This window comes from Rhipicephalus microplus, chromosome 1 (assembly GCF_043290135.1).
Source record: "Rhipicephalus microplus isolate Deutch F79 chromosome 1, USDA_Rmic, whole genome shotgun sequence".
In the NCBI taxonomy this organism is placed as follows: Eukaryota; Metazoa; Arthropoda; class Arachnida; order Ixodida; family Ixodidae; genus Rhipicephalus; species Rhipicephalus microplus.
Window position 1 is genome coordinate 99,330,813 of NC_134700.1, and position 57,727 is coordinate 99,388,539.

General features: G+C 47.8%; 1 protein-coding gene across 3 annotated transcripts; it reads right to left on the reverse strand.

Annotated features, from left to right (window-relative positions):
• Window positions 1-13,310: 13,310 nt before the first annotated feature.
• Window positions 13,311-35,981, reverse strand: LOC119178432 (uncharacterized). Of its 3 annotated transcripts, none has more exons than XM_075886246.1 (7): window positions 35,562-35,981; window positions 34,416-34,698; window positions 34,186-34,333; window positions 34,050-34,105; window positions 33,121-33,186; window positions 19,387-19,533; window positions 13,311-15,030 (listed from the first exon to the last, which is right to left on the reverse strand). In XM_075886246.1, exons 1-4 carry the CDS (start codon window positions 35,892-35,894, stop codon window positions 34,057-34,059), a joined length of 813 nt encoding a protein of 270 aa, XP_075742361.1. In that variant the 5' UTR covers window positions 35,895-35,981; the 3' UTR covers window positions 13,311-15,030; window positions 19,387-19,533; window positions 33,121-33,186; window positions 34,050-34,056. The 3 variants fall into 3 exon arrangements, with proteins under 3 accessions (XP_075742361.1, XP_075742348.1, XP_075742311.1); XM_075886233.1 differs by having other exon boundaries at window positions 33,125-33,186; window positions 34,416-34,701; XM_075886196.1 differs by having other exon boundaries at window positions 34,416-34,701.
• Between the last annotated feature and the right edge of the window lie 21,746 nt (window positions 35,982-57,727).

Here is a 57,727-nt window from a genome sequence, read left to right on the forward strand (position 1 = left end):
CACAATGGTTGAGCTAAGTCAGATATAGGCCATACTAACATGCAGGGTGGCAGTAATAGGTTAAAGTGTGAAGAGATAGAAGAGCAGTTGAGGCAGGAGAAGCTGATGGTATATGAGGTTGTAAAGACACATCCTCGGGACATGGAGCAACCACGTTGCTATCTGGACTATCTATGGGAATACTGCAATAGAACAGAAAGCAGCAAAAAGGGGGTTGTATTGGTGCATTCATACAAAAAATATGGGTTGGCAAAGAGTCAAGAAGGGATGCATGGAACATTTATGGTTAAGAGGGAAAGTAGCTGGCAGATGACACTCCTCGGTTCGGTGTACTTGTGGACAGGAGCAAAGGCCAGAGAGGAAAACCAGGCAATGGTGGAGTGTATATCAATGGGCATTGAGGAATTAGGAGGAGAGTGCAAGATATTTATACTAGAAAATATGAATGCGCACAGAGAAGATATAGATGGGTATACTGACCCAACAGGCAAAATAATCATGTATATGTGTGAAAGGTATGATTTGATCATTTGCAACAGTACTGAGAAGTGTGAAGGGCAAATAACATGGGATGTAAGAAGGCTGCTGCAGTCGACGATAGATTATGCACTAATGTCACATAGGATGTATGATAGGCTCGAGGGAATGCACATAGACGAATGTGGCTCCAGAAATCGTGGTAGTGATCACAAACCTATCAAGCTAAGTTTTGGAAGAACAGTGAAAGTGGGAAGGAGACAAGATGAGCAACTACAGGAAAATTTTTATTCAGAAATGCAAATAGAAATAGCTAATAAACAAATCGAGAAAGTAATCACTGAGGATAATAAAAGAGTGAGGACATACACGAATCTAATTAGACTGTTTGAGCAAGAGCTTGCTAAGGCACGTGACAAGTCACCCGGGTGAAGAAGACACAAACCCAAAAGTTGGTGGAATGAGGAAGTTAGGAGAGCCATAGGAAAATGTCAGGAAGCTTCTAAGGAACACAGACATGCTAAGCAGCGAGGTGAACCGACAGATGACGTTGAAAGAAAATGGGACATCTTTCTAAGCTGTAGGAGGAAAGCATCCCTTCTGATCAATGAAGAGATTAGAAGAAATGGGGCTTAGTGGCTGGCAGAAGTACATAAAAAGATAGAAAGGCAGCTGCAAAATTTCAGAACCATCTAAACTCCCTAATAAATGAGACAAGCCTAAAGCAGAGGTTCTTAACTACAGCTCAAGGTGCTAGCTTAGAAGGGGACGAAGCTATGGAATATATAAGAACAAGGGTGGCAGAAAAATTTCAACAGTGATTTATGCACCACAATAGACAAGGATGGATCAAGAGGCGCAATGGCTCCATTTTCACAACGAGAGTGTGAAGGGGCTGAGAAGAGGGTTCCTAGTAGTACATTGACAGGCCCAGATGGCATTCCGATTATGCCGATAAAGACATTAGGTCCGAAGTCTAAACAGACTTTGAAAGAGGCAGTGAGCAAAACAATAATCGATGGCGAAGTTCCCGATGGATGGAAACTTAGCAGGATGAGCATGAACTATAAAGGAAAACGGGACAAAGTTGACATAAACAAGTACCGTCCTATAACAGTGACATCAGTGGTCTACAGGCAGGCATTGCAGGTTATAAAGGAAAGACTGCACGCATGGATAGAGGATGAGGGGGTGCTGGAAGAACTGCAGAATGGCTTTCGGAAACACAGGAGGTTGGAAGACAATCTGTTCTGACCGACGCAGTGAATTGAAATAGCAGAAAAGGAACACCGGTTCCTGTGGCTAGCATTTTCGAATATTAAGGGAGCTAACGATAGCGTGGTTCAAGAAGACTTGTTGGGAATATTGGACACACTGGGTGTGCAAGATGGAGTCACTAATTTTTTAAAGAATATCTATAAAAGTAACAAGGTAGTCATTAAGTGGGAAAACAGGTATCCAAGCACACATAGGTATAATGGGGGCCTAGGCAGGGGCGTCTCTGTCAGCCTTGTTATTCATGATGTACCTACAAGGATTAGAGGCCAAATAAAAGGGCAGTGGACTTGGCTTCAACCTATCTTTGGTCAAACAAGGAAAACTCATTGAACAGGCACTACCAGCATTTATGTACACAGATGATATAGTGCTAATGGCCGACAACACGGATGATTTGCAGAGATTGATGGACGTCTGCAGTAATGAGGGAGATAGGTTAGATTTCAGATTCAGTAAGGAAAAATCAGCAGTCATTATTTTCAATAATATTGTTACGGTTGAATTAAAGGATAGGTTGATTTATTTACAGGGTGAGTATGAAGTTCGGCAGTCGCAATAAATATGGAGTCCTCAGGCCGCACCATACAATGTCGTCTTTCTCTTCTACCTACCCGGCACATACTACAGCCCGGCTCATACCGTAGCAATCCGCGGTTCACAGACGAAGCCCGCTGGGCGAGTTTAATTCACTGGAGGGATGAAACTTCTTCAGATGAGCCACGTGCACCAACTGAGTTCGATTTGACTGACAAGAAGGTGTCGTCAAGCGTGCCACAACGTACGTCAAGTCGGTCAAGCGATCTACAATGACGTAGGGGCCAGTTTACTGCGGTAAAAACTTCTGACATAGACCAGGTTTTCGTTGGGGGGGTCCACAACCACACGAATTCACCTTTGCGGAATGAAATGGTATCATGGCGTTGATCGTACCGTTGCTTGGAGCGATCTTGTGATGCCAGTGTGCGCAAGCGAGCAATTTGGCGGGCTTCTTCAGCCCGGCACAATGTTTCGGCCACGGACTCATGGTTATGGAGCTTAAATGGGAGGATTTTATCAAGGGAGCTACGTGGTGTTCGAGCGTAGAGCAGGTAGAAGGGCGTGAAGTCCGTGCTTCGCTGTATTGTATGCGTAAGTAATAAATGGTAAGATCTCATCCCAGTTTTTGTGATAGGATATGACGTACATAGCGAGCATGTTAGTAAGAGTTCGATTGGTACGTTCTATAAGACCATTCGTCTGGGGATGGTATGGTGTCGAATGTCTGAACTGTGAAGTGCAGAGGCGAAGCAATTCTTCCACAGCGTCCTCGATGAATTGGCGACCACGGTCACTGATGATTACTTGAGGTGGACCATGACGAAGAACAACGGAGCGTAACAAAAAGGCAGTGACGCCATCAGCTGTGGAAGATGGTATCGCAGCGGTTTCGGCGTATCTGGTAAGGTGGTCGACGCACGGTATTATCTAGCGGTTGTTGTTCGAAGATCACGGAAACGAGCCCAATAGCCCGATGCCTACTTGCTCGAAAGGCGTAGTAGGCGGTTCTACGGGGTGAAGAAGGCCGTGCGGTGCACTGGTAGGTCGTTTCTGACGCTGGCAGTTCTCGCAGCTCCAGACGTATTGTTTCGTAAAATTTCGCACTCGAGGCCAGTAAAAATGCTGCTGCACTCGATGCAGGGTGCGAATGAACCCAAGGTGTCCTGACGTTGGATCATCGTGCATAGTACGGAGAACGTCGCATCGAAGACTTTGAGGTACAACCAGTAAACAACGTGCGCCAGTTGCTGAGCAATTCATTTTGCACAACAGTTCATCACGAATACGAAAGCGACCACTGCCTTTGAGATTCCGAGCGTCAACGAACAAAGGCTCTAAAGATAAATCGTTCAGTTGTTCTCGTTTGAAGATATTGGCGTCAGCAAACGTGTGAGAGACCGCAGCAACACAGATGTCGAGGGTATCTGCACTGTCCTCCGTCATGATCATAGGTAGGTGAGAAAGGCAATCAGCGTCCGAATGACGTCGTCCACTTCTGTACGAAATGCTGAGGTCAAATGCTTGAAGGCGTAAAGCCCATCGAGCAAGGCGGCCAGAAGGGTCTCGGAGGGTAACAAGCCAACATAATGAATGATGGTCTGTCACAATCGTGAATGGATGACCGTATAGGTAACATCAAAACTTCTGAATGGCGAATACAGCCGCTAAACATTCTTGCTCTGCCGCCGTATAATTCGTTTCAGCCTTGCTTAGAGTTCGACTCGTATGAGCAACATGATCTGCATTATCATAGCGCTGAACAAGCACACCTTCGATGACAATTCCACTTGCGTCACTGTGCACTTCTGCGGGAGCAGAAGGATCGAAATGACGAAGAATAGGCTGACATGTCAGTAGAATTTTCAGTTCAGAAAATGCGGCATCACAATCAGGTGCCCATTCGAATGGGCTGTCTTTTCGCAACAAGCTCGTCAGTTGGTGTACTACGTCCGCGAATGGGGCATAAAGCGGCGAAAGTAGGAACATAGGCCCAAGAAGCTGCGAAGTTCCTTCAGTGTCTGGGGTTGTTTGAATGTGCCGACTGCTTGGATTTTGCGGGGATCTGGCCTGACACCATCTTTGTCAACTAGGTGACCGAGGACTAAACCTTGTCGTTCACCAAACTGGTACTTCTTAGAGTTCAAAATCAAGCCAGCCTTTCCAACACAGTCTAAAACAAGGCTTAAATGGACGTTGTGCTCTTCGAAGGTACGCCGAAAAACGACGACGTCATCCAGGTAGCATAAGCACACCTCCCATTTAAAACCACGAAGGACAGAGTCCATAAACCTTTCAAAAGTGGCGGGGGCGTTGCAAAGCCCTAATGGCATCACATTGAATTGACACAGTCCATCAGGCGTCACGAATGCGGTCTTCTCCTTGTCTGAAGGGTGCATAGATATCTGCCAATATCCTGATTGTAGGTCTATTGAAGAAAAGTACGAAGCCGAGTGTAAGCAGTCAATAACATCGTCAATTCTAGGCAGCGGATATACATCTTTTTTGGTCACGGCGTTGAGTCTTCTGGAAATAACGCAGAACCACCAGGCACCATCTTTCTTCTTAACCAAGACGACCGGTGCTGCCCACGGGCTACACGACTTTTCAATGACACCCTTCTTCAGCATTTCCTGAACCTGGTCGGCAATAACTTTTCGTTCTGATGACGACACTCGGCAAGGCTTTTGTCGGATCGGATAGGCAGTGCTGGTGTCAATCCTATGGTGAGGGCGAGAACATGGTAAAGGTAGTGGCTTCTCCTCTTGGCAAAAGTCAAACACAGAAGCATGTCGCCTCAACAGATGGCGTAACGTCTGCTGCTCGTGTGACCGCAAAGTGGCGCTAATCATGCCTAGGATCTGCGACTCGTAAGAGCAACTGCGCTTTCCAGAGACTGAACCTTTCTTGCTTTCATCGTTGTTAACGACCGCTACAGAACCTTCAGTAGAATTATCGAAGACGCCAAGCTTCATTCCTCGAGGGAGCACAACTGGCATTGGCGAACAACAGTTCAGTGCCCACAGAAAGGTTGCGCCTTCATCAACAGATACCAAACAACGAGGGACGAGTATGCCTTTCTTAGCACATTGAACGATGGCAGGTTCAATGATGGCGTCAAAAGATGTGGCAGATTCTGGGGCGAACACCGCAACTGACCTCATTGACCATGGCGGCACTGTCAGCTCATCGGAAACAATCAGAGCGTCCTTCGCGGCCTGCGGCGCCTCATCGACGAGGGCAGGAACAATGTCACCGCTGACGGAAAGTTCACCGCTTCCACAGTCGACGAAAGCGCCACATCCTTGGAGAAAGTCAAGACCGAGAATCACATCGTGGGTACAACGTTGCAGCACAAGAAACTCTGTTGGGAACACCTTTCCTGCCTATAAGACATTGACGGCACAAACTCCGACAGGATGAAGTACTTCCCCACCAACACCACGAAACCTTGTTGATTCGCCCCAAGAAAACAACTTTGCGACCAATGTGACTTTTGAAAGAAAGACTCATAACTCATATCGTAGCACCAGTGTCCACCAAAGCACTTGTACAAAAGCCATCTATTTCCATACGTATCTTGTTCTTGGACATTATAACTGGCGGAGGCATCTGAGGCAAATCCTGTTGTGCGACCTCACCTCCATCGGTCGCGCTGGCTAGTTTCCCGGCGGCGGCGATGATGACAGGCGTCGTCCCGGCGAAGGGGAACGATGCAGTCGGCCAGATGAAGGCGTCAAACTACGGTCAGAAGCGGGAGAATTGCCACAGTGATTTCCCCGCCGTGAGGTACTCCTGGAATAGGCGGGCCAATGACCGTTGTTGTGACCAGTGCCCGCTGGCGGAAACTCTGATGGGGAATGGTATCGGGATGTCGGCTCTCTCTGTCGACGACAGAACCGAGCTATATGCCCGGCGATACCGCAACGGTAGCACACAGGGGCTTGGCGGTATGCATTGTACTCCTGGAAGGCATTGCGCTGACGTAGTGGTAGTACAAGTACATCTTCGTTCGGGTCGTAATAGGTGTTGGCTGGCTGACAGGGGTAACTGAAGCGCTCTTCGTACCTCGGCAGCGGGTAGTTATTGCGCTGTGACCTCGGTGGTGAGGGTGGCCTGTAGTTGCAGCCATATATGCCTGCTGCGTCAATTGACACGGGAAGGCGAGATGGAGGCGGTGCGGGTGTAGCTTCGTACGGCGTCGGGCGAGCGTGTCGAGTGAGCTCTTATCGAACAATCTGGCGTATTGTCGACTCGAGATCAAGCGGCGTGTATTCGTCAACACTTGCCGCGGTGGTTACATTCGGTAGGCGACCGAACTTGGGGGTGATACGTCGCATCTCCAGGGTCTCGAATGCGCGACAGTGGCTTATGACGTCGGTTACCGTAGCAAGGCTGTCTTTGCTGATGAGGAAGTGATACACTCCCTCGGCAATGCCCTTCAACAGGTGGCCAACTTTGTCTTCCTTTGACATAGAAGGGTTGACAATCTTGCAGAGCTTCAAGATTGCCTTGACATAGGTCGTGCACGTCTCTCCTGGGATCTGAGCTCTCTGCAGTAACGTTTGTTCCGCTTGCTTTCTCTTAGCTACGGAGTCTCCGAAGCACGCTTTTATTTTGGAAACGAAGCGATCCCATGACGTGAGGGCATCTTCGTGGTTCTCGTACCACACGAGTGCTGTATCTGTTAAGAAAAATACTACATTGTTCAGCTGGGTCGCCGCGTCCCACTGGTAGTATTTGCTCACCCGTTTGTAGTGTGTGAGCCAGGCGTCCACGTCCTCGTCAGATTTGCCACGTAATTTGCGAGGCACTATCAGATCCTGACGCAACCAGGGACCAGCCGCACGCGAACCTGGCACTAGCGGTGCTGCTGGGACTGGTAGAAGGTCTGCAGCTGCGGGGATCCGGTTTCCTTCGTCACCGTGAGACATCTCAGCTGCCAGTGGTAACGGGGGCAGTACAGCAAGGCGGCGGCTTCGTCGTAGATCAGGCGCTTGAAGCATCGTGTTGCTTGGTTGGTTACCCAGCGCCTCCACCACAAAACTGTTACGGTTGAATTAAAGGATAGGTGGATTTATTTACAGGGTGAGGATGAAGTTCGGCAGTCGCGGTAAAGATGGGGTCCTCAGGCCGCACCAGACAACGTCGTCCTTCTCTTCTACCTACCCGGCACATACTACAGCCCGGCTCATACCGTAGCAATATTGAAGGTAGTGAGCTTAGACTACAGGAGGTCACGCTAGAGATAACAGATAAATACAAATATCTCAAATATCTCGGCGTATGGATAAGCAATGGGACCGAGTACCTAAGGGAACATGAAATACACGTGACGACTAAAGGTAACAGAAATGCAGCAGTGATGTAAAAAGGGCACTGTGGAATTACAATAGGTATGATGTTGTGAGAGGAATATGGAAAGGGGTCATGGTTCCTGGTGTGACGTTCGGCAATGTGGTCTTGTGCATGAGATCAGAAGTTCAAGCAAGATTAGAAATTAAGCAACGTGGAATAGGTATAGGCTTGACTTAGGAGCTCACGGGAATACACCAAATCAGGGAGTAGAAGGTGATATGGGATGAACATCCTTTGAGGGCAGGGAAGCTAGCAGCAAGATAAAATTTGAGAAGCGATTGAGAGAAATGGGAGAGGAGCGTTGGGCTAGGAAGGTATTCAGCTGCTTGTACTTGAAGAATGCCGATACAAAATGGAGGAAGCGAACCAGAAAATTGACTGGTAAATACTTAGAAAACAGCAGGGGGCCAAACCAAAAAGAATTATGAGTTAAGAAGAAGGTGAAGGAAGCTGAGACCGATATGTGGAGAATTGGCATGATTAAGAAGTCCGCACTAGAGATCATCATCATCATCAGCCTGACTACGTCCACTGCAGAACAAAGGCCGCTCTCATGTTCCGCCAGTTAACCCGGTCCTGTGCTTGCTGCTGCCAATTTATACCCGCAAACTTCTTAATCTCATCTGCCCACCTAACCGTCTGTCTCCCCCTAACCCGCTTCCCTTCTCTGGGAATCGTTTGTTACCCTTAATTACCAGCGGTTATTCTGTCTACGCACTACATGCCCGGCCCATGTTCATTTCGTCTTCTTTATTTCAACTATGATATCCTTAACCCCCGTTTGTCCCCTAATCCACTCTGATGGAACTGCATTAAGAAGCCTGGGGTGCGCCCTCACCGGTAACCACCGCCGGTAACGCACTCCCCTCCCCAGAGAAGGATGCCACCCTGATGCAGTATCTGGCCACTACCTCCCACATGCATACGTCAATTAACTAGAGATCTATCGAACTTTTAAGCAGGAAATTGCCAAGTAAAGAATCTATGATAATACTTGGGGTAGTTTTCTACTGTTTGAGGCCAGGACGTGAGTATTGCGAACCGAGACATATCGGGCCAAATACGTAGGGATAGACACGGTAGGCAGTGCGTGTGGAGAGGAAGAAGAAAGTGCCGAACACTTGAAAATGTTCTGTAAAAGGCTTCACCGTATAGTTCAGGATGATGGCGCAGAGTTTTTCGAAGCACTGGGGTTTAGGGACAGGGAGGGCAAAATAGACTTTAAGCGGGTAGAATTAACTAGAAGGAGGTTATCTGATTGGTGGCTAAAGTCAAGGCACGAGTGAAAATTAAACCCTACACTGCAAAGTACGAATCCTGAACCTCACTTTTTAAAGGAAATAAAATTAATTCAGTTTTTGGTTCATTAAGTATTACAGCTTGGTGGCGTTAGCCGCCGCCCGATCTAAAGGGTACAGCCACATCAATCAATCCATCCTACCATCCATCCATCCATTCACTCCGATGTATGCTCTCGTGTGACAGGAGACCGTATTCGGTCTTGCGTTAAAATGTATTCGCTTTTGGTGCGCTTCCTTTTTCCCCGGAAGTCTGTGTGCTTCAAATATGAGCGATGAAGACAAGGCTGCGGTGGGCTCGGAAAATGGCTGCAGCGCATGCTTGCCGTCTTTACATGATGATCGACTGGGCGAAAGTTCCGGAACATTCAGGTACCGATGAAACCTCTATAGCTTCGCCCACTCATCATCATTCACCCCGTAGATATGCTGCAATTTTTTGCGTGACCCACCTTCGCGACGACCCGTCGCTGAACATCGTGCTCAAGCCCAAAATATGATACTGTAATACCGCGACGAAGGGCAAGTGTTATCTGCGGATGATTAGTCATTGTTTTGTTAATTACACGCCAAATCACAATGCTGTTACACAACTGCACTTGTGGTGAATGCCGACCATCGTGCACAGACGAAAATATGTGTTGCCGCGAGGTCCCAGCTGCTCGGGCCTTACTGAATGGACTGGGCGTGGACAGCAACTGCATCACTCACGACACACTTTTCCCGCTACTTTTTTGCTCGGCTATTTATTAGAAATTAACCGGGGGGCGACTCTGGCTTCTATAATCCAACTTGTTTCGAGCACGCCGATAGAAATAGATGATTCATTGGATATATTACTTGAATATGCAGAGAAAAGCGGCGCACAAAAAAGACGGAGACAAAGAAGAGAACCACACACAGCGCTGCACTCACAACTGAAAGTTTAATCCGAGCAACAAGAATTTAAAAAGTAATAGCCGCGCATGACAAGTGAGGTACAACGAGATTAAGTGATATGCCCATCAATAAAAGTGAACTCTTTTTTGTGCAATGTAACCGAGGTCTGGCTTACGCAAGCATCACGTGACTTGTTAATATGATAGGCTTCAGACACCTCACGGGTGAATTGATCGTGGTGCTTAAAAATAATAACAGTGTTAGACAGAAGAGGTGTGCACCCACACGTGGCACAATGCGAAGCTAAATGGGAAGGCGTGCCGTTATGCAAAGAGAGATAGTGCTCCCGCAACCTTTTATTGATACAGCGGCCCGTCTGTCCCACATAATGAAGGCCACAAGATAAAAGAATGCGGTACACCACCCCCACAGCACAAGGCACATACTTATATCTATGGTTTACGGCACATTTCTTTACATCTGGCTTGTCCTTCTTGTCTAGCTGATTGGACACCAAAGCACATATCTTTCCCAATTTATTGGGTGCCCTAAAAACCACATCAACTCCGTAGCGGGAACCAACATTTTTTAACCCATGTGCCAGTTTATGCATATAAGGAATTACTTATATGCATAATGCATATATGCTTAATTATAAGGAAAACCGGCGAACAAAGGCGGCAAGTTTTTGAACCTAAGTGCTTCCCCGTTGCCGGAGGCTGTTCAGTCTGTGCTACGTTTGGGCCCCAAGTTCGGGTTTGAGCCTCGAATGAACCCGGTTGAAAAAGTCGTGGTTGCTAAGTCAGTTTCAAGGCGTGTGGAAGAAGACTTACGCCCACGGTGTGTAGTTGAGTGTGTTGATGCCTTAGCCAAAGCTGATGGAATTGCGCGGAATGTTTCACCTGTTTTTCATTTGGCTAAAGTGCTCGTAGGAAGGGATTTAAGACCGGTTGTGGCGGATAAGGAAGGTTTCTTTGTCATTTTGGATAGTGAAATGTTTTCAGAAAAGGCATGTAAAGCTATAGAGAAGAACTTTAAGCCAGCCTCTGTGACGTTGTCCAAGGTCAGAGATAAGGCGGTTAACCTTTTGCGGGACCTTAATCTTGAGAGATTGGCCTCCTCTGTGGCAAAAAGCCAGGGTTTGGAATTGAACCCATTCTTTACGATAAAAACCCATAAGCCTGACATGCCTTTTCGTACCATAATTACGGAAACAGACACGTGGCAGAAAAATATGTATCCAGGTATTTAGAAAGCCATTTGAAGCAGCTGTGCGTTCATGATCCCTTTAGAGTGGAAAATTCGGGTGCGGTGGTTCAGTTTCTTAGGGAGCGCGACACTAGCTCCTGTCTGGCGTTCAGTATAGATGTTGTTGACATGTTTTTTTCGATTCCTAATCATAAGCTCCTAGTGTGTGTTCAGGAATGCATCAAGGAAGACAATGATGAGCTTCGTTTCAGAAGTAGCAGTGGTACATCTGTAGAATCGTTCACTGAACTACTAGATTTTTACCTAAAGTCTACGTACATCGGATGCCACGTTCCCGGATAATGTTTCCGATGTGTTGAAGGTGTTCAGGACAGAAGGAATGGGTCTGTCCTTCACATCGGAGGTTCCAGAATCTGACTGTCTACAATTTCTTGATCTTAAACTTCGGTTTCAGAGTTCCCATATTTGCTGGTGTTTTGAGCCACGATCAGTGAAACCAATTCTTAATTTTGGATCAGCCCACTCAAAGGTGGTAAAGAGGGGCATCGCTTTCACATGCCTTAAATCCGCTCTAGAAAAATCGTGCAGGCATGTGTTGGGCTCGGCTTTTGCTAAGCAAGTTGCAAGACTAGAGGAAGCAGGGTTCCCCCCTAACATAATTGTGGCTGTTTGCGATAAGTTAATTGGTAGTTTAAAAGGACGTGCAGCTAGGAAAATCAATCGGGAAAAAATGAAGTTCGCAGTAATTCCTTATATGCATAAGCTGGCACATGGGTTAAAAAATGTTGGTTCCCGCTACGGAGTTGATGTGGTTTTTAGGGCACCCAATAAATTGGGAAAGATATGTGCTTTGGTGTCCAATCAGCTAGACAAGAAGGACAAGCCAGATGTAAAGAAATGTGCCGTAAACCATAGATATAAATATGTGCCTTGTGCTGTGGGGGTGGTGTACCGCATTCTTTTATCTTGTGGCCTTCATTATGTGGGACAGACGGGCCGCTGTATCAATAAAAGGTTGCGGGAGCACTATCTCTCTTTGCATAACGGCACGCCTTCCCATTTAGCTTCGCATTGTGCCACGTGTGGGTGCACACCTCTTCTGTCTAACACTGTTATTTTTAAGCACCACGATCAATTCACCCGTGAGGTGTCTGAAGCCTATCATATTAACAAGTCACGTGATGCTTGCGTACGCCAGACCTCGGTTACATTGCACAAAAAAGAGTTCACTTTTATTGATGAGCGTATCACTTAATCTCGTTGTACCTCACTTGTCATGCGCGGCTATTACTTTTTAAATTCTTGTTGCTCGGATTAAACTTTCAGTTGTGAGTGCAGCGCTGTGTGTGGTTCTCTTCTTTGTCTCCGTCTTTTTTGTGCGCCGCTTTTCTTTGAATATGAATACGCACCAACTCGCCCAACTTTCTATTCTGTTTGAATATGCAGCACGATAATAAGACTCGCTAACAAGACGCGCTTCCAGCGGCTTCTGGCCTACCCGACTGCCGAGCTCCGACGCATTTCGCGTGCGGCATATGCCTTCTTTTAGCACTCGACTCCTTCCGTGAGAACGCATGTACTGAAATGGCGATGGTGGCAGGGCTAGTAGTCAAACACTTTGATGTGCCGCACATATTTCCATAAAGATAAACTTACAACCAAATACATCATTATGATCACGTAAATGAGGTCTCCACTGCGTTTCGATTCAGCTTGATGTTTCCCCGCAGAATTCCAGATACTGTTTCACCTGCCAGTGTCAATAAGTTACGCGCTGCCCCTTCCGCTCTTTATGCGCCAACAAATATACGACCAACATTGGCGTGCACACGAGAGGCCATCCCTTCACCCTCCCTAGTCCCCTAAAGCGGGGGAGGGGGGGCACAATGTTAGCCCTATAGAGTGACATAGTACGGAGGTGGATGCAGTGACTCAGGGAAGTGGGGGCTCTAAGTCAGCCCCCTACACTGCCATAACGGGGAGGGAGGGGGGAGCGCCGCTATAAACCTTCGCCTCATGCCCCCATCATTCCCATCGCTAAATTACGAGCTGTCTTGCTGGTTGTAGGTGAGTAGTGCAGATGATTGATAAAAACATGCAGGCCTCTTTGTGCAAGAAAATAGTCTAGTCAGTGAATCTTTAATAAATTGGTGAGTATGGCACACTTGACATCATGTCTTTGTCAACTTCTAAATATCGCTTCTGTTTGCATTTCAAACACTTCGTTGTTTGAATACTGCAAAAGCACTCAATTTCTCTTCAATGAAAAGGCACATCTTCAAAGTTTTTTTTTTATTTCAGTAAAGAAACATAGACACACACAGTCATCTAGAGTATTTGTTCAATGAGGAAAAAAAAGCTTGACGCGGTGCCAGTACCCAGTGGAAAATGGAAAACACGGTAGCACAAAATGAATTGCACACTTGGAAAACTGCAGGCCGAATAGATGCCACCTCCTACAAAAAGGGTTTCAAACACGCAACCCACTAATGCCTCGCTTGCGGCCCGTACCATATGTGTTTCCCAATTTTTAATAGGTATGGTTGTGAGCTATATGGGCATGGCTGGTCTAAAGCATTTTGTTCATGAGCCACCTCATGTGGTCACTATTTGTTTGAGCATACCCGTGAAAAACAACTTATTTCAGAATTGGCGTTCAGATTTAGTCATTTAGGAGATTGTTGTAGACATGTTGGTACCTTGGCACCAAATCTTCAGAATTGAGGTTTTCTTCCCAATAACGTTTGCTCACAATGTATAGAAGCTGGCAGCAGCCACCCCCCCCCCCCACCCCCCTCTGCTCTTACCTTCTTTCTGGCCCTCGCAGGACTAAATAGCGGAACTGCAGCCCACTATTTGAGATGAGTTTGTGACCCTGTCCTAAAATATCGGCTCAGTACTGCTGCAAAATGGCAGCTCTGTTGCTTACACACCAGCAGCTCTCTCAATTGCACAGCAGTAGTACGCACCAATAGAAAAAGCTTCCAGTCGGCTTGTTAGCATGGGAAAAGGTACCGTTCACTACTGTGGTCTCTTGTAGTCAGTTCATGAGCCACTGATCGGAATTCAGAAGAACTAAAGCAAGCTGTCGCTATGTGCCTACCAGCTTTTTTGACATCGCTATCACCTGTCTACCAGAGACCAGTAAATGACAGCAGCAGTTACATTGTTTCATGTCCCAGACTCGCCTAGTCAGATGCAAACAGTGGTACACAATCATGAACTTCTGGTAAAATTTCTATTCATAAAACTCTATGAAAACTTTAATCAGCTGCAGAGCAAACCATGCCAAATCCCAAATTGAAATTCTAGGCTTTGTATGGATGCTGGTGTGCCTTCATTATGTTGTCAAGCTGAACCTTGGAATATTAGTGATTGCAATGGAAGGGCTTCACTATTCCAACAATCAGCAACCACACCTCCACTAGTTGCTGCTTTTGGTTTTCTGGATATGAGCTAATTAACCTGCACAAGTTGGACCAAAACGGTTGTTACAGGGGAGAGAGGTAGTACCGACGACGATATACGCAATGTCTGTCAAAGCCTGCACTCATTTGCTGTGAAGCAGCCAGCGATGTCCTACGGCCAATCACCAAACTGGGCAAAGTGCATTAACGATTCGACCACATGGTTCTATGTCATGGTATTGCGTCAGGGATAGGTGTGGCCAGCTTCTACACAGTTGTAGCAGAAGGGGCTATAGTCAGGGGTGGCGATGAATGGGTCAGGCCATGCAGAAGAAAATCACCCCTAGCACACTAAACAACACACACTAGAAGACAGAGATCCAAACATGGCAGTAGGATCGCAGATCAACCGTTGATTTATGTCCGAAGTGTGAATATCGCCCCTTCCTTGCATCTTCCATCGATGACTTTGGACCATACTTGGCCGAGAGCGTGTAGTGATGGCTCTGCACAACTGCATTTTCAGCAGCTGGAAATGACGGCCTTCTCAGGGCATTGCATGACATTGCTCAGTAATAAAGGCACATAATCTGAAATAAAAAACCTGTTGTGAATACATGTAGAAAAATGTTACTGTATCACAACTACTTACTTGGAAGAACTTTTACATTGTTGGATAGCCTTGATGTCCTGTCTTTCAGTGCACAGTATTACAGAATTGTTTCATTGAAACTGCCATTCTTGTGCTATAGCTTTGTCCTTCTCTTTTCAGCTTCAAGGCATGTCCAAGAAAGCTATTGCAAGAGGATCCGACGCGTTCACCTTACCAAACTTGAAGCAATATTTTGGCAGTGTTAATAAAAGTTGATGCACTATACCCCGCGACAACTTTCTGTAGCAGCACAGCCAAGGCTACGGAGCCGAAGCACGCTTGTCTTACTGCGCCACAGCATGTAGTCCCTCAACGAAAACGTTTGTATACTGTTCTGGGTAACTAAGATTTTACCATTCGTCACTTACATTTTTCGTGGATTTATTTTTTAATTCGTGAATAAAAACGTTGCGCAGTAGAAAAAATTTCGTTTCACGCTCTCTCAGGTTTTTTGGGGGTTTTTCGGCTTCCGTCGCCTTTTTACCTCACCGAATTCCTCACTGTCAAAGATGGCATCCGCCGGTTACAGCTCGTCAACATCACTTACGGAGGAAACACCGCCGCGTGCCGCGAGTCCACCCGCTGCGCAGCCGTACCAGGCAATGTCAAATCAAAAGCTGTCCGTACAGGCCAAGAAGGTGGCGTACAAGGTTTACGCGCAAGTAAGGAAAAGCGACGCGCAGCTGTCTGTGAGAGCCGCATGTCGGAAAGTCAGCGAGCTCACTGGTGTTAGCGAGCGCAGTGTCTTCCGGATTAAGCTCGACGTTAACAGTGGAACCCTGAAGTCACCGAAAACGGTACGTGCATGATGAGTTGTGTAACCATTACATGAATAATTGAATGTATCATTCACCCAGCAACCTGGGTCCACGCGTCAGTAAATCACGTCACAATATTATTAAAAATTGCTCTCGAGTTCCCAAAGATGCGACTCGCATTTCCTGCAGCGAAACGCGAGCAAACGCGAGCCGATACGGACTGCGAGACGCGGACTGCGCTGGTGAAATCGAAACCGAAACACCCGTCGAAGCGGTCGGCCTACTTGGCACAGTAGCACATGTGCATAGGCTCCGCCCACGTAGCCTTGGCCGTGCTGCCACAGAAAGTTGTCGCCGAGTATAGCAGTTGTATAAGACAGCGCACCAATTGCTATGACAACAAGACAATGTTCAACACTTCAAGGTCGGTTGTTGGACATTGCCAAACAATTGCAAGGTCGGTTGTTGGACATTGCCAGTAGTTTACTCTCTGGCACTACTAGACAAGCGCTTTCGTTTTAAACATGCAAAACTTCCTGCAATATTTACGCATGAACCGAGGTGTGGTAAGCACAAAATTAACCATAAACAGAAGTTGAATAGGTGGCGCGAATGCTTGGTCAGAGATGAGAAACACTGAATTCCGACAAGTACACTCCAGATCCTGTGATGCTGATAGTGTGTTTGTCCACATCCTGTGTTCCTCGTTCCTGTTCGAGCATTTGAGCTATCGATTCAACTTTAGCAATGTATCAATTAGCCAGACAGAAAATGCTACTCAAATTCAACGGAAGCATTCCTGTCCCAGCAGCTTTCAGTAACACACTACATAAGAAGCTGCTGACCTGCTGAGTGTTCAGCTTTTAAAGATTCGCTAAACTCCCTTCAATATTTTTTCAGTCATTTCTAGTAAACATGCACATTGCACTCAGAATGCTGTCGCGATAAACGATGCCACACGTGGCAGCGCTACGAGTCACCGGTGCACCACAAATTACTAGAAAACATCCCACCTCCTCTCTGGGCCTTTCTGGCCTCCGTGTGTTGTTGAGAAGTTGAATCTCTGATGCATAGTGCAAATCATGCTGCGATTGGTCGAGCAAGAACATACGACTTTCGATTAGTCTGCAAGCAGCTGTCTGCGCTCCTTGTTGTTCGTCGTGTTGCCCGTATGCGCCACCTCCCTGCAGCACATGTTCTCCTAGCTACACACAGAGCGCACGTGCAGCTCTGTGCTTCGCACAATTGCGAGGCGTGCTCTGTGAAGGAAAAGCAGCTTCGGGAGAGGATACCAGCAGAGGATAGTGAAAGAAGCAGTGTTTGCAGCATTTTAATGATCGAACGCATCAAACTTTGCTATTCATGATAATCAAACTCCCTTATTACAACATTCTTTTAAAAAAATTCGCATGGCTCAGTGTTCCTTGCACACTCGCGCACAACTTCTCCACCACAACTGAATTTTGACCTCTGAGTCGTTAAGGAGCCCTTTAAGCACGACGACAGGACATAAAAATGCACTCTAAGAAATTTGGAAGCTCACACTGCAATTGGTGACCTAAAAGAGCCAGGAAATGCCAGCTATTCAAATAAATGATGAAAGCAGATAACAATACTAATGTGTTTTAACATGGGTTCTTTTGTCAGTCATTACTATGGCTCACGTAAGTTTCCAAACAAGTAAATTATCCGTATGTTCGTGTGTGTGTGCACACATGAGCACTGCATGAATGAATAGCAGATGACTGTGAAGGCAGTCAGGAGTGCAGAGGGGAGTATGTTGTTTGTGATCCCATGTTTAGCACTAAGCCCTGCAGTAGCTAGAATTCACATTTCTTGTGAATGGGAAAAGCGACGTATGCTGCACGTACAGTATTTACTCGCATAATCCTCGCACTTTTTTTTGACGGAAAACCTATGCAAAGTTGGGGGGTGGGAGAATTACGCGGGGAAAACTTTTCAAGAAAACGTACAGAGCAAAAAAGAAAACAAAGTGGCCGCAAGTCAGGATTCTCACACCGGAAACTAACAGCAAGCTTGAGAAGTACTAATTATAACTTAATTCAATAATAAAAGCACAGGTTCAACACAAGGCAAGATTTATTCGAGACACAAAAAGTGCAAGCAAATAGTAGAGAATCAGAATACCATACACAAAACTTGTGGGCGTTACAGGCGTAGCGGTAGCTTTCGTCACTCAACAGGGTCCCTCAAAAGGTGCGCGTAGGGCGTCTATATTAGGCCGATGGCTATTTACCAGAATCGTCGGCAGTTTCCTTCTGAAGAAATAAAGTTTACCATCAATCCCAGGCTTGGGCACATGGCAGGCCCAACGCGTCTTGGTGACTTTTAGCCGCCGTCACCAATAACGAACACAAATCTCGTCGACTCCGAAGGGCCTTCCGGCAGCCCTATTGCCGTTGTTTAGTGCATGATGTGCATGATCAATCACTTTCAACTTGAAAGCAGCCGTGAAGCTTCAATATAGCCCCATAACGTGACAAGATTATCGACACAACATACAAAACACGCCGCAATGTGCACTTGCCATTTTGGCTTGGCTCGAATTGGATTGAATCTCCGTGCAATAATAGTACGCTTGATGCTTAAGAGATGGCGCCAAATGGTGCGCTATCATCATCAATGGCTGGAACGAGCCGACAACATTATTGCGGCAATTTTTGGGGGTGCGATAATTACTCGAGGAAACATAGAAATCGTATTTTTGTTGGGCGATGTGGGGGGTGCGAGAATTATGCGAGTGCGAGGATTACGCGAGTAATTACGCTACCTCACTCTCATTAATGTTAATTGCATTCTGCTGTGGCAAGGCCTAGCAGAGCAGCCAAATGGCAGTAGTGACTAGAAACTGAAGTGCCACGTCCTATACATAGTAAAAAAAAATTGCTTATGTGGCTAATCAAAGTGGACCATTGATTGGGTCAATTGATGTTTCTTGCAATATCAGACACAAGTCCCAGTTTGTCCAATGTAACACGAATGTAGTATACAGAATTCCACCATCATGTGGTGCGTGTTACATCAGGCAGACTAGGAGATGCCTCAATAAGTGCCTACGTGAGAACACACATAATGCACGCAATGGCAGTGAGAGTTTCTTGGCTCAGCATGGCAGCATGAGTGGTTGTCATGTGCAGTTCGAAAATACAGCTGTACTGCATAAGCACAACAAAGATTGTACCTTGATGATCATTGAAGCAGAAAAATGGCTCGGCAACTCTGACAACTGCGTGAACGAACTATCGATTGCTCTCCTAGTAAAGAGCTTCAGTATCTGGCAAATATGGCAAATGTGGCTAATGAATCTGCTATTCTACCTCGTGATTCGGGTGTACGTGTTGTTTGTTAAAATGCTAATCTTTTTCTTTTTTCTGCTTGTCATATATACATGTTGGACGTGATGACTAAACTTTCAGTTAATAGTCTGTGCTTGTCGCTGCCTGCTTATTGCCTGCATTTTTTGCCGTGCAGTATAAATCGATCGTGCATATGTGGGCTTAAGCAGTATTGCTCACCACAAATTGCTCTCTGTTTCACTGGAGCCACAGTCCATTCTTTTTCACCCTAGGGGGAATCTCTGCAAAAGTCTTTCCACACTTGCGGAGTCTGTCAGGGTTCTTCTACAGCCGGCTTCATTATAATGCTGAGCTTCAATTCGTGTTCTGCAATAAATAGAATGATGAAACATGAATGGCACTGCTTTTCCTTTTTCTCGCAAATAAAACTGTGAGAGAAGAAAAGAAAGTTGAAAATGCCAAGGAGAAGATGGCTCCGTTTCTAATTTCTTGCCTTGGCACATAGTTTCCTTACAATGTCAATTCACTAATAGCTAACAAAATGAAATTTAAAAGCATGAGTGACACAATGTCACATTACAAATGCAGCTTGGCTATAGAAAGTCAACATCAAATTACATAACATCTACTCTGCATGATGAAAAAGTCTCGATTTTCTCCAGTGATCCTTGTTTCTTGCCACACAGTGTCACTGTTTAATCACCAACACTGTAATGTAATCGCTCAGAAGTAGCTGCCTGTTCAAGGGTTATTTCAAACCTTATGCACTAAACCAACAGCGCTAATCAAGAACTGTCTGGCATTAACATTAAGAGCAATGGCAAACTGTGCCTTTTTCTATTTACCTCATTTAAATCGCCACCACAAATTGGAATAAGCCCCCCAATCCACACCCGAAAACATTCACGTAACCTGTGCTTCTGTAGACCATGTTAAACAATGTGTATTTCAGGGGCATTTGCTCCCTGCAGTAATAAGCCACAAATGTCTCTTTGGAGTAGTAAGAGTCTCGTAAGTGTCTTGTGGGAAAGGAACCATGAGTAAAGGCAAGGAGAAGTGTCTTCAGAATGTGCAGTACTGCTGCATATGCAAGCCGACAATAAAGCAACGCTAATTTGTTTTCCATGCAAAGTAGCTATTGCTCGCGGCTGCGTCTGTCCCTCAGCGACCGTCGGCTCTCCTACTGTGTTTGTGCCAACTCTCGCCCATCTCATCGCATTAGCGTGAGGATGCGGGAGAACCCTCTCCTCGCAGGAGTGGGAAAAGGTGACAGAGCGCTGCCTCCACTTCGTTCCTCCTCTCCCGCTTATCTCTCTGCCACAGCTGCGCGCTCGTATATGATGCTTCGCGCGCGCACTACGTTGCACTCTCCTGGCAGCACAGGGTGTTCTCTTTGCAGCACACACACGGTAATACACACAAAGGGGAAACGAGTAACATAAGTGGTACACAACATATACACGATTCCACACACAAATGAAATATACACGGACACATACAAATGGAAACACAAGTGAACACCGCTGCTTCGCAACCGTACATGGTTTCCTTTAGTGGGAGATAATGTAACTTTTTTTTCCTTTTTCTTTGAAGTGAGAAACATTGCAGGTTTAGGTCAGCAAAAAATGTGCAGCTCTCTTAGACCTACTCCAGAAATGTATATTGTGCTTAGGGCTCATTGAGACTTACCATAATTTTCTTCCAACAAACTCACCTGGACTCACACTCAAAAAAATTTTTCTCAGCGAAGAATCACTCGGTCTCAGGTTCATGAAACATACAAAATTGGTTCAGCTCTGACTTGTGGCCCGATTTGTGTCTGAGTAAATTGAGCCATGAGTGACTGCTCACCTATGATGGCACAGTGCATAGCTGCTATGAAGGAGAGTGTTAAATGACAAACTAGGTAAAAAAATTATTTTGAATGAAGTTATTACAGCAGTGTGGAAAGCCAGGCTATAGATTCAAATGAACAGTTACACAGTACTGAGAAGGAGCAAGTAAATTTTTGTGCAAGTCGTCTATGTCTTTTTCCCTCCATATTACGGAGAAATAATCATAATTACACTTGTATGACAGCCAGTCAAACACCATGTCATCGTTCAACTTGTCCAACTGCGTTGCAGACAATCTACTTAAGGGGGTATGATAGGGCAAACGGTATATGACCATTTTTACGGAATATTTTAGAAACAGCTCCTCATAAAATTGCACGTGCTCACAAAGGCCACCGGTTATCGGGTGACATTCTTTTTGTATGCCTAGATTGTCTATCTTTCCGATGGGCCACTCCGAAATTTTAAAGTGAGCTCACCTATTCAATGTACCTTTTCTCCGCAATCACCAAAAGGAATATAATTATATTCAGCTGTGTTATTGTAGAGACTCGCATATTATACCTGGACTAAAAAATTAGGGTATCTTTCATGCAGTTTTTGTCAGAAAGTAAATAAATAAATAAAATTACTCAGTGCACAACTCCACAGAGGATGCATATTACTGTGTGATCTTTCTTGAATGCCTTCCTTTTGTGGAAGTCAGCATTTTTTAAATTCAGATTGTTCCCAACTTGTAGCTCATGCATGCAAAGTTTCTTCAATATCCATTCAATACTTCTTTAGAAAAGGTACATTGAAGTTTAAAAATTTATAAATAACGCAATTTGAGAAAGGTGAAATTTTGTGTGTGCATTCTGCTTGATCCAGAGGGCGCACGGTGCACTTCGGCACGAAATTTAAACTGCCTGGAGCGGCCACTCGACATCAGACTTCCACGGGTTTGTTCTTCAGTGTGCAGTAGATTTTTCGGGGTCAATATTGCAAATTCGATTTCCTGCTGGGTTTACCTTACCATACCACCTTAAGAGACTCAATGTGCTGTTCGGATTGAAAGTCCAGTCACGGCATGCAAGCCATCAAGAACAAGTCCATGGAAGGTCAGAAAGAAGATCTGGTGCTGCCAAAATATCAAGGACTTAGACCATTTGATGATTAAAGCAGCTTGGTTACAATGGAGCTTGAAAACAAGGTAGCTGAAACAGGGTATCTGTCTGACAGGAAGCAAAAATGCAATTTATCGACTATGCAAGTTAACGATAGCTTGCAGAAAGGACTCAATATAATACCACTCAGGGAGCAGTAGCAAAGAACAATTATGTACGTCTATTTGAATGAAATGATGACAATAATGTTGTGGTGTCCACAGTGTTATGTCTAAAAAGTACAATGTAGCCCTGATATGTAAAATAGTACCAAGTCATGCTTAAAATGTGAGGAAGGATTATGCTGCCACGATTAGTAATTATGTAAGGCAAAATATTGATCATGTAGAGGGTGCAAATGTTGTTCTGGAAACACTACTTTTAGTGATTGTACATTATTTCAAAAAGGTGTCTTGTGAGAATCCATTCCCTAACCTTATTGAGCACCTGACAAGTAAATGAGAAGAAACACCACGTGGTACGAACCTCACAATATCACCTCTCGACATTTACTTATACAATAACTACAAGAAAGGGAAGTTAGCTTTATCACAACATTACTAGACGCTCTTGTTCGTCTATGATAAGTGCCTCGGTACTCTCAAAGGAATATCTCACAGACATAAATCCCACATTTATGATTTTTTATCTACATAGTCAAACATTATCCATGATATACAATGAATTGTGTACATGGTGTAGGCTGTCTTTATTTTTAACAAGCCTGCATACTAATGATAAGCATTGTACTTTAACATGACTTGCATAAGCGTGCCCAAGGTTACCTTTCAGCGGAGAGGCAAAGGTTCGTCACAGCACCCCTCTGCCAATTATGTCAATGTAGACGGCTGACTTTGCACCCTCCCTCTTAGGTGACTAGGGGCCGCCACCCTCCCTGCTCCCCTCGTGCCCATGCCTGTGGTGACTTGTAGTGCAGTGAATAAAACCACTCATACATTAATGTGTTGATGACAATGCATCTATCTATAATAAGGTCAAGTACCCAACACCATGCTATGAAAGCCTGGTGCAAAGAGCCTAATCCTCTGTAAAGGCACAACAACTAGTGGAAGTTTTTCTCCCAATTCAAAGGAAACCATTGCAGACAAGCAATCAACACTCAAACAGTGTGATTTGCTTCTTTGGTCTGCGAAGTCTGACAACTCTTGGTTGCACTTCAACTTACTTAGGTGCCTAAGTTCCTCTTTGTCTCTACATAGCACCTACCTTCAACTAAGCAGTAACATTCTGGCAGCTGGCCATGAAAGCAACAAAGGTGAAGAGGGTTGGGGTGACTATGTACATTGAAAATGCGGCCGAGAATCGACAGCCGCCTAGCAGAGAGCAATTCTTCATTAACATTGCTATTTCTAGCACGCTAATAAAGTAACTTTGAAGTGTGGCAGTTTGGGCTAGTTGGTATGACATGACGATAGTTATAGCGCGAGAACAGAACGATGACTCTGGTGTCCTACTTGTCATCGTTCTGTTCTCGCACTGTAACTATCGACACTAATAAAGATGGCGAATGATGGTTTTCGGCCTCTCAAGCGCAGATTCATGCTGCGCAGTCCTCCTCAAGGGAATAATCTTTTTCTTCAAGTCTATGAGAAATAAGTAGGGCTCCATGTTTCCAGGGTTTCTTTTTATAGAAATTCGGTTGATAATTTTTGGAGTTCATTTTTTGGTAAAATATTTGGCCTTTTTCAGAGTTTACTTCAAGTACATACTCAAGTCTCCAAATTGGGAGATTAATTTTCCATTATAGGTTCTTGAAATGTGGTCGTATCAATAATACTTATTTCCAGTAAAATTACTTTGCATTGTTGCTGATAATCATGCTTCTCTATTCTTCTGTATTTTTCTCACTTGCCATTTATTTAACCTGTTCAGAGGCTTTTCATGCCCACTGCTGTATAATCGCCAAACTGTACTTTTGGGGGGGGCCAGAGCTAGTAAAGCTGCTTCTTGGCTTTTTCTCCCAGTCTCCCTCATCGTCTTGATGAAAAATAAGGGGTCTATTATTTATTATTATTCTCAGTACTCCGAAATCCCAGATCAAATGATATCTGACCACAATATTATGTGAACCCAATTTATATATTTAATATGACTCTGGGGTTTGACCGCACAAACATGTATACACCCAAGTAATACTTCAATACAAAACACCTCCGTTTGTATGACAACCTTGAAGCTTGTTGTAATAGACTCAAGCATACTTTACAAGCTTGCTGCCATTGACAGAGGTGCTCTTCTTTCGAATGATGATTCTCAGCTTTGAAAATGCCCTTTGAACATTGAGAATGTGTTTTGAAAGTTGGAGTTTATCGCATAAATTTGAATTGACAAAAAATTTTACCGGAGGTTGTTTATCGGATTTTTTTTTTCAGATTAATCTGAGAACACGGTGCTCTAAAAATAAGTAATTCACATTTACATAACAAAGGAAAAAAAGACTGCAATGATAACGCATATATCAGAAAGCTGTGTTCATATTCACATTTGAGCGACATTAAAAATGCAAATCGATCTACCTTATCCAATGTGCCATAGGTTAAATAGGTGGGATATTTCTGCATACAGCGGCCCCATGAAGGTTTTAATTTCACAGTGGCGATCAGTGACGAGCCACTCAATCTTCAGACCAGCTCATGAAGAGCTCTCTGAAGTCCTTCTTTTTCCAGACGGTTGCTGGAAGCAACTTTTGTTGATCCCAATATGACACAGGCCTATTTGTTGCTGTCGCAGAGAAATTTCGCGATGCATTACCTGAACATGAGCCACATGATATACTCCTGCCTTGTATTCATCATGAAGCTTGCTCTGAAATTAACTTCTTTTCATAGCTTGTAGGAGCGCTGGTAGACGAGGATAATTACGATTGATTATGTGCTCAGGGCATGCGGCAGCCGCTGACAGCGGGCAGTTGCGGCCAAGGCTTAGAGGAATAAACAGGGTTCCTGGTCTGGCTCCACATTTTCCCTACGGGGTTCTGGGCCGAGCAACCTCAAAGCCCCTACATTCGGCGTCCAACGGGGAGGACCCCACCCCTGGGCCACAAACATCGAAGTACCTAGCAGTCCGTGACCATGGCCCTGATGATGCAGCTGACCATGCCCACGTTTTGCAGCCAAGACTCTAGGGAATCGGTCCTCAATTTCGTTGACGATCTTTTCGTGTACTCGACCGTCACTGGCTTCTTGGAGACCGACGTGCTTCAGCAAGTGCTTCCAGTTGTTGTGCACAGTGCCGCACAAGGATGGCAGCGTCTTCAACCTCCCTTCCAGTTCTGGAACCAGTTCATCGAAACATTCTGGCAAGTGTTCCTGCCGGTCACCTACGACTACCGTACCAGGCATGAGCTTGACGCCCGAATGGAGCATCTAGAGGAGGGTCTGTGCGATTATGTTCAGGCCATGCAGAAGTTCTTCCGTCGGGCGGACCCCCTGCTCCTGAGACCGTTAAGGTTTTGCATGTTATGCAGCAATGCCACCCCAGTTTCCAGATACACTCCTTTTCGTCCTTTGGGAAGCTTGCTCGCTTTGCTCAGCTAATTGACAAGCCGTCTACACCGACTGTATCCATCGTCATGGAGGGAGGAGGTGAGTTCCATGGAGGCAGGGCAAATGCCCATTGGTGTCGCCAGGATGCATGGGATATTGCCGGCGTGAAGGTGGACGCAATGTGTGGAGACGCCGCGCAACAAGACAGCGCTGCGATCCAAGAACGAGCTGCTGATAGCGCTACTGGTGACGTTGACAATAGGAGGAACAGAAAGAAAAGGAAAAAGACACCACGATGTACAGCGCATTTATCAGGAGGCAGAAGATGAGCAGCACATAGAAGGAGACTATTGAGCAGAGAGAAACTGCGCTGCAGGCTGGGAGGAAGCAGGCTGCAGCACGGATGGCAAAAATGAACATGCTGAGGCAGTCACACATAATGAGAAGGAAGGTGAGCAAGCTCGCGCTCGTGACCTCGAGAGGAACAAGGCTGCCTGTGCGGCTGAAGTAAGTCGTCTCAAGCAGGTTACTTTGCAGCATGCTACCCACATCAGCCAGCTAGTGTGCGAGTTGGGAGGCTTTACCCATGAACATGACAGGCTCAAGCACACGCACGACGTCTACAAATCCAGGGCAACTACTATCATTGACAAGAAGGACTGCCACATTTCTGACCTGGAAGACGAGGTTCGCCCTTGGGAGAAGCTGCTCGCAGATGCCCAACAGCGCCTGAAGGATCAGCAACAGCTGTCTGCCCCGTTCAAAACACAGTTACTGAAAAGGGACACAGGGCAGGCAAACATGCGGCACAGTCACGAAGAGGAGCTTCAGTGGCAACGTGCACTCCAGGAATCTCAGCTGGACGAGCTACAAATGCAAGCAGCTGACTTCCATGCGCTGGTCACTCAAGCCCAGCAGGATCGCGACCGAGAGGCTAGTCAGGCCAAGGCATGAATCGTGGAACTGAACAAGAAGGAGGCCAAGTGCAAAAACCAGGAGTGGATCCAGGAGCTTGAAGTCGACCAGAAGACTTTATCGGTAAATGTTTCCAAACTAAAGGCACTGCTCGGTTTTGTGTCACATTCTGAGACAGCCCTGAAGCACAGCCTAAGGAGGAGGGAAGACGAACTGGAGACCATGAAGGAAAAGCTTGTGAAGCTGAAACAGGTGCTAGACTTGGCTGAGATGGAGAACAAGCGGCTGATGGAGCAGCTCGGGGCAAGGCAGCAGCAAATGGATAAACAAACCAGGCTGAAACAGGAGGTGACGCAGCTGCAGGAGCGCTTCGAGAGAGCAACAGAAAAGGTGGACACGTTCAAGAAGGAACCTACAGCCAACATGAGTAATTGCACCGCCGTATATGCCTGGAGCGCAAAGTGACTGTCCTCAAGATCCGAAACTACGTCGAGAAAGGCAATGAAAGGCGATCTGGCATCAACATCAGCGAGGGTGGAGATGTGAACGCCAAAGGCATTAGCAATCAGAGCCTCTGCAGAGACATCAGGCTTCCACGGCTGCCGAGCTCGCTAGCATTGAACGACAGCTACGTGGAGGAGTGGCCGCCACTCAGACGTGAGAGGTCCAGGCAGCTACAACAGGAAAAGATGATACAGCGACATGTTTACCATAACCACGGCACCATGGAACACTGCTTTAGGCCTGCTAGCTCGAGGGACCGGATCTGCACCAGGAGCATAGGCTTCCTATCATGCTGCCACCAACGACCGTAGTCATTAACCTGAATGAGACCTGTGCACCTCCGTTTTCGAGCTGCGGCAGAGATGGTACCCCTGAGCGAGTCATCAGCTACGATGTCTAGCAGCCCATGAGGTATTATGAGGTGTCAATTGACTGCCCCGGCATGTGGTTGTGTGCACCACGTGTGGCCCGCTGTGGCCAGGGCTAGTTGCTACCACAGCACCTCCTTCTTCCTGCTTTCACCAGAGGGGAGGGGGCAGTGTGGGACCGCTGGTAGAAGAGGAGGATTATGATCACGGGTGCACTCGGGGCACACGGCAGCTGCAGCGTAGGCTTAGAAAAATAAACCCGGTTCCTGGTGTGGCTCCGCGTCTTCCCTGCTGAGTTCTGGGACGAGCAGCCTCAGAACCCCTACAAGCTTAACCTCTAAAAATAACATGATTGCCAATCATTTAATTTCTTATGGTAATTAGTAGATGTTTATAAACAGTAAGGACACACAGATACACATCTATGGCTACTGTAACTGATCCCATATGCAATTTCACAATTTCATTGCTTCAGAAAAAGCAACGCAGAGAGCAACAGTTTTCATCACAGTGCTTTGCTGTGATAGAACATTTATGCCTCTGAGATTTAGGAAAATAAAGAACCTGATGAAACCGCATAGACAGATGGACGGGCTGCCTTACAGACAGACACATAACTTTGCTGTGGTACTGAAGGAGTCCACCCCCGTTTTATAGGGGGAGGATGGCGGGCCACTACCACAGAGGCACAGGGAGGCCACGTGGAGAAAATTATCAAGCTGTCAGCATAGTAGTGCGTGAAATGTAATGAAAATGACCGACGGGATATAGTTAAGGCCACTTCTGAGTGACACACTCTAGGTAGCTGAGGATTTTGTACTAAACTATTAAATTCTGTATGAAGCGTTCACACATTCTTATGAATGATATCTGTTTAAGACATGTAGCCATCATCCACCGCTTGACTGTCTTGTTCCTCAGTTATTCAAGTATTCATACACAAACCTAATATAACTGGGGTTTCATGTGCTACGATTTCACAAAATTTGTGTTCAAGATGTGGAAGCAGCGGAGGCAAGTTTCTTCCATAAATGTGATGTACGTAGTTACCACCGAAAATACCAGAGAAGGAGTTCATAACTGCATATAATAGTTTTAAACACTCAATGCGAAAACAAGAATTTCATGGTACAATGTTCAGTGATTGCAGCGCTTGTGTTGGTGAGAAGTTTCGGCTGTAGCTGTGGCAGATGAAGCGGATGAATTTACTTTGAATGAATGGCGGAACTTTTTGCTATCAAGCATTTAAAGGCTTCATTGTTTATAGGGGTTGTTATGATCGGCCTCCCTGACACTGCGCCGCTTGGACGTGAGACGATTGCGGGACAGCGCTCTCACAGGTGAATCACAAGCAACAACGACACACAAGCCGTACTTGGAATTTTGCAGCGCAGCCGTCTTCCCTCGTAGAACTCCTTGAACATACCCGACCGACTGGCGACCTATGAAGGGCTCGTTAAAGTCAAAACTACATAAAGAGGGTTGTTATCTCTGTACGTCTCTGTTCATCGGAGTGCCGTGGACAATAAGCGAAGCGACTGAGAACCGTCTGCGGATGCGTTTCCCACGTTCTCTGTGACGCCTAATACTGCTGTTTCCACAAGTCGTGGTCTGCCTGGCGCCACATACTCTTCACTGCAACAGACTACGAAATTCACTTCCATGTAAGAGTTAACGTCTTCGTGCTGTGCTGTGTCGTACGCAATGTGCAGTGTTTTCTCCCTCGCCATGAACTGAACTGGGCGTGCCTCTTTCCCCTGTCGTAGGTTAGGAAGGAGGCGGCGTTTCACCTTCCCCTTTCGAGGGGGGGGGGGGGGAAGTGAAGAGAACAAACTTTATTGGACTGTCCTGGCTTCCATTGTTTTTTTCCTGCAGGGAATCCTGGGAAGGCCAGGGCATAAAATGCGAGTGCTGGGGCGTTCCTGACAAGCTCTCACAAGCTCCGAGAAGCTCACAGAAGCTCTAAGGCTTCCATGATGCTAACCCCATCATGTAGCAACACGTTACCTGTAAATAATGTAAATAAAAGTTACTGTTAGCAGCTCCTGGCTCCTCTCCTCGACATCTCCCCGAGACTCTGGCTGGCTCCGGTCCTCAGGGTAGAACCTCGGTAACATCAGGATACCAAACGACAGGTGCATATTCAAGAATAGGGTGAATGAAGATTTTTATTTTAAAAAAAAGTAGCTCGGTATCACGATGGGTTTCAGATAAAGTATGGCACAAATAACCCAATTTTTTATAAGTATAGTTCTGTTTATGTTTCGTTCAATTATGCTGGTTGTTTTTCCAAAGTCAAAAATTCATGGGCTATTTAAAGCATATATGCCTATGGCTTCCATAAAGGGATGTATCACACAGCTTAGCTATGGGATGACCATATTCAATGTGATGCTTGCCCTTTCTATAAAACTACCAGCTAATACCAGTGCCACACTGATGCACAAGAAGAAATTTAGTAATGAAGTAATTCTGTTACTGAATGACATTCTTTTGTAGCGGAGCTGCTACATGACCAGAATAAATTACAGTTTACTTGATGATGTCAATCGCATTATCTTCTATAGTGAGCAATTGTACAATAGTAATGAAAAATAAACGTGTTTACAGTCTCCATAAACCTCGGCATTTCGCAACACTAAATATGAAATGAACTTTATTTTGTGTGCACACCCAGGCATTGTACAGGATGTAGAAGTATTTGGCAAGATCCGATGCAGAAACTATAGAATGGTAAGAGCTTTTATTCACCAGGATTTAAAAAAGCAAAAGCATCAAGTGATACACAACAAGCCAATTAACGAGCTAGCAATGAGAGGGAATGCACAGGAATTCAGACTTTCGCTTTAAAATAGACTTGTCGCTATGAATGAGGCAACAGATGTTAGCATTGACAGATTGAGTGATAATCGAACTAGTATTCATAAAAGAGTGTGCAATGGAAGTCAGAGGGTCAGTCACTAAACAAGACACTGGCAAACTGTACCAGGAGATGACAGACCCTCAAATGCGATTGACAAAAAAGAGCTAGTGGAGCTTTCGAAGTTAATCAATAGGCAGAGGGTAGCCAACATCAGAAGATATAACATGGAGGGAATCGAGCAGGCTGTAAAAAGCGGCAGAAGCCTAAAAGTTGTGAAGGCAAACTTGTGCATACGCAAAAAACTGATGTATGCATTAAGGGATAGGGAAGGCAATGTCATACTCAATATGGATAGGATAGTTGAAATAGCCGAGGAGTTCTACAGAGAGCTGTGCAGAAGCTGAAACTATTAGGATGATATCGTAAGAAGCAATACTAGCGCAGAGGAATTCGACATCCTACCAGTAACGACAGGGGAAGTAATGAAAGCCCTAGAAGGAATGCAAAAAGGCAAAGCCGCTGGTGAGGATAAGCTAACAACAGACCTGCTGAAAGATGATGAAAGATTTGTGTTAAGAAAACTCGCAACCTTATATCTTATGTACAAAATGTCTCTTGACAGGAAGAGTACGAGAATCTTGGAAGAATGCCAACATCATCTTAATCCATAAGAAAGGAGACGCCAAGGACTTTAAAAATTACTGGTTTACTGTCTGTTCTCTACAAGCTATTTACAACAATAATAGCTAATATAATTAGGACAGCATTAGAGTCAACCATCAATCAAAGGACTAAGCAATATTTAGTACAATCTACTCCACAATAGACCATCTTCATAATATCAATCAGATGATAGAAAAATGCATGGAAGACAACTAACCCCTATACATAGCCTTCATAGATAACGAGAAGGCATTTGACTCGAACTAGATATCAGCAGTGACGCACACACTACAGAATCAGGGCATAGACGAACCCTACATAAAGATACTGGAAGAAAACAACAGGGGATTCACAGTTACCATAGTTCTCCATAAAGAAAACGACAAAATTCTAATAATGAAGAGTGTAAGGTAGGGAGACACAATCTCTCCAATACTATTCACCGCATGTTTACAGGAGGTTTTCAGGGCCCTAGATTGGGAAAAGTTAAGAATAAGAGCTGATGACATTGCCTTGATGAGCAATTCAGCGGACAAATTACAGCTCATGATTACTGAACTGAATATGAACACGGAAAGCAAAAGACTAGGTCTGAAAATTAATATGCATAAAATTATTGTGTGCCCAAAAATTTCGGCAGAAAAGAGTGCTGTGCGATAGGGGGAGAGACATTGGAAGTTGTAAAAGAATATGTTTACTTAGGATATATAGTAACCACAGAGCCGAACCATTCGAGTGAAATAACTAGAATAATAAGGATCCTGCGGACCACAATCGCCAAGCACTCTCAGATCATGAATGGTAATCTACCGCTAAACCTCAAGAGGAAGGTATAAACAGCTGCATCTTGCCGGTACTTACCTACAGAGCAGTACTTTAGAGGCTTACAACGAGGGCCCAATTTAAATTGGGGATGACGCAGCGAGCGGTGAAAAGTAAAATGATAGATATAACTTTAAGAGACAAGAAAAGAGCAGAGTGGGTCAGGGAACAAATCAGGGTTAAAGATATCATAGTTGAATTTATGAAGAAGTGGACTTGGACCAGGCACTTAGTGCGTAGGCAGGATAACTGCTGGTAATTAAGGGTAACTGATTAGATTCCCAGAGAAGGCAAACACACAAGGGGGAGACAGAAAATTAGGTGGGCCCATGAGATCAAAAATTTCGCAAGTATAACCTAGTGGCAGAAAGCACAAGACCGGATTGATGACAGATCATGGGAGAGGCCTTTGCCCTGCAGTGGGCATAGTCACGCTGACGATGGTGTTACCTCCAAGAATAATTATGTGTATAAATAAGCAAACTATACAGTCATTAGCTTCATTGCTTTGTTTCACTGACCATAGCTAACTAAGTCAACGCTACTCAGATCCACAGCATAAAAATAAAATGGCACCTCTTGCATCCAAAATACAGGGTCTACCAGCTGAGGATGTTCATCAAGTGATTAGTGTAAATAAAAACTAGAAAATTTGTTCGCAACTGAATAGGATGCCATTTTATGTAATCTAGGTATATGGCACTTCGTCAGCTGCGCCATTGAGAGTATGTGTTTCTCAGTTGAATGAGTTCTGGTGATGGCACTTGGTGACAAATGGCATTTGGGCACTTATGTTCGTCCGTGTGGCAGTAAATGGAATTATATCTGAAGTCACTCGGCAGTAAATGCCATTTCCTCTGGTCATGTGGCATGGGTACTACAACGCTTATATCAAACCCTAATTCAAATATGTTTTCTCTGTTTTGCCTTCCCCAGAAACTTAATTAATTGAATTAACACAAAAGGAAATGCTCATCTACCCATTCATCAAACACACTGCAAAATCACAATGCTTTCAGTGCATGACAGCCTTTTGTACATTTTGACTAATCACATTCATCAATCCAGCTCATCACATTCCTAACCACAGGAGCACTGATAATGGTGCATAGCTCCTGTGGCTGCAGCACCATTCCCATTGAATTTTTTTTATCAGTACTTAAATTGGCTAGAACAATTGTTTATAAAATGCTACCCTTCATCTCCTCACTTCAAAACCACTTCCTAATCACTTTTGGTGCTGTTGTACATGAAAAACAGAGCAACAGATTTGTGGCACTTCTTGCATGTTTGTAATGCTTACAGACAACTTGAAAAAAAGAATAAACTTACTCACTGTCGGCGTTGATCAACACTGAGCTCATCATGCAGATATATGATGACTTATTTGTGCAGATGCTGTAAAAAAATCATAAAAATATCAGCAAGACAACATTTTGAAAATACATGGGCAAACAATCACATCGTACATAACAAGTATTCAGGAAAGCAGATGTTCATTAGTTGCAATGCCACTTTAATTGCGTTAATACCTACTGCAGCGCCATAAAAGTTGAACTAAATATTATGCAGCGGGAAACAATTGAGATGAGCGTGATTATACTACTGTTAAAGAGCACCAGCAGACATATGTGCATTCAGTACCCCATCATAATTTAATGACTGTGGAACACAATAGAGAATTTTGGAGAAGGAGCCCCAAGGAAACAGGCTCAAGGCCACTGTGCATGCATGCGACCAAAGCAGTGTTTGGGTTTGGCATTGAAGGCACTATTTCTTGAATAAAGCAGGATCCCCAAAACCTGGCCCAAAACCTTTGCATCAAGCATAGTGGCTTTTAGCGACAGCTCTCGGCCCAAGTCAAGCATCTTGTGCTGGAAGCACAAGACACAAATGATGAGCACAAATCCATATTCAAAAACTATTACCTCCTGTTTGACCCAAAGTCGGCACAAGCAAAGCACTTTGGGGTGCCAAACATTTGAGGTCCCTATTCGAAAACTCTCTAATAACTAACTACACTTACAACATTGTCATATTGTGTGGCAGCATGTCGTTATGTCGGTCATATTGTATGGACACATATTAATGTGTCAGGAAATGTACCAACTTTGGTATGAGACCATCTTGATGGTGTAGACGAAGATTGTCAGTGACGTTGCTGGAGCAAAAAAATACACCTTGTTGAAATTACATTTCCCAGGGCGCAGCTACATATTGAATGCATAATATCCAAAATAAATAAAGGTGATGTTCCTTACGCAAATCTTACTCAAGGTCTTCGGAGCTGGATATGTCATCGCTGAAATAATTCGTCCTGAAAAATTTGTAAAAGTGCATACAATTTTCACATCTCTCTAATGTCATTTGTGAATAACTTTAATTAAATTTGCATACCTGCTCAGATTCACTCCCGGGGAACTTGCTTCATTCATTGAAGAAGAGAATAAAGACCTTCCTTCTCGTAGCACTTCGTCACTGTACAGCAGCATGTCGTCGGTTTGGTCACAGCTGTCCCTTGAAGGCAATGGGCTGGCTTGGACACCTGTGCAATGAAAATATTTTGAAGACTGTTCATTGAGTGTCAATGTTTCTAGGATAAAGATAATAACAGTCACTTCTCTCACCAGTAGATTGTTTCTTGACGTACGTCTGTACAGCCTTTGTATTCTGCCCATGCACAGTTTGCACATAAGCATCACGTGCCTGAGGCTGAACTTCCTGCGCTTCACTGTACCAAGTGGTGGTATCCGTTTGGCAGCTCCGGTCATACCGATTATTGCTCTCTGCACGGCCAGCCTCTGGTAAGAAAACGCCCGATTGCTCTGACCCACTTCTCAGGGTGAGCTCCGCCACTTGGAAAGTCACGATAACAAACTCTCTGCGTCTTTCGTGAGCTTTATGTGCACCCTGCTGGATTAAGAAAAAATAGCACTGATTGTAGGCATAAGTCTGGTGAGCGAAGCATACCAGTTTGAACAACAAGCGTTTTGGGCAAATACACTGAACCGGTATGACATACTCGAGATCACCACCTGGGCAGCTACAGAAGAAACGTACTATGCAGCTACAGAAGAAACGCAGATACCTGTGGAGTTTCCTACACTGATGAACCTTCCTGTCCCCTCCTCCATTGTATAGGGTTTCATACTTTCGTTTTCAACAATGCGCACGACAAACGAAACAGGAACAACGTTACCTTGATTTTATGAAGCAAGAATACAGAACAACAAGACATCACAACTGGGCAATGAGAAAGTACTTATTGATGGTACATGCTGCTGTTACACATCGTACGTTTTCTGCAGTGCAAATTATGGTTTCAAAAGTTATGGAGCGAGAAGACCGAGCTTCCAAAAATTAGGTTAATTAAACCTCTTCGACAGCCGCGACTATAAACGTCCCACCCTCTGGATCGAGGACACATATGCGTCTGCCATAGCTACAGTTCCGAGCCATATTTCGGTCTAACCGCGTCCACTCGATTGCGATCGTGCCTCGCGATGACTATTCCGGTGAGCGTCTTCTCGATACCGAGAGTTCGGCCGCGTGACAGTCTTTATTTCCGACTTTATAAGGTACAGCTCCACTACGATCGAGACGTTTTGAGTGTATAGTGTCAGTGTGCCACACAACAGCGAATTGTAAAATAACGCCGCACACTCGTACGCGCCCCTCTCGCACCGTTTGTGCACGATACGGGCACTTTCCTCGATGATCTGCTACGACTTGATATGTAAGTAAATAGATGTTTAAAATGTTTTTTCACGAACCTGCACTTTCCTTTTGACGACTTTTTCTCGTGCTTCTGGATGGCACGCCTTGTTAAACACTGTCGGCACAGCGTCCTCTTTCAAACGCCTTTGGAAGTGTGGCTGAGACAATCCAAAAGCTTCTTTCAAGAAAACGCTGTCCTTATAGGCCTCCGGCGTGAAATGATCGGAACACACGCGTGCCGTTTTCTTTGGTAACCAGTTCCCCCGCCTGATCGCTCTGATCCACTTCTCACGAAGAGCTCTGTCGCTTGGAAAGCCGTGATAGCAAACTCTCTGCGTCTTTTTTGAGTGGTTTGTGCAACCCTCAACGCAACACCAACTACCACCCATCGCATAACCTTCCACACGCACTGAACAGAAAATCGCGCACCACACCAGCGAGCGAAGCGCTGCCGACGAAACGCCGCCGCCGCCGCTGACCACGGGCGCAGTGTTGCCAGGTCGGAAGAAGCGGCGTAGCCAAAACAAGGAGGATACATAAAACTTGCTGGAGTGGAAGGGGCGCTGTGCGAGTGAAGCCAGTCGCTGCCATCTTGCCAGTGGCAAAAAGCGAGCTCAGCGCCCTCGCGAGCTGCTGATTTCGTCCGTTCTTGTTTCACCTTGTCGGCATGTAAAGACAAATGGTTTACAATGGTTGCCTCTTGCGTCATTTACGGATGCGCCAACAGGTTGAAAAAAAGGTTGTGGCCTCACATTCCACCTGCACGTACACGAAAACGTCTTCGACATAGCCATTCCGCGCTCGTTACTAAAGGGAGCTATAGCTGACGCGATCTAAGTGTGCAAAACATAACAGTCCGGATTTGTTTTACAGGTTTACTAAAGATCCCGTAACGCGGAGCCTCTGGGAGTGGGCCGTTCGCCGTGAGAAGTAGAATTCGAAAGACTGAGATCACTTCGCTCTGTGCACTTCGCGCCAAAGTGCTTTGGCCACCTCTTTGACATTGAAGGGAAGCATGTGAAATGGGGTTATGAAGTGGCATTGAAGGCACTTAAACGTGAAGAAGGGTTGTGGCTCAGAAACAAACTTACGAAAGTCCACGTACAATGGGAAAAGCAAGAAAATGAAGGTATGATATGCTGTACAACTGATCGAGTGCCTCAGTTGCCGACACTTTGGACTTCTGCGAACAAAAGCTAAAGCTGCCACAATTCAAAGGTGCCAGCACAAGATCTACGTTTATTAGAACTTTTGATGGCTTGTTTGACATCTTAAACTCCAGGAACCCGCTGGCAAGGTCGTACAAAGCGCCCCTTCGGCAGGGGAACGAAGCATTCTGGAAGTCGTTTTTTTTTTTTTTTTTTTTTTTGCGGAGACTCGAGCGTACATAAACGGGCCGAGAGATCCGGCAGTGACAGAACGACTGAAAAAAAAAACGGATTTATTGGTTTTTGGATACGCATGGCAAGCACGGAAAGAATGTTTGACAGACTTGTCAGCCAGGGTCAGCTGAAATACTGACACACAAACTCAGTCAAAACTATGCTGAAAACTTCTTCGAATCAATACGTGGATGAGGTGGCCATTACAACAACCCAACAGCTTCGCAGTTTATGGCTGCATACAAGCGTCTATTGGTTCAGACGGAAGTCACGTCTTCAAGTTCTGGGCACTGCTCCCAAGATGTTCTCTCCGTATTGAATGCAACGACTCCTGCAGCCATGGTAGATCCAAGAAGCAATCTCACTGACATGCGCAAGGCCCCAGTCCTGCAGCTCGATGACCACGACAATACGCATCGCATTGACTAGCCCGAAAGCTTTTCTGCTTTGTCGGTTCCGTGGTGTTCTACATAGCAGGTTTCATTGTTCGAAAGGTCGAACTGCAACTATCTGTGAAGAGTGCATAGCAGCCATGCACTCAGATGAGCTGACACCTTTAATTAAATGTAAGAGGCGAGGTGGTCTTGTTTTACCGTCGCGAGATGTCATTAGCCCCTGTAAAGAAGTCGAGGACTGAGGCGGCTACAGGCTGAATGTGATTCCATCACAACGGTGAAGTCAAGAGCAAGACACCTCATCCTGAAAGTTCTATGAGCTTCCTCCGAGAAAAACTGGTTCCATAAACTAGAGCAGCATGTCCTAGACTTTGATACGCTTGATAATCAGGTTTACAGTTTGTGCAGGCAAATCGCTGAACAATACGTAAAAGTGAAGATACAACACATGACGAAGGAAAAAAAAAACGAGAATCGGTCAAAAGTAAGGTGGGACCACTTTTAACAAGGGCAATAATTTTCAACCACCAGTAGGGCACCTATGTTTTCGATTATGTGTTTGCTTTAGGCATCGCTATTTGATGCATATGCACTTTAATTGAGTTCTCTACATGCCACTTGGCTGCGCACAAGTCGCAATAAACATATACAACCAGAATTACTTGTTTTCGTTGCTTTATAAACACACGAGTCCCTTCACCCGCAGCGCGATGAAGCATTAAACTTGTAGTGCTCGGCTCTTTTCTGCCACTGGCAACATGGCCGCCGCATGCTCGGCGCGGCTTCACTCTCTCCCGTAGCGGCGCATAGGCGGCTTCCACTCCAGCAAGTTTTATGTATCCTCCTTGAGCCAAAAGCTAGAGCAACTGTAGCCCAAATGTAGCCAAAGGCAAAAAATTGGCAAAAATATTGGCCAAATATAGCCATTCACATTTGCCGTTTCACTTAACATTTTCACTTTTGACAATATATATTTTTACAATCCGTTGTTAGTGTATTTCCTAAAGCGACTAGAAACCACGATGTGACTATGAGAGATGCCTTAGAAGAATACTCCTATAATATTGGCCAACTGCGGTTCTGCACCTACATCTGAGTACAAGAAAACGTGAAAGTATCAATGTTCAGGCACTTCTTAAGTGTGTGTGTGTGTGTGTGTGTGTGTGTGTGTGTGTGTGTGTGTGTGTGTGTGTGTGTGTGTGTGTGTGTGTGTGTGTGTGTGTGTGTGTGTGTGCGTGTGTGTGTGTGTGTGTGTGTGTGTGTGTGTGTGTGCGCGCAAATAAATTTACTTTGTATACCGTTGGGCAAACTTTCGACCATAAAAAGATTAATGAATAAAATTAACAGACAGCACAATTTCGTGCAAACCGCGCCGCATCAGTCAATCACTGTTGGGAAGTTACCTTCCGAAGCCAGCTATCACCAACTAAGCGTTATTTTACACGTGCAAAAAATGACCAACAATTTGTCAATTAGACGCTAGCTTTTGCCGCTGTCCCTGCAAATATAAGGTTGGTGCGTAGAATGCAGTTTAGCACCACCTAATAACAAAAGTACGTGGCCGCTGTTACGCCTGCGAGTCCACACCGAATGTCAATGCCCCTGCAAAGGCGATCTGTGTCAAGGCCAGCAATAGAGCCCGCCTGACACGATCGACTCAACGACGTCATCGAGCGGCGGCGCTCGTCTGTCACGCAACGCACAGCGAGCTCCCTCAGCCCACGAGCCCTTTGAAGCAATCGGCGCCTTCCAGTCTGGCGAGTCCTACGCAATGCGTGGCGACGTCACTCGTCCTTGGCTGCAATCACGCGCAGCGGCTCCGGATTCGATGAGCATGACGCGGCCCAGCAGCGGGCCCCATTGGAGGATTCTGACATCATGGCCAGCGGCGCTTCTGGTTGGACATTTGGTGACTCAACGGATTCACTCGGTGCCTATAAAAAAGCCCTGCGGCGCGTCGACAGCCGTAGTGTGTCAGTGAAGCCTCTCGTTCGTCGAGCCCCTTTCGCAGTCGGCGCGCCCGGAGTCCTTGGCAGCGGCGAGTTTCGTGGCGCCCTTCGTCGGCGGTGCGCTTCGTAACAGAGAGTAGTAGGAGTAGTAGTAAACATCTATTTCAAAAGAAAAACAGAGGTTGCTAGGGAGACGAGCCCCTAGTGGGTCAGCCTCCCTGCAGTACTAGGTGGAGTCCCTAGTCAGGGACCCCATTGGTCGTGGCCGCTCTCCTAACACGCTGGACCATAACTCATTGGGCCGAAAGCTCCAGGCAACCGAGGCCTACTGGACCTGCTCTACGCCATCTACAGACGCCGACAACATCTCTCGCAAGTGTACCCCGTCCTCGGACTCCAGTGACCGTGCTTCCATCTTTCCTGTCTCTCCTATCCCCTCAGTTTGTTGTTGCTTCTTCTTCCTCTTTTCTATACCTTTACTCCTAACTTTTATATCCCTCGTCATCCCCATCCCTTGTGAGCCCTGTGGCGATGTCGCTCACTGAAGCAGACAATAACGGGGCTCACTTTTCTCTTCCTTTCTCTTTCTTAAGAACCACTACGCCCAGTCTTCTCTTGTTGGATTTGGGTTCGGGGGTAAAGAAGGATTGAGCTGGCACGCCCATACCATGTGGTAGTTGTCAGTCACCTCCACACAGTACTGACAGAGGCCGGAAAAGGAAGAGTCAAAATGTTTAAGCACTGCCAGGCACAGTAAAGTATTGGTAAATAGCCGGAGAAGAATTTTCTCGTCCGCCTTCCTAAGTCCTTTGCAGGGCGGAGGAAAACGATGGTGGGAGTCCCAGTAATAGGTAATTATCTCTCTATAAGTTAGGAGAGCAGCGTTTTCTTCTGAAACACAGCAGTCATCGGTGGGCGAGGCAGTGGCCCGAGGAAAAAGTGCACGGGCGGCAGCGTGCGCCGCCTCGTTGCCTGCGAGGCCCTGATGGCCAGGAGTCCAGACTATTGAACACGGAGAGGGGTAACCTACCCGCGGAAAAAATTTAAGAATTTTGGCAGCTAGGGGTGTGATCCATCCCAGTTGAAAATTTCGGCGAGCTCCTTTGGAGTCTGATAATATACTTTGAGAACTGTCGCGTGATATAACCAAAGCTATGATCACCTCTTCAGCATGGGTAGCATTGGTTGCGCGGAAGGACAGACCATCCACCGGCCTGTCTTGGTGGACTACGGCGGCCGTATACCAACCCCCGCGGTAAGGGCCGGTGATGTCCGTGTAAAAAACGTTTTGTTTAGAGCCGGATTGGCGCCAGAGAGCAAGAGCCCGCGCCTCTCGACAGCCACCGTGCGACTCGCGTGACATATTGGTGGGCAGGGGTCGAACATGAATCGCGTATTTCCAATGTTTCTGCACTCGTACCCGCTCCTCTGTGTAGAATTCATGCCGAATGTGCAGGCGATCTAGGAGTCGTCTGCCTGACGGGGTCTGCGCCAGACGCGTGTATTTATTTGTTAGGTGAGCCTCCCGGAGCTCCCGATAGGTGTTTACCGCTCCCAACGCAAGAAGTTTTGCATTGGAAGTAGTGATCGGGAGACCTAGGACTCTCTTGACAATTTTGCAAAGGGTGACCTCCAAGGAATTTTCATCGTGCTTCCGTAAGTGCAGGTACGGAGTCGCATACAAGATGCGACTAGTCACAAAAGCATGTGCGAGACGAAGCGCATCCTTGCTTTGAGACCTCCCCGCTTGTTGGAAATTCGGCAGACCATGCGGCCCACCTGTTCTCCAAACTTACGCAGCTTGTGAAGTGTTGTCTCGACCCTGCGGTCTTTGTGAATGTCGAGTCCAAGGACACGGATTTTCTGTGCCTCATTAATAGATCCACTATGCAGGGAAAGGTTAATGGACGAAGTGCACTTCACCGACGGCCGAAGGTGCACGAATTCGGACGTCTGTGGGGAAAACTGGAGGCCGCAGTACGCCGCATATTCGTCCACTATATAGGCTGCGGTCTGCAGGCTGTCCTCCATGCTGCCCAGGCATCCTTCTGTGGCCCACAGAGTGATGTCGTCGGCATAAAGCGCATGCCTTACGCCGTCGACAGCAGCCAAGCGGGCCGGGAGCTGTGCCATAGCTAAGTTGAACAGCAGAGGCGACAACACAGCGCCCTGTGGTGTGCCTCACGTAACCAGGGGATAGAAGCCGTATTCCTGACCTTGGATGCGAATTTACGCAGCTCTGTCAGTAAGAAAGTTTCTGATGTAGTTGAAGGTGCGCTCGCCGCAGTTGGTGGCACTTAGGTGAGCCAAGATGACTTCATGCTTGACGTTATCGAAGGCTCCTTTAAGGTCAAGCGCTAGAATGATCTAGTCACTCTGGCGGTGTTCTACGGGATTAAGTACTTCGTGGTGTTGTTGTAGGAGTATGTCCTGCGAAGATTTCTTGGGCCTTAAGCCATACATAAAATCGGCGAAAATGTGGCGCTCTTCCAAGAAGGGAGAGACACAATCCCTGACCATAGTTTCCATTAGCTTCCCCGTACAAGAAGTAGGAGAAATGGGTCTGAAATTCTCAGTGTTGATCGGTTTTCCTGGCTTTGGAATAAAGGTTACTAGAGACGTTTTCCAGTCTAGTGGGAGGGGCGTTTTCCCGAACCAGATCGCCATAATATGGTCAAGAAGCGACTGGTGCGCTGCATTGGGTAGAATTGCCAGCATTTTAACGGTAATTTTGTCTCACCCGGAAGCCGTACCTCGCCTAATTTTGGCAAAAGCGGCGCGAAGGTCATGTAACTGGAAAGGGGCATCCAGGGCCGAGTTCTCTCTACCTGCATAGCGATACGCGGAGCCTCGCGTGTCCCGCTGAGTGCAAAGATATCAGTCCCGTACTGATAGGGCTAGATGTGTTGTGGAGCCGTGGAAATTGTGAAAGGCTCGGTGCAGTTGTTTTTGCGTTTCACCTCGCGTTTGAGTGGGATCAATCATATCGCGAAAGAGTTCCCATGTATTGCGACTGGACATTTGCCTGCTGGCAGTGTTACAGTGATCTAACCAATTTGAGTCGGGCTTTGAGTTACAGTGATTTGAGTCGGGCTTTGAGCTACAATTTGAGTTACAGTGATCTAACCACATGGGCCACACACTGACTCGAGGCAGCCTGAACGCTACCTCAAGTCACTCGAGGCAGCGTTCACGTATGAGGTGAGCTTGGCGCATAGTTCCTCTGGGTGAAAAGTAGCTTTGAAATCCATCGTGACACGAGGCTTCAGCACGATGGTGAATTCTTCTGCAGCAATGCGGGGCATGGCGGTAGGTCTCCGCGATACATGGGATGTCTTCTTCTCGGGTGATATGTTCGCGGACGCGGCCTTATTGGGAGCCGATGCCTTGGTAGCTTTAGATTGCTGGCGACGCTTGCGGCGGGCCACCACGGTGAACAGTCCCTCATCCATGATATCCGTTGGTGGAACGGAGTTTTCGGACACTGGGGTAGAAATTTCTTTCCACGCCAACGTCGTGGGATCATATCCACGGAGAGTGATGGCCGCCATCTGTGGCTGCAGCCGCGGAGAAGTTCCGACGCAGTCAGCGTTCGGTGCAATGCTCGGACGGGCGAGCGTTGCTTCCACGATGTCAGGTCAAAAAACTCCCAAGCATTTCCCCGAGGGGAGACGCAGCTGAGCTGCCGACGAGAGCGGACGCGTTTTGACGGCTCCGTGAAGATCGGCTGAAAGCATCGGCTCGCGCGACCATCGCCTCACCGGCGTTCCCCCACTCTCTGCGCCCTGGCTCAACGCAACGCCGCCCAGCTCTCTGGCCCCACCGGCTAAGGACAGACCTGCCGGACGCCCTGGACGAGGCCGTGGGGTCGCCCCCAAGCACTCTTCTTCCGGACACCATCGACGACCTGGACTAACCACCCTTGGTGCCGTTCACTTCAACATTGTGCGTGGGACGCTCGCCAGGACAGTTCCGGCGTCTCGCCGGTTGCATCTGGCAGCGGCAACGCTCCCGTGTTCTTCATGTGAACCAGTAACGATGGCTGCAGCGGAGCTTAAGACGCAGCCATCACAACCATCATCCGCTCCGAAACGCAGTGCGAAACGCGTGGCTGACTCACAAATGGGAATAGATGATTTGTCTGCTTCAGCCACACCGGCAAGCAAGCGGGAGTGCCCCTCTCCGGCAGCTGTCGCCTCGCCTGGCACCGAGTCTAAGTACAAAGTCGTCGTAAAACCTCGTGAGTGCTTCGATGTATCAAAATTGTCAAATCGCCTCCTTCAGTCAGCCTTCGACACCTGCCTCAAAACCACCGCGTTTCAAGGTTTCTCCATTCACCATCCCACCAACAGCGTATCCGTATGGGTGCGTTCGCTAGCAGACGTTGACCGCCTCACCCACCTGCAAACTCTGCCAGTCACAGCTGATTGTACTGTACAGGTGCAAGCGTACTTGAGTTCCGGCTCGGACTTGCGTCGGTATGTGGTCTCTGGGGTTGACCCAGGGGAATCGCCGGAGGGCCTTATCACTGCTTTGACCTGCTCCACACACAAGATTGTAACAGCTCGTTATATGGGCCGTGGATGCACGTGCCTTGTCACTCTCCAAGGGCCTCGAACGCCACCAAGCCGCATTACGTACTATGGATGCATCCTGAACTTTCATGTGTACAAGCCCGGTGTGGTACACTGCTATCGGTGTTTTCGTACCGGTCACATGCGAGATTCTTGTCCCCAACCCGCAGACACCTCCATGGAGTCCGTCGAGACGCGCACGTACAAATGTGGGCTCTGCCAAACGGACGATCATGAAATAACGTCCAAAGATTGTCCAGTTAAACAGAAGGCTCTCAAAGCCCGTCGCCAACGCAAGCGCCGCCAGCGTTCGGTGACACAAGAAGAAAGGGACGCCGACATTCCGACTAGCAACCGGTTTGAACTGTTGTCCCCCTCCGAAGAGGACACACCAGCGTTGGTAGAACCTGAAAATGCTTGCTATGAAGTCCCCACGTACAGCGACGCCGTCAAGCGGGGCAAAAAACGTGTTCAGCAGCCTGCGAATACGCCTAAATTGAGCGTTACGGGTACAGACGACCTGGCGAAGCTTGACCAACAGATACAGCAGCTCCAAATGGAAGTCAAGCGCCTCGCTCAACGCAGAACCCATCTCGCTCGACCCGCTGGACCAACTGCGATGCGCGGTACAGACGTGCCGTACGCTGCTTCTGTGCCTGAATTATCCTGCGCAAGCGCGTCAGCACCAGTCAAGATGACTCCGGCAGAGCTCCTCCACTTTGTTGCCCGGCAACTGCAAGAGCTTTCAAAGGTGGTGCTCGCCAACCTTCCACCGCAATGACCACTCCTTTGAAAGCAACGCGCCACCACTGTGTCCTGCAGTGGAACTGCCGGGGACTTGCAAATAAAGTTGGTGAGCTTCGCTATCGCCTTGCGCTGGGGAAGCTCCCCGCTTGGTGCCTGCTTCTACAAGAAACGAATTCGCTTCCACGCATCCCTGGATTCACTGCGTATGATTCCCCAACCATCCCTGATCGACGCTGCACCAATGCGTTGGGACCTCCAGGCAAGGCTGCAGTGTATGTTGTGACTACATATCCTCAAACGCAGGTTCCCCTGCTGCAGTGGTGTAACCAGTGGCAAGAAGTGGTGGCAGTGCTCGTTAGACTTCCGCGTATACACTGACGTGATTGTGGTTTCAGTTTACGTGCGCCCGTATAGTGGCAGCGCTCCCCGACTGCGTTTGGGGTGGCTGGCTCACCTGCGTCAAACCTATCCTGGGTGCCCAGTACTAGTTGGGGGAGACTTCAATGCACCTCATCAGTCGTGGGGCTACCCTTCTTCCAGTGCTAGAGGCAACATCGTGCTAGACACATTTACAGACGCGCACTTTGTCCTTCTGAATGCCCCGGCTACTTCTACACGTCGGTGGGATCATCCCTGTGCTCCACCTTATGCGCCCGATCTCTCGTGGTGGTTGGGCATGTGTGACGTTTCGTGGGACCTAGAACCAGACTGCTGGGGGAGTGATCACCATCCGTTGAAAATTGGTTTGGCCGCGTATAACCAGCGCCGCCTCCGACGTCGATGCTACACAACCAACTGGGACTTATTCCGCAATGAACTGAACGACTCGATTGCTGATACATCGTCTGATCCATTGCAGGTGTTAACCAGAGCTGTACAAGCCGCCACGCAGTCAAGCTGGGTAGAGGAGAACCGACCACATCCAAATTTACATCTTCTGCGTCTGTGGGCAGCACGCCGTCGTGCAGAGCTGGCCTTAAACCGAGATCCGGCAGCCGCTGAGCTTCGTGATAACCTCAACAGACTCACCGCTGCGGCGCGTCGCTGCGAGAAGCGTCTCGCCCGCGAACGGTGGATGGACTGGTGTGCGTCACTCGGTCCATCGTCTTCAACCGCCTCAATATGGCGAACGTTCCGGAGTATGGAACTAGGCGCCCGTACGCCGGACCCAGCGGCCAGTGCGTGTCTGTCTTCTGGATGCACGCCAAGCCAGTTCGCTCCAGAAATAGTTAAGGCTTTCTTCCCGGCCTACAACCTGGCCCCACCACAATTCGACTGTCCGTGTAACCTGCCTCCGGAGGTTGGCGTGACTCCCAGTCCGTCGGACATCGAAGGCATGCAAGCGCCATACACGATGGCGGAGCTCCAGGCAGCAATTGACCAGGCAAAAGTACGCAAGGCACCAGGACCAGATGGGATCTCCTATGAAGTGTTCAAGAACATGGATGGCCCTGCACTGCAGTGGCTGCTGGACACGCTTAACGCAGTCTGGACGACCGGAGGGCTGCCTGAATCGTGGAAGCATGCCGAAGTTGTGCCGATACCTAAGCCGGGAAAGCACCCGAACAGCCTCTCTAATCTTCGGCCGATTGCTCTAACGTGTACGTTGTGCAAGCTTCTTGAACGCATGTTGGCGTCGCGCATCTCCTGGTGGCTGGAAAAGCACGCCTGGTACCATCCGGCCCAGATTGGCTTTCGACCGCACCTGGGCACGGAAGATGGCCTAGATCATTTGACGTCCATGGTGCTTGTGGGAAGAAGATCAAGCAGCATTCGAACCCTTCTCGCCATGGACGTTCATAAGGCCTACGACAACGTCAGCCACTCTGCGATCAATCACATAATGCAATGGCTTCAACTTCCGCCTCGCGTCTGCGACTTTGTGGAGTCTTTTCTGGCACACCGTACCTTCTGCATCAGAGTAGGCAAGGAACGAACCGGACACTTTGTAATGAAGCGGGGTGTACCGCAGGGCTCGGTTCTAGCCCCGATACTCTTCAATATTGCCCTGTTGCCCCTCGCGTGGCAACTAGCACGCATTCCAGATGCCTTCTTCCTCCTGTATGCCGATGATTTGACTGTGTGGACACTACATCCAGACCTTCAACGCCAGCAGGAGGCACTCCAGAGTGCTCTCGACAAGGCGTCGGACTGGTGTGCGCGCATAGGACTGACACTATCTGCCACGAAGACTGCATTCATGTCTATCACCAACAGACGAGGTCGCCGTCGCCTCCTGCAGACGCCGATATGTTTGAGCCTAAATGGCCATACCCTCACCCCTGTATCCACTATACGTGTGCTCGGGGTCGAATTGGACGCATCTGGCTCTGCGAATGCGTGGGTTCGCTCTGCTCGCCGGAAGAGTGCTAATACCCTCCATCTCATTCGTCGCATCTCTCAAAAGACGGGGGGTGCCTGTTCTCGAATGGCCCGTATCTTGGTGCGATCAATCCTACAACCTCGGCTCGTTTATCAAGCTCAGTTTCAACGACTGACTTTGAGAGACTGGGACTTGCTCGAAACCGCCAACCGAGATTCCATGAGGGCGATTACATGCCTTCCCCGTATGACACCTATCACGACCCTCCAGGCGGAAGCGCAGCTCAACACCATCGACGAAATTGTACACCAGCGTCGAGTCGCTCGCTACCTAAAGAGTCAAGCTGTTCCTGCGGCGGCAGCTCTAGCTCACTACTATGGTTCAACGCTGCCACAGCCTGACGCACCCGTGGCAGAAGTTCCACCATGGCTCAAGGCACAGGCCAGTGACAACCGACCACTGACCCGCCTGCGACAATCCACCCGACAAGCGGCGCAGGAGGGCATCGTCACTACCACCGAGAACTCACTAGCGGTATACGTAGACGCAGCTACCGATAATTGCGTTCTGCACACCAGTCTCGTATGCCCCGCGCAACCTGAAATCCAACATATCTGCTCTTACGTAACAGAGGCACCGTTCCCATCCGTATTAGCGGAGCTCACTGCTATACGGGACGGGTTAACAGTTATGATATCCAAAATGGATTCTTTGTCACACGATAAATTGCTTGTATATACGGACTCCACGCAGGCAGTTCGAGAGCTGCGAAAAGTGACCAGCTCCATCGATATAGCCTCCGATATACACCGACTGATCCACTCATGTGCCTGTCCTGTCCGCGTTCTGTGGACCCGCCGGTCTGCACCGGCTCAAGTGGAAGCAGATGCCGCTTGCCATCCAGCGACTGTTCAACACCCGCTGCCTCTACTTCGTTTGTCCCCGAAGGACAGCTTGCTTGTGCACAAAGAAACCCTCCGGCGCTCCACGCGTGCTCTCATTCCTCCGCGTGGATCTGACCTTCCCGGCGGCTTAACTCGCCGAGAGGAGGTTGCGCTCAGGAGGATTCGTGTGGGCGCCGCCTTGACTCCTGCAATCCGGGCTACATGGACATCTGGTGCACAGCCTCCCCCAACGACGTGCCCATTCTGCGTTGCCCCAGCCACAGAGGCAACGCTTGATCACCTATTGGGAACCTGCCCGGGCCTTCACCAGGCTCGCACTCGCCACCTACGCGGCCTTCACCACCACCCCGGCCGACCACCTGACTTGACGCGCTGGACGCACGGTCCACTGCATCGACAACTCCTGGCCTTCATACAGGAAACAAAACTTTTCCTTTTTATTTAACTGATGCCGTAGGGCATACTAGCGCCAATAAAAAAAATAATAAAAAAAAAAATTTCCCCGAGGGTGAACATAGTTAAGTGCGAATACACGGGGTGGTGCTATGAGGGGTATTTATTAATTCACACTATTATATTTATTAATCACACTATGGTGCCTTTATGGTGTAATGGTTCCTGGGAATCGCAATTTGATCACACGGGGGAGTTTTTTGTTTGTTTGTTTTACGTTAACTCACTGGCCAATGCCAACGGATTTTAACTTTACTCCCCCTCACGACCCGCTCTCGACGGGAGACTGAAAGAGAAGGCGGGCGCGCGAGAGAGAGGGGTGCGCGCGCAGCTGCAGCGAGCGGAGGAGCGAGCGAAGGGGGAGGGGGTATAAGGCGCGTTACTGACACCGATATCAGCGTCGCGTCCGTGACTTATTCGGTAGAGCGTCGCACTGCGGCCCGCCAAGTCCTCTTTCTTTTAAAGATAGAGAGAAGACTGCGGACGCCGCCACCGGTGGTGGATGGTTTGGGGTCGCTTATAAAATGTATTCACACTTAAAAGTGAACATAAAATGCCCCAAACTGGCCCACCTGGATGAGAGAGGCGTCTTCTAGTGCAGGACAATGTTACCAAGAAGATAAGATCAATCTTGATGAAGTGTGAAGCAGGGTTCCACCGGTCCTCACGTATAGAGCGGCGGCCGACGCGACGCGCGTCTGCTCTCGTCGCGCGCTTGCAGCGTTTCCGGCAGCGGTGGAGGCATCTCATCTAACAGAGAGAGAAGCCGACGGGTGCGTGCGAGAGAAGACATCTCGGCTCTTCGAGTTCCTAAGCTGTCGGCCCCAGTGCCGAATTTGTAGCGCCTCTATTTCTATGCTGTACATAAACCTTGCCTTAACTCACTGTCGTCTCGTCCGCTCGTCTATCAGCTCTGCGCAGAAGCAGTCGTGAGCTGAGTAACACACGCTACCAAACGGCTGGTGACCATGTCGGCGGAGTTCGGAGCAGTGGCGCCTTCGGGACCGTGTTGGCGTCTCGCCTTCGTAACAGTGGTTGGCAGCTGCGGGATCGGCCGGCGTCAGCGACATCGATGTGGTGGGTGCCTGATGTTTTCCCCTCAATTCCCCAGACTTCTCTAGCACAGGTTATAGTAGTTTATAGAAGGGCTGTGTGAAGCATTAGAGTAAGCTTTGATCGTTTCAAGCAAAGTCGAAGCGCTTAGAAACCAAAGTTAATGCAGAAGGTGTAAACACGGCACTGTGAAAATTGCTTGCGTGGCTTGCTAGTAGACCTATAGTGGGTATGGCAAGTAGATTCTTAACGGGGGCAAACAGCAAGGAGACTAGTGTGAACGATAGAGAACCTTAAAGCGAAGGAACTCATCGAAATTTGTGAGGAACTTGGCCTTATTTTGGGCCGTGCGAAACGAAAGCAAGCGATACTTGAGATCATGAGAAATGCAGGAGTGACGACTGAGGAAGTTGATGAGGCCTGGGCGGATATGAAAGCACGCCGCGAGGAGGCTGAAAGGCGAGAAGTTCGTGAACGGGAAGAAGCTGAAAGGCGAGAAGTTCGCGAACGTAAAGAAGCTGAAAGGCGAGAACGCCGTGAGGAGGCGGAGAGACAGGAGCGCCTTGAAACCGGAGGACGGAACGTGGCATTACTCTCCTCTGAAAAATGCATCGTCCCGATGCTTAAAAAAATACGAGAACAAGATGCATGCAAAAATAACAATAAAGCAAAAAAGTACAATAGGTGTAGGCAATAAAGCATATTTATAGAGAAACAAAGTAACAAATAATACAGTTATTATGTTCTTTAACGCGCATGAAACGGTTTGAGGCACACGACATGGACGACTTCCCGTCGTGCACGGTGCCGTTGAGAGTTAGTGATGCCGTCGACGACAACCTGGTAGTCGTTGCGCCGAGACGTCGAACTACCCTGTACGGTCCGAAGTACCAACGCAGAAGATTGAAGTTCGAATGCACTTTATAAGCGACCCTGAATCCGCCGTTCGCGGTGCGCCTCCTCCTCTCCCCTAGCAACGGCGCGAGGAGGGGAGAGGAGCGTCTGTAGCAATGGCACAGCGACGTCACACACCACGTGATTGCGCGTGCTCCGCGCGCAGCCACGACTTGCTCGAGATGGGCGAGTCGTCATAGGTATGGATCCATCGCAGGCATCAACCTCGACTGCGATACCTCCAACAATGAGTACAAAGCAATCGAATGCGAGCATTGCACGCGTCATTGAAGATGTCGCGCCGGTTGAAGACAAGGCAGCGTGGCGAAGGGCCGGTGATGCCGAGCGCAAGCGGGCGAAGCGGGCCGCGGACATAAACATCATTATAGTGCGAATTTACTCTCACATATACGCGTAAACTCACCAAGATTTCCCGAGAGGGTCTAATGGTTCCTGGGAATTACAATGTGATCACACGGGGGAGTTCACGTTAACTCACTGGCGAATGCCATCGGATTTTAACTTTACTCCCCCTCATAGCATCACCCCGTGCATTCGCACTTAACCATATTCCCCCTCGGGGAAATGCTTGAGAGTTTGTTTCGCTCAGTCCTCGTCGGCGTATCGGCGTCCACACCCAAACGTGGTCGTTGGGCTGGTATTCTATGTAGCTTCGTAGAAGATTGTAACGGGGGCTATCCGACCTCTGCTGGTTTTTGATGCGCCGGCGGGCGAGTTGTCGAGCTTCTTCGGTGCGCTGGAGGTAGACAGCCACGTCGATGTTTTCTTCGTCGCTGGCTTTGGGTAACACGGCGCCAAGCATCGTGGCTGGGCTCCTTACGTACACCAGCTTGTACGGCGTCATCTGCGTCGTTTCTTGGACGGCCTTGTTGTACGCGAAGGTCACGCACGGTATGATTGCATATCTTACGTCTTGTGCTCGACGTCGACGTACATGGCCAGCATATCGGTGATGGTCTTGTTGAGACGCTCGGCGAGGCCGTGGAAGTGTAGGTGGTGGTCCGGCGGTAACTTGTGTGGCTGTACCTGTTGATTGCCTGAGTTAGGTCCGCTGTAAAGGCAGACCATCTGTCTGTGATGAGGACCTCTGGAGCTCCGTGACTCAAGACGATGTTCTCGACGAAAAACTTTGCTACCTCGGTGGCGTTGCCTTTGGGCAGAGCCCTTGTTTCGGCATAGCGGGTGAGGTAGTCAGTCGCTACGATGATCCATTTGTTTCCGGAATGCGACGTCGGGAACGGTCCCGGTAAGTCTATGCCTATTTGATGAAACGGCCGGTAAGGTGGCTCGATAGGCTGGAGAAGTCCGGCTGGCCTAGTTGGTGGTGTCTTTCGTTGTTGACAGTCTCGACATGTCACGAAGTAACAAGTGGCGTCGGCGGCAAGTCGTAGCCAGAGATCTCCTGTATTCTCGCGAGTGTACGGGAGACACCAAGGTGTTCAGCCGTCGGGTCGTCGTGTAGAGCATCGAAGACTTCTGGACGTAATGCTGAAGGTACTACGAGGAGTTAGTTGGCCCGATTTAGTGAAAAGTTTTCCTTGGCGAGGATGCCATTTCACTAGAAAAACGACGCCAGTCCTCGCTTGAATACCTTCGGAACAACGGCAACCTTGCTCTCTCGGTATTCCACAAGGCCCTTGATTTCAGGGTCGGCACGCTGTCGTTCTGCAAAATCATTGACGCTTAAGGTTCCCAAAAAGCAGTCGCCGTCCTCGTGGTCCTGCGGTTCAACAGGGGCGCGAGACAGGCAGTCGGCGTCAGAGTGCCTTCACCCCGACTTGTAAACGACGGTGATGTCGAATTCCTGAAGTCGCAGACTCCACCGTGCGATGCGACCTGAAGGGTCCTTCAAGTTAGCTAGCCAACAACTGGGCATTGTGGTCGCTCACAACTTTGAAAGGCCTGCCGAAGAGGTATGGGCGAAACTAGAAGGTAGCCCAGATGATACGGCAAGACACCCCTTTTATGTTGGGGAATAGTTGACTTCCGCCTTAGATAGCGACCAGCTCGCATAACTGATGACCCTTTCAAGTCCGTCAATTTTCTGCACCAAGACGGCTCCGAGCCCTACACTGCTTGCGTTGGTGTGGATTTCCGTGTCGGTGTGTTCGTCGAAATGAGCAAGTATTGGCGCGCTCTCTCCAGACGTCGTGTTAGTTCTTCAAATGCTTCTTCCTGCGGGGTCTCCCACTTCGATTCGGCGTCGGTCTTTGTCAGGTTAGTGAGTGACTCGGCGGTGCGGGCAAAATTTTTGACGAAACACGTGTAATAGGCGCAGAGGCTGAGAAATCTACGCACGGCCTTCTTGCCGGCGGGTGACGGAAATGCAACGATGGATGTTGTCTTCTGCCAGTCGGGGCGTACTCCAGACTTGCTGATCAGGTGTCCCAGAAACAAGAGTTGCTCGTATGGAAAACAGCACTTGTCTGGCTTCAGAGTGAGTCCGGAGGTTCTTATTGCTGAAGTACAGCTTCAAGGCGCTGGAGATGTTTGTCGAAGCTTGGGGAAAACACGACGACATAGTCCAAGTACACGATCGAGGCAAGTTTGCCACTTCAATCCAGCGAGCGCGGTGTCTATAACACGCATCACTTTAAATTCGAAGAGGCCGCCTGGTGTTATGAACGCAGTCTTTTCTCGGTCTCTCTCGTCTACTTTGATCTGCCAATAGCCTGTCTTGAGGCCCATCGGTGAGAAATATTTGGTGTTGTGGAGTTGGTCAAAAGCACTGTCTTTCGGGGGAGAGGGTATACGTCCTTCTTCGTTATCTTATTGGGTCGGCGATAGTCAACTGTTATGACCATCGTCACTATTGAAGTCTTTCAGCCTTTGTGAACTGAATGAAAATATTTCGATGCATTCCAAGCAAGGATGTGCCGTCAAGACAGGTTGATTTCCTGTCAGCAAGACGTTAACGAGTGGTCCAGGACCGGTTTGCGCAAACAAAACGCACGAGCCAAGAATGGCCATTGTGAGCTCGACTCTATGCAAGACTTTCGAGGCAGACAAGGAGGCAGCTGGGCCACTTTCAAAATCACCGTGGATCTGGAAAGACCGGAACCAGCGTGGTGCTTGCAGTTTATGCTGAAAGCCAGAACCCAGACCGGTTGTGGCTGCACCTTGCGAGGCGAAGCGAAGTCCCGGAGATTTGCAGCTAAGCCGCACCTTCCTACAAACAATGAAGGAGGGAATGTGTGGTTGAAGGAAAGAACAAGGCACTATCTGCTGCAGCCCTTGCAAGAGCCCGCCTCAGCGCCTCGACAACGAGGGATTAGCCGACCACTCCTCCTTTCCCGTTTCTCTTTAGGATCGGCTGACTGGGATGGCATATTTTGACAATAAGCTGGCGGACCACTACATGGTCCTACCCGAACGCAGTTAGGCAAGTTTGGCACGTGTACCGTGAGCCGGTTTTTCGAACCTCACCCTACTGCCAGAAGAGTTCTTGGCAACCAAGGTCATCTAAGATCATCGGACGTGCGGGAAATCTTGGTGACGTGTGCGAAACGTCGGTGCAGTGCGATTGTGACTATATTTGTGCATCGTGTAGACTGTGCCCTCTCCACATGCATTGTGTGGTGACTTTCCCCGCCTTCATGAGTGGAGCACCTAGACCATCGAGCGCCGTATTGGCTGAAGCCGTGGACAATGCGCCCAGGGTTCGCAACGCGGCGCTATATCAGCGGAAGACTTTTGTATATTTTAAGTTCTACAGTTCAACAGCTCTCCTGTACAGCTCTTGGCTTCTCGTGATCACTTGATCGCCTCCTTTCAAATGCTCAGTTACTAACCATGTAAATAAATTGTGTTTACGAGCACGTCATCTGACTTGTTCGACGATGGGTCCTAGGACGGGGGCCCGCTACCAAACTGAGACCCGCAGGACCCGGAGTCGCAACACAGCGCAGAAGCGTAGTGTTCCATTCTTTTTCTTCACTAACACCACCGGTGACGCCCATGGGCTCTTTGAAGGCTGGATAATGTCGTCGCGGAGCATTCCGTCGACCTGTGTCTTTATTGCCTCGCGTTCTCGCGTCAAAACTCTGTACAGACTATGACGGAGTGGCCTGGCATTTTCTTCTTTAACATTTGCATGTTTCACGACGGGGGTCCGTCGAGTTCACTATCACGACGAAAGCAGTTCTTGTATTGCAGCAGCAGGTTTTTGAGCTGCTCTTGCCTATGCGTTGGAATGCTTAGATTAACGTCGAAAGCTGGTTGAAGGGTTTCAGTCGTCGGAGTAGATTCGGCGGAATCGGTGAGGGCGAAAGCGTTGCTGGCTTCCAGTATCTCTTTGATGTGGGCAACCGTCGTGCCTTTGCTCACGTGCTTACTCGTTGCTGAAGTTCATGAGCATCACTGTTGCGTTCCCTCCTCGCAGCTCGGCTATTCCTCTGGCGACGCAAATTTCGTGGTTGATCAACAGGTGCTGGTTGCCTTCAACGACGCCTTGCATGTTTGTTGATTGTTGAGTGCCGACGGAAATGCTGACGCTGGAGCGAGAGGAATAGTGAGTTGATCTTCCAGCACATTCAAGGCGTGCCTTCCTGACGACGTGTGCGGTGGCAGCTCATTATCTGTGGATAGTGTTATGGACCAATTATTTCTCAGGTCGATGATGGCACCGTGGAGGCTCAAGAAGTCCATACCAAGGATTACATCTTTTGAGCAATGCTGTATAGTACGACGAAGCTTTATGTCACGGGGTCACTCCACGGGCATATACTATACAAAGAGCGGCCGCTGGTGTCTATATATAGCCTGTTCCACGTGGTAAAAACCGTCTGACATCGACGCTGTCGACCGTTTCGCCGGGAATTACATTTTGCTGCCAAGTTTCGGCAAAGATTTCACTAAGATTTTATTGTTGCTTCTTTGTTCTCCAGGTTAAGCTGTATAGATCCCGCGTGATGATATGCCCAGCAAGAAAGGGTCTCACCCAGCGCTAAATGACGTACCCATGCTCGTTTATACTACTTTGTTAAGAAATGTAATAACCTCCTCAGGAGTACAATGAGTACCCAAGTTTGACATCAATTTTTTTGCAAAGAAAACATTTTGACAACTTGTGGAATTTTATTATATCCGCTATACGTCTTGTTCCGCTTAGGAAATATATAGTCTTTTAACAGAAAACCGTGAAATATGACAAGAAAGTGTTGTTTTTCTGCATTTGTTTTGCACAAAGAGGCACATTCATGTGGTTTAGATCTACTTTACATGTATGCCCTTTGTGGACGCATGGGTGTGTAGCCTAGAGATTCTGCTTCTGGACACCGGTCGGTGCAGATGCAGGTTGGAAAGCTCGATCGTCCCGAGCAGCGACAGCGGCCGACGCTGGCCGCGGTATAGCGTGTCCCCTCGTTTTAAAGCACTACAGGATTATTCTGCTTTCGTTGCCATCAGGTGAAGCGATGCGTCGAGCAGTAGCTCTACACTGCGACGTCAGCGGCCAACCGTATCGCATCGACGACTTCAGGAAACCTCTCAAAGACTTAGGCGTCATACAAAGTGTAAGTGGCATCGGGGCATATCATGCAGATGTCGCACGTGTGGCTATTGAACATGAAGACCGAGCAAGCAGAGAAAGCATGACAGACGCAGGCGTTCTCAGAGTTAAAGAACGGGTATGTCTCGTCATTGACCCGACGCGGCAAAAGATTAAGATGAAATTTCACTGGCTAGCGTTCGATGTTACGAAAGACGCTATTCGACATGCCTTCTATGAAAACGGCGACGTCTAGGAGAAGTGACAGATGAGTGATGGAGAGTCGAGGATTTTGAAGGAGTTGAATCGACAACTCGTGTAATACGCCGTTGAATACGCATGCAACTGCGAGACGGCGTTTCTGTAGATCAACTGCTGCATCAAATGCGTATACATTGGCAGCAGTATGGCACTGGTCGTTGTGGCAGGAAGACCTCCTTTGTGCTTGCGGTGCCGAAGCACGGGGCACATGCGACGCGATTGCAAAGTCCCAAGGTGCAGCGAATTCCACTCGGTCATGAGCAAGACGAGTGCAACAGTTCGTACGCATGAGCTCCGGGGCGGCGACAAGAGACTCATCAGAGTGAACTTCTCATGGGTGAAGAGGAATCTGAACAAGCATCTTTGCCTGCAACACCACAGAAGCAGTCGACATCGGACGACGCGCTGGTGCTGAACAAAAGCATGCAAGTTTCTTCAGCCCTAGACGCGAACGCCGAGCGGAGGATGGGAAATCCAGCGGCCAATAACTGTATGCCAACGACGAGCGAACAGACGCGTCCTGCGCTTGCAATGCACGCCGCGTCGCAGCTGCAAACAACGCGCCTTGAAACGCCGGCGTCCCAGGCCAGCGGCACTTCGACGCCTCTAAACTCGTCTTCGCAGTATTCTTTAGGGAACGAAACACACGAAAGTAAAGGTTTGCTTGGTGACCTGCATACCCCAAGGATGGAATTAGAATTGGCGCCTGCAAAACGCCGTCGCGACTCGGACAAAGGCGCTGAAGTAGACGAAACACAAGTGAAGTCGGAAGTGCAGTGGAAGGCGGTCAGTGGAGACAAGAAACGGAACGCTGCCCGACATCGGTCGTCGTCGCTCAATTAAACGCGACGATGGCTGCACAAACTAAAGGTGAACAACATGGATGCACCCTGGACGACGAGAGCCCAACAAGGGAAATCACGTGCAGGGCTCTCAGCCTGAACCCGCTCACCGATCACGTCGCTGGGCGGTTTCGTGAAAGCAGTGACGCTCAACGTATGAGGACTGGCTTCCAGAAAGAAACAGACTCAGCTCTACAGATTAGCCATAGACCAAGACCTGGACATTATTGCAGTTCAGGAAACCTAAGTGGAGAGCGTAGACGCCACCGAGAGCCTACAGCAACGTTTCACCGGACGCTACACCGCCAGCGTCAGCCATGCAGTTGGTAGGTCGGCAGGGTGAGTGATTTTTGTGCGGGATAGTTTAGGTGCCACTGTTCAAAATTTCACGTCTGATTCATTCGGAAGGTTGGTTGTTTGTGATTTGGCCTTCTTTTCTCTTAAGTGGCGAGTATTTGTTTATATGCACCTATTAAAGTTGATGAACGGTGTGCAACACTTGAAGAAATTCGTGCTTATTGTGAATGCTATCGCATAGTCATCCTAATGGGAGATTTTGATTGTGTGATCAGTGCCGATGACAAAACAAGCAGATCCAATTTTAATGACTGAAGAACATTTGCGTTAAGAAATCTAATTTCTGACTTAGGCCTTGAGAATGTTGTAGAGTGTATTGGTAAAGGACCAACACTGTATACGCATTTCCAAGGCTCCAGTCATGCGTGCCTATAGGTAGAGCCTACGTGTCACTGGAATAAGTTGCGATTGTCAGTGATTACAATGTCCTCCCTATTTCATTTAGTGATCACTACTCAGTATCATTTGTAATAGGTAAAAAAAAACAGACGTAGACCAGTATTTAACTGGGACACGTGGAAGCTAAATTCTATTCTCTTGGAAGATGAAATATTTATGGACAGTGTTCGAGAGGCGCT

Coding starts and splice junctions, on each gene's coding strand:
- LOC119178432 (XM_075886233.1), bottom strand. CDS start 35,894: ATGGGTGGTAGTTGGTGTTGCGTTGAGGGTTGCACAAACCACTCAAAA. Junction 34,334..34,415: donor CGTCAAGAAACAATCTACTG/GTGAGAGAAGTG, acceptor TTCATTGCACAG/GTGTCCAAGCCAGCCCATTG. Junction 34,106..34,185: donor CCGGGAGTGAATCTGAGCAG/GTATGCAAATTT, acceptor CAAATTTTTCAG/GACGAATTATTTCAGCGATG.